The sequence below is a fragment of the Acipenser ruthenus genome, chromosome 7 (genome assembly GCF_902713425.1).
Source record: "Acipenser ruthenus chromosome 7, fAciRut3.2 maternal haplotype, whole genome shotgun sequence".
NCBI lineage: Eukaryota > Metazoa > Chordata > Actinopteri > Acipenseriformes > Acipenseridae > Acipenser > Acipenser ruthenus.
The window spans coordinates 14,124,242-14,179,743 of NC_081195.1; the positions used below are offsets into that span (position 1 = coordinate 14,124,242).

The 55,502-nt window shown below is 36.1% G+C and overlaps 2 protein-coding genes across 4 annotated transcripts; one reads left to right on the forward strand and one right to left on the reverse strand.

Annotated features, from left to right (window-relative positions):
- Window positions 1-445: 445 nt before the first annotated feature.
- LOC117415783 (TBC1 domain family member 12-like) lies at window positions 446-31,559 on the reverse strand. 3 transcript variants are annotated; one of them, XM_034026577.3, is made up of 14 exons: window positions 29,806-31,559; window positions 17,312-17,435; window positions 11,781-11,837; window positions 8,625-8,740; window positions 7,964-8,046; window positions 7,452-7,569; window positions 7,246-7,352; window positions 6,890-6,970; window positions 5,212-5,306; window positions 5,052-5,123; window positions 4,522-4,650; window positions 3,885-3,994; window positions 3,310-3,568; window positions 446-2,147 (listed from the first exon to the last, which is right to left on the reverse strand). In XM_034026577.3, the coding sequence occupies exons 1-14, from the start codon at window positions 31,245-31,247 to the stop codon at window positions 2,079-2,081; spliced, it is 2,862 nt and encodes a 953-aa protein (XP_033882468.2). In that variant the 5' UTR covers window positions 31,248-31,559; the 3' UTR covers window positions 446-2,078. The 3 variants fall into 3 exon arrangements, with proteins under 3 accessions (XP_033882468.2, XP_058882403.1, XP_033882469.2); XM_059026420.1 differs by lacking the exon at window positions 11,781-11,837 and having other exon boundaries at window positions 17,294-17,435; XM_034026578.3 differs by lacking the exon at window positions 11,781-11,837 and having other exon boundaries at window positions 29,806-31,558.
- Window positions 31,560-37,385: 5,826 nt separating this feature from the next.
- Window positions 37,386-39,965, forward strand: LOC117414499 (D(1C) dopamine receptor-like). Its single transcript, XM_034024271.2, has one exon. It carries the CDS (start codon window positions 37,739-37,741, stop codon window positions 39,086-39,088), a length of 1,350 nt encoding a protein of 449 aa, XP_033880162.1. The 5' UTR covers window positions 37,386-37,738; the 3' UTR covers window positions 39,089-39,965.
- The last annotated feature ends 15,537 nt before the right edge of the window (window positions 39,966-55,502 follow it).

The following is a 55,502-nucleotide window of genomic DNA, read 5'->3' on the forward strand; positions in this document are numbered from 1 at the left end:
TGGAAAAAAAAAATCCTCATTTAAATGCATGAAACTCTTGAGGCACTGACACAACAAAATGTGAAAAAAGTTCAAGGGGGTGTAGACTTTCTATAGGCACTGTACATCTAAAAAAACAAATTAATCAAATGATTTTTGCATGTTCTTTATTTTTCTCTGCTTATTACAATTCTCTGCTGTCATTCTTTATGCAGATCACTCCCTAGCTGCTACCTGCCACACAACAGATCAGTACATAGCCTGTGGAAGTTCTATATTGTCACAAGTTAAGTATGAACTAGATTTGTGATAGGGCAGTTTCCATAAAATTATAGCTAGTATACTTAGAATGTAGTCAATACTGCTTTCGGCTCTCAACCTAAATAACATTTAAACCACCAAAAGTACATATCTGAGTATTTTATGCCAAACAAAAGTAAGAAAAAAATCACACACTTCAAGGCAATCTGCTTCCGACATTTATTTACACAGGGGAGTTGTAACTAGTGGTCTGTAACAGGGAGAGAGATCCCATCTATTTACAATCAATTTTATATACAGTACCTCCATGGTAAGTATGAAAAACTGTACAACAGAGAGCAGGAGTAGAAAAAAAGAACAAAATTGCATTGAACTACTGAATATATAAATTAAAATCAAAATACAATCTAAACACAAAAGCAACATAACATCCCAACATAAATCAATTACGTGGGGTCAAATAAAACATACTATTAATAATACAGAATTACAAACTGTTGCAACAACATAAGAAAAAAAAAACACAACTGGTTAAGTAAAATACAGGAAATGTTGCTATAAGTGAGTGTACTCATGTTTTCCTACAAACAAGGACTGCAATGAAAATAGGAGTCGGCCTTTTTATTAACCACGCTATGCATAAAAATAGAAAGAAACACCAATTAGTTACTGCTTTCTAACTATCAAAGCTGTACTGTTATATTTGCAGACATCACTAAAGCTTGCAACCACATAGTTTACATCAGCTTTTTTTGCTATCTAGATGGACCCCCCCCCTCCAAAAAAAAAAAAAAAAACCAAAGAAACCTGCATAGCCCTGTAAAACATTTAAATGCCATGTGCCATTTTGTGTTCTCTATTGCACTTGATAAGAAGGTGCAGTGTTTCTTTAGAATAATTCCATGTGTGCAGTATTGGCCAGAAAAAAAGTCACATTACAAGGCTTCATGGGCTGAGAGAAGATAAAGACCTTTGTTTAGTTGTGTTTTTTTTTTTTTGCTATAGTTTCTGTCAATCCAGACGAACTCTATCCAGGGTAATCTGATTAAGTACACCACTTTAAACAGAATAAACATTTCCTAGTACCTGGCAATCACAATTCAAACACCATCAGAAGCTTTATGTTTCTATTTCTTAAACAGAGTTTATCATAAGGAATGTTTCTATAATTACATGTAATGTGGTTTAGATAATAAGTGCAGCATAAGTTTTGTAAGATTTTCCAGCCTCTGCCTTTTACAATTCCTCTCAAGCTTTTTGATATATATATTTTTTGTTATTATAATAAGTATCTAAACAACAATAATAAAAAAAAAATGTTTGTGAATATTTTAATTGTTTGGTCCACATAATGTTTTTAGAAATCTGCTGGTTTGGTGGGTAACTTAAACCTGGGTGGATGGTTTTATGAGTGATATTTCACATCTACACAAAAGCACTGACAGGGAGAACCCGAATCATCTTCTCACAAGCTGCATTCGGTCAGTTTATTTAAAACACACAGTGAAGGATGTTGGAAATATTCTCTCATTTCTGCCTGTCTGGCCATATAAATGCTTAAAAACACAATATCTTCTTTATGTAGTCATTCGAATAAAGACTCCCCCTCCAAGTACACAGCTATATTCAGTAATACTGGCAATGATGTCACATATTGCTTCATACCCATTTAGCAAAAAAGTGAAAGAGTGTTGTTTTTCTTAGGATCTCAACCAGTCAATGTCCCGTCCCGTTCCACCCCCCTCAAGAATGTAGTGGTCTTCACTGGATATTTTTGAGAAACATCCTTTTGCAGTTAAAGTGTTGCACAAAAAAACACACAATTCTCCAGAATGTAATCAACTTTTTAATGTTGGGCTGTGATTCTTGTCTCCTTCCTTGTTATCCTTCATTAATGTGGTAAATACCTATTAAAGACAAAAAAAGGGAAAAAAAAAAAAAATATTCAGCCAACTTTTTTTTTTATTTTTAACATGCTGTGGCAGTGTGCCCCGCCCCTGTGCGTATCTTTGTGCTGCATGTTGTCTGTTATATGTGGATATAGTGGTGCACGGGATATAAATGGGTCTGTGTCGCACGAGTGATTTAAAAGTTGTATTTAGGCACTGGGATTGCACAATCACTTCACGTGCAGATAAACTATGTAATAGTATGTGAGCACGGGGATTGCACAAATTAGTTCACCTGCTGGGATTCAAGTGAATAATTCATTAGTAATTGAATCCTGGCACAACTGTATATATAGATGCACGAGTCACTCACTCGGGGTTGGGTGTTCGGTGAGTGGAGAACGGTAGAGAGAGGAAATTAAAATCAGATAAAGAATAACAATTGCCCTCCGTGCCGACCTAGATCAGCACGATACTTGTTTGTTTAGTGTTCATCCACTGTCTATTTTGTCTGTCTATTTATTTTGGCTAAAGTGCCGTTTGTTTGTGTATAAGTGTTTCATTTTGTTCAAATCTTTTATTTTATTTGTGTTAATAAAACACCGAGTGACCCAGGGTCTCGGTTTCGCCCGCAGTTGCTGTGTGTTTTGGTTTCATTTCCTGGCCTGACGTCACTCCTACAGCCAGCCTGTTCACACATGCCCATCTAAAACATTTTACATATAAATTTCAGAAACACTCAGACTACAGCAGGAACTGTCAGATTTTCACCCCGTTTCTCAAGCTAAGCTAAAATTTCTGACAAGGGTTATCACATAAACCATCAGCAGTTGTACAGAACTGGACTCTCCAGAAACCACAAACTTGGTGATGACCATCATTGGGATGAGTGCATTTAGAAATGGTCCCTGAATTTACTTGTGGTGTGCTGTTTCTATGAACTCACTGACGCAACACAGTATTTCTCATTTGTTATCTACATCATCACCATCATCATCATCATCATCATCATCATCATCATCATCATCATCATCCAGCTTTTTGTTTTTACAAATGATGTCATCCAAAAAAAACAAAGGTGTTTAATTCACATACTACTTTATGCAAACCACGTGCCAATACCTGGATTTCATTTCACAGCATTGTATGTGTATGTGCCATTTGCCATGTTTTTGCTCACCTGCGTCCATTTTTTATTACTGCTTAGCATCTGAACTGAGGCAATACAGTTGAAGAGCTTTTCAGAAGTGATATCTTCGGGAAGCTTGGTAAGAAACTGAGCAATGTGAATGAAGTCCATCTGAAGGAGGATATCCTCGTACAGTTTAAGAATCCCAAGACCTGTGCGAAACAGAAACTCCTCTCCATCCCGACAGAAGACATCCCAAACTCGACATGCCAAATCAAGAGGCAGGGACTTGCTATATAGTGTAAAAATCCTGGAAATGCATCGAAAACAGTGGCTTTTATTGAAACAGGTGATATGCAATTGAATAATTATTATTATTATTCTTTTTTTTAAATATAAACCCATGATTTCCCCCTTGTCTCCTTAAAGACTTGTAATACTTTATTCATGAAGCTAAAATAAGGTTTCTGGTCCTTGCATTAAATAGTCTGACGCATGTGCAGCTGCTAAGGTTCAGATTACAAACTGAACTGTTAAGAATAAATTAAGGAATCGGAGTAGACAGAAGTAAACGGTAGGGACACAAACAAGTAATATTCGGTTTCATCTCTATGGTCTTCACCTACCAGTCAATCAGGTAGATGTCTGGGGTCAGGTTGTAGGTCTTAAAGTGAACAAACAATCTTGGGAGATTTTCTTCAAAGAACACTTCAAATGCTGCAAAGTATTTTAGCATCTGCATAAAAAAAGGACATTAGCAGGCTTGCTTACAAACAAGTCTACTTCAAGTATTTATTTTTAAATATACCCTATCCTGCATAGCATGCCATTCATGGTTAATAATGTACCTCAACAATGGGCATCTATGGCTAAACCCTCAAAGTTAAAGCCATCCATGTAAGAACATGCCATCTCAATTTACGACAGGAAGTAATCGGCTTCAACTGCAGGCATAAAAGTGAAATTTCAACCCCCTCCCAGCAGTTATAGTATTTAGTTACTTATATCACAACCACATCAACTCAATGTTTAAACATTAGACTGTGAGAAAGTGGAACCGATCAAGTACTTTCACTGATGCACTGACTTATGCTTATTAACTGCTGGTTATCCAGGCAGAAGAAAAATGAAAGTCAAGTCTTATATTGAAAGCCATACCTTAAAAGCAAACTGTGAAACACTACTGTGCAGACAACTGAGCCTTACACCTGCATCGGCAGGAAGAGATGATTACAAATTAAACTTTACTTGAGTGTTTCTTACCAAGTCATGATCCACTCTGAAAAAAGCCATCTGACAAGGCTTGTTGAGAAGGTTGGCAAACAAAATGAAAGCATCAGCTTCTTCTAGATTGAGGATAAGCACAGCAGCAATGAAAGACATCCCTTGAACCTATCCCAAAATAAAACAAACACAAACATATTGTGCACATTCATCTACAAACACAACTACACACAATTTAGGGATTTGTGTAAATGGAGTTTACTGCATAATGGAGAATAATACTCATGTGTGGTCTGTGTGTCACTTTAATAAAAAGCATTTGTAAAAGAAAGATGTTCTGGATATTAAACCCTGTAATGAAATTACCTAGTTAATATGCAGCTAATTTACCAGAAACAAATGGCACAATTTCAAAGATGAGACAACTGCTCTGAAGCGATTGTCAGGGAAGAAGGGTTACAGAATAATCATTAATTCATTGAAATAAAAGCAGAAGATACACCAAAAACCAGACAATAGTGATATACTTGAATTGAGGTCATTTACATGGGATAAACAACATTACTTACATATCCAACATCAGGTCTGTAACAAGTATAGGCTCCCAGCACACTATGCAAAAGGTCATGGTATGGACCGCCCTTTAAGAAAAATGAGTGCACATTAGGAACATGTACTTATTATTACAGTATTACAACAGGAGACAGACATGCCAATACATTGCAATACCTTTTGAAATATGAAGAGAGAGGGGAATGTGCGGGATATGTCCAACTTTATCAAATCTAGACTTGATTCTCTGTCAGCACCGGATGCTCCTGAATCTAGATTCAAAACAAAATAAAGTTAAAGTTATTTTCCTTTATACTTTCCAATAAATTAAAAAAAAAAAAGTAAAAAGAAAAAAACCTTCACAAAAGGTACTGAGCTGATTTAATAGTGTTCAATATAACCTGGAATAACAAATATCCACTTACAAAGTACCTATTTAGGCATCATTTGAAAAAGTGTACCCATTAAAAGGTTAAAAGCAAAACCAAAGCTACAAACAGTTGCTTCCCTAATCGTCATAGAGCAAGGACAAATTAACTGGAAATGCAAACACAGGAAGTGTGGTACAGGGTTAACAAGCCTGCCTCTAAAAACAGTGGACAGTATGTTCTGGCACACTGGAGTGGGTTAAGTCAGTGAGGTTGTCCAGAGCCACACCATGCAGTTCTTATTGATCAGCAGTTCGACCTTGTATCAGTTAGTGTTTTATGGCTCTTGTGGCATTCAACATCCTCTTTTATTATTCTCCCTGTATTGTCAAGTATTACAAATCTCTTTATATGCCTCAGAATGATTTTATCATACACAGATGTAGTACCTTCTACTACCCAAGGATCATCACAGATAACTTATTAGGCCTTACACTAAAGCTAATCCTCCAACCAACAATTTATATAGCTGAGGCGGTCTGATGGTCATAAATCAATAAAGGCAAGGCCTATGTTTATGGTTGCTACTATACTTTGCTACAGTTACATGACTCCATGTCTCAGAAAAGACTTGGAACAGGAAATGTTGCTCTTAGCATTGTGCTTCCCTAAGCCAGAGTCATCAACAAGCTCAAATCTGTTTCCCTATTGAGGCCCACCAAATTGAATAAACCCCCCCTGTACTGAAAACTGCGGAGACAGATGGAATGTGTATAGTTCCTCACTGTTTTAAATTTATATTTAAATATATATATTTTTTGTATTCATTGAAGTAGGTTGTTATGAGTTCTCAGTAAAGAGATTAAAAGATTTGGTGTGTTACTCATAGCCTTATACTGGTTGAAGTAGCAAAAGGCAATCATTATTGCAAGTTGTTCTTTGTAAATCAACATGCATTATGCATTTAGTCTATGTGGTTTATCCAAATTTTAGGGAATTCAATAACATAAGAGTCAGTCTTGATTTTACCTACTGTAATATTTATTTTGAGAAGGTGGTTACTGCTGTAACAGTCATGCAAACTATACAAATAAGAGCCAACCCACATCTAACCAAGAAAGCTCAATTACATAAAGTACTATAATGATATGGCAAGGGATCTTTATTGGCAAAAACAGTATGTCTCGGATGAACTGCAGATGTTTAGGAAAGGAAAGCGTGAGTAATTACTGGCAGCAAAAGCTAGACAGTTAAAAACAAAAAGCACAGCCTGACAGACTGATTCACAAGAGACCCCTACTGGAGAAAGAAGGGGGCCGTTTGGTTCAATGAAACTAAACAAAGGCAGATTTCTCCATTTTGTAGTGCTGTAATTCACTTGAACCAATACCATGAACTCATTTCATGTAAACTGCAAAGTCAGCACAGATTACAGTAAATCACAGATTTGCACAATCTAGCTCCCCCAATGTAGAAGCCTACTGTACCTTCAGCCTCATTCTCAGAACCGGTTTCACTGAAGCTCTTCCACCTTTCCTTAGCTCTGGATAAGAAAATCTCGTAGAGCTCTACAAAGGAAATCCAAACAGATTACAAAGAAGTTCTGAAATTGTATTCCCCAGTTTATCAGAATACACAAATAACAAAAAATATCCTCAGAGTATGGAAGCAATGTTTACAACACATATACATTCCAGAGACACCAGTTAAACAAATGTAATGGGTTTCCATTCTAAAAGTCACTGTCTCCTTATTAAACAAGAGGAAAGAAAATGAAATATATAAAAAACAATTGTATATTAGCGGAGGCATGATTCATCAAGACACACAAAATCAAGCTCACCATGTGTAATATTGAGTTCATTTCCAACAGCCAAACTCCACACTTTTCCACGAACACTGGGCGGAAGGCCTTGCCACCAGAACTCGCGCACTTTTCGCGTATTGCGCCTGCCAAGAAAAACACAAGGATGTTCATGGAATTATTTTTAAAGCAGCAGCCAGCTGAAGTTGCATCAGTAGGTTAATGAACTGAGAATAATTACTCACATGGCTTCCCAATTGGGAAGTATCTCACTGTTCCAGATCACCATGGCATTGGCAATGACTTCTTCCTGTTTATACCGTTCCTTCATTATTTTCTTCTTTTTATGGGCGTCTTTCATTTCTGTGTAAGAGACAGAACCTTTATTATTTCCTGTTTGTTTTTAGATTTAAAATATAACCTTGACCAAAAAATTCTGCAGTCTGTGTTCTTTTCTAAACTGAGGATTTTAATAACAAATATCAAGAAAATAACATCCTAAAAGACATTTCTGCAGGAAGCAAAACATAGATTTATTCTTTCACCATACACTGAATTACTCATTTTGAGGTCTGCTGTTTTACTTGATGGGGGGGATGTGGAGGTATGATCTCAAATGGAATGCAAGAGACAGTTAATGCAGAGATACAAACCCCTGAAGCCTTAATAGATCTGGGACTCTAAGGTACATAAGCAGGCATCGCTTATAGTATGAGAAGATTATGCTCCACATAACTGAAAATAAATATAAAAACACCTCGTTTTTTTGCCTCTGCCACCATCGAATCATACTCATGACGATGACGCAGGGCTTCCTCAGCTGATTTAGCAGGAAGATTTCTGTAAGATAGAAAATAAACTCAGTACTATCGAAACAAAATATTAGTAATAAATGACTGCTCTACAGATTTCATCTTAATTTTCTTAAATATTTGTTAACAATGTAGGCCTATAGAAACTTAAGACACAATTGTAAAAATTGATACAATACTATTATTATTTATTTCTTAGCAGACGCCCTTATCCAGGGCGACTTACAACTGTTACAAGAGATAACATCATTTTTACATACAATTACCCATTTATACAGTTGGGTTTTTACTGGAGCAATCTAGGTAAAGTACCTTGCTCAAGGGTACAACAGCAGTGTCCCCGACCAGGGATTGAACCCACGACCCTCCGGTCAAGAGTCCAGAGCCCTAACCACTACGCCACACTGCTGCCCTATACGTAAACATATAGTCAAGTAAAAAAAAAAAAATGGTAGTTAAAAATCAAACAATTAAGGCAATACAATGTCTTATCTTCCATAAAGCAAGACCATGCACCGAGAAGTTTGAATGTGTACACTGTGACCCTTTCTTCTTGGTACAGATATGGACAGTAAAGTAGAACAGAGCCTGTGATCGTGTACTCACGCAGGTCGGTCTTCTAGAATGAGCGCTGTGGTTGAAAGGGGTTCAAATTCAAGGTTTTTGCGTCGACCTGACTGGGGTGGGAGATTAGCTGTTTTCCCTGTCCGTGCCTCATATTCCTGAATGAAGAAAGCAATGTAAAGGTTTCTCTTGAGAAAATGTATTTAAATGTTGTTTAAATACATTTTTTGTAAACCTCTATTTAGCATTTTTAAGTATAATTCAACATTATGTTAGGATACTTGTGCCTTTACTTATTTTGCCCTGCTTGCAACAGCTGTTTTGCAGAGTTCTGCCTAAAATGTTTAATTACCTTGAAAAGTATGTTTTGGGAATATGGGAGCGGATTCATTATAGCTGGTACATTTCACTTTAAAAATGCCAAATTTCATGTGATGTGGATGTTTGCAGCTGCTGTCATGAGCATGAAAGTCACAAGAGCTTGCACAAACACTGGAATAAAGCTTTAACAATTAATTAGTTACATTTCAGGGTTTAAAACTGAGAATTCAACAAGCACAAGTTTAAGATCTGATATACAAAAAATGCATTTTATAGACAGGTGGTTTCTACACAGAGTTGGATTTAACAAGTAACATTAAGAACTGTCCTGATATCAGCGTTGTTTCAATCAATACCCAGATTGGTTTTCATTCCAACTGAGCTCTCAATTAACTAAACCCTTAACTGAACTAATAATTAGCTTGATTAGACCTTTTTAATTGTTCTCAGCTCCTAAAAAGTTGCAGATTTCAAGTTATTTATAACATTTTATAGTTACGTTAAAATCTCTAACTGTTTAAGAGCAGAAAACAATTAAAAAGGCCTAATTAAGCCAGTTCTTAGTTCAATTAAGGGTTTACAGTAGTTAAGTAATTGAGAGCTCAGTTGGAATGAAAACCAGAAGACACAGAGGCACACGAGGACCAGGGTTGAAAACCACTGCTGTAGAAAGTGTCCACAGGACTGCACTAATGTGAAGACATTGCAGGTTCCATTTTGTTTTATGAAGAAAAAAAAAGTAGAATAAACTATTCAGATGCATTAATATTATTGGCTGTTCATGTTCATTTCCTGAATCATTTCCGGTATTCAGAATGTAGTTACACAGGAGGAAAAGCATACTGAAGCAGCTCTGTTCTACTCTGTATGCAACTTCAGTGTTTCTACTTCCTTCAACTTCCTTCCTAACAGTGAAATTAGCTGTTATATTTGCTCAATATTGTTAAAAAATAAAGCGTAAAAAGAGGCAAAGCCAAAAAAGCTAATGTGATTCCATTGTTATACACATTGCACAGCTCAGATCTGCTGGAGTAAAGGGTTAGTTGTTATTCAAATTCCTGTCATTTCTGTACTGTTATACACTACCAGTTTTACACAAAGAAACATGAAAGCAAGCAACATACTACCAACGAAATTAAACAGGATACTATTCATTGGTTGATTCAAACATGTATTTTTAAAACAGTAGGGAGCTCTGTGACAGCAAAGATGATAGAGCAGTTTAAAAAACATAAGCTTTATCCATTGTTATCAGTTAGCATGCCGAAACAATGAACCACTCTGTTAACAATGGAAATATGGAAGCAGCCATTCACAGGGAACCAAAAAAAACAACCTTCAACAACTCAATAATGTCTTTGTGTCACAGTAATGAATGCAGCCATTAGACATCCAGTAGTATTTAACTATGCAATCTGTGGGCCACTGTTTGGTCAAAACATTTCACTCCTGTGTTATATCAATGCATTAAGAGAGCAGCTGGAATGTCTAACAAATGGGAGAGTAACTTTTCACAAGGCCTCATATTTAGAGCTATATATTCATCGCCAGCAGCTTGATCTGGGAATTAGACAGTACAAATAAAAAGATGGAGAAAAGGGAACGGGCAAAGAACTTTCTAGGTCATTTCACCTCAGCAGTGTCTTCAGGGCCACGGACTGCAAAGAATGTCAGTCCTTTGGGGAAGCAGCTGGTTTGTTTAATGATAGGAATGGAAGCATTTAAGGGGTGGAGAGATTTTTGCTCACCAAGTGAAATGACCAGGAAGTGCAAGTGTTAAAGACAAAAAGCAAGGAAGAGTGGATAATGGTAGTGCACATTAGACATGAATCACGGACTTGTTTAATTGGCTAGAACTTCATTAAACTGCGCGTTGTGTGAAATGCCACTATATTGTACACAGTCAGCTTGTTTTGGACACAGGGCTGGCTTCCAAGACCCTATATGGTTCATAGTAGCTTTTATAAGTGGGAAAAAATGATTTAGCGGTCATGACAAATTCAAGAGGAAGTAAGGATAAAAGGGAAATTATTTTCATTATCATTTTCAGCCTGCAATTTCCCCCAACAACATAATCACAAATACTTACTGTAAACAAAGCATTATAACTAGTTTAAGAAGCACAGTGAAATAAAAACACTTACGGCTTGATTTATCAACATACTGTATCCCCTGTCTGGATAAGCCACAGAGCATTCTACAGCACTAGGGAATGCAATCCATGGCGATTGACCAATACTGTAAATTGCTCTACAAAATCCAGGTTGTGGCTTATACTGTAGGTCGATCAAATCAACCCCTTAGTTCAACAATTACTGAATGCCACTAGCAGTTTTTAGCAATATCATTTTAACAATATTTTTCTTTGTATACAACATCTGCTGCTTTATCACTGTGAACTGTGATGCAGTCAATATTTATAAAGTTAGGTTCCCAAATGGAGAACAAAAACTTGATGATCAACACATTTAGAAATCCATTATTATTATTTTACATTTAATAATATCACATATGTAAACATTACATATTCAAGGCAGATGATTGTACTCACACAATTATATATATTTAAAAAATCAATGTGTTTACCCTATGAATAAAACTAGCATGGTTTAGTGATAATGCACACTTAAATGCAACCTTGTGCATGGAGTGGTGAGTGACTATTTTAGAAAGTGAACATAGCATGGTTTCTTTTATTTATTTATTTAATGTATTAAGAGCCCAGTTTTACTATTTCCATTAATGTCATGGCATTCTCTCATGCTAGTATGAAAATATGAAATGCAGACATTTTAAAGTCGGCTATGGAAATGATTACTTAGCAGTTCCATGCATAGGCTGAAAGATGACTGAAAAAAAATATATTAAATTCCATACCACTGTGCTTAAGAGATTTGGTGTAGAAACTGATGCAAGACTGCCTGGGTTACTGTCCTGATGAAAAAAACAGAAGTTTGCTCTCAGTCAGTGATCAAACAGGCACAAAGCCCAATAAAAACATAGCACTGTATCAGAGATGTATCATTTCCATCTGCAATAGAAATTAAGACAGACATTTACCAGTAACTGGCCCACAATGCTGGAACATGCCCCCATTTTGCATACTGAATTTATTAGTATTTTTTCCTACTTTGCCTCCATTTTTTTATTTCTACAATGAGTGCAATCTTCAAAACAACTTCAGAATGTTGTTTAATATTAGGAGATGTGATAAATATATAAAAGATGATGTTTAAATATGGTGCTCACATTTAGAAAAATGAATGCAAGTAGAAAAGGGGCTGTAAAAAGAGAAATTGTCTATACAGGATTCTGTACACGTGGAAAAAGAAGAATGTTATAGTAAATATTTAATTTTTGGTGGCCTTATAGACCCTTGTCCTTTAAAAACATTGTAAAAGGCAATAGTGTTTTCTAAATGTAGCAACCCTGTTGTCCCCTCTAGCTGTAGTAGTCATAACATTAAATAGAATTTAATTAGCAATATTATCATCCAAAACACCAACCACCAATACAAAGGAAAAAAAGAAAATATACAGTGATTTATACAATGCTGCCATTAATTAAACGTGAGGGAGATGAGAGCAATAACTAAAAGAGTTTTAAAATCAGTGTAAACTTCATTATCCAGAGTGCACTGCAGACGAGATGAAGAAACAGTTGAAGACACAACCGGGCAGACGTTGTATTACTGTAAACTGTACTTTTAAATCTCATGCACAGTACTGCTGAATGTAGAATGTAAAAGGATACATAAGATTACATACTGCTGTATATCAGGGGCCAATAAGTACAATACATTGGTCAATGAAACAAAACACATATTTTTTTTGCACAATTTTTCCTGGGTCTTGTCACTGTACCTAAAATCAGCATCTTGGATGGGTATGAAACTGGCCAAGTGGCCATATAAAATCCTTAACAAAGCCTTTTTCACAATCTGCTGCACATTGAAAATCATTTGGCACCGGCCCAGGTTATAAAACAGCTCTGCCGTTCTTTAGCAACTGTTGTCATGGTTGGTTTACATAAAAAAATGGCTTCATCACAATAAGTTTCAAGCCCGCTGCTAAATGCACACGAGGCTTCCTCTGTGTAAACAAGGAACAGCTGATTAAACATCAAGGTCAAAACTACAGGTCTACTTTCTGTAACAATATACCGATATCAGAAAAGAATTGCAGGCCTAAGTGTCTAGTATTCCTGTAAATGAGGCACAGATTTTCAAATCAATACAATTACAGGTCTTCTTAAAAAAAAAAAAAAAAAAAAAGAAAATAGTGTAGAGTTCCATGCATCATATGTGTTTAATCCACATTAACCACAGCCAAGCTCGTCAATCAATTCCGGTTAGAATCTCTTGCAATAAGAAAAACAAACACATGGAGAGGGTAGACACATTTTAAGTATTTAAGTATTTTCTAGATGAAAAACTGGGCAGACTAAAGCCACAATGCTCATGGTACAACATTTGACATACAGTAGCCAAAAATATACAGAGAACAAACTGCACTTTCTCCCTCAATGAAGAAACACTATTGGCAAGGCTCAAAGTTAACGTATATTTGGTAGCATGTTGCTACCCAAAACTCTTAATTTGCTACTAGTTTTTTCTGATACCTTACGCTGCAGTTTATATAACCGACCCTGAGTGAACACGTACATAATTATTGGTATTAGTATTTTTTTTAAACACGTGCATTATTAGTATCTTTCATAAAGCAGGAAATCATTGCTAAGAGAACTTCCTGATAGATGACTGAGGTTTGTACCGCCTCATGTAGACACGTGAGACCCACAATGCAAATCATACAGCTAGCTACAGCGTTACCATGATCCACGTAACAGCTTTCTCCTTGTTTTATGAGTACGAATAAAAAATACAATCTTGAGGTGCGTTAATTTATCTATCTGTTTGTTTTTTTTTATAATACATTAACACTACCTTGCATCTTGTTAAACTAGTGAAATGTGTGCTTTAAAAAAACATGTTTTATAGAATTGCACCGTCAAACTATAACTTACTAACTTACATACATACCTAACTAATGTCACTGTTTAATAAAATAAACTCAGGGTTTTTTTTTTTTTTTTTTTTAAATCCTGGTTGATATCCCTTTTTCTGTCATTATTTCTTAGTTAATTTCTTCACAAATGTACAGCATTTAAAAATGCAGTGAAAAGGCAGGGTGTGAGCATACATATTTATGAACAAACCAGTTAGTATAACACATTTCATGAATCGTTTAAATGTAGTGGTACCGTGCTGGAATCAGCTTTCATTTTCAAAAAAGCTTGGTTGTGGTTGTAACCTTATAATTCAGAAGGTCATACAATGCAGGATTCAACGATAATGTGGCACATGTTACTTTTTTTTATTTTTTTTTAAATGGCTGTCTTTATAGGTGTGCATGAAATCTCAGTCATCAACTGAAGATGTACGAGGATAACTTCGTACCATTTAATTTGCACCGATTAAACATAACCTGGTTAACCGTACTGATGGCATATCAGATGCTTAGACGGTTGCATTCTTGTAGAACTTAAGGATAAAACAAAATACTTTGATAAGAAATTGCATTAGTTCCACTACTTAGTTGAGCAAAAGGTGGTTTCAATAAATACTTTCTGATTTAAATATAGGCCTGCTGTGTGATTTAGTCTATTTAAAACAGTAGGTAGGTGTTTATATATTTTTTTAATTATTAGTCGAATAAACCGCTACCGAATAAGACCATTTTGCTATCTACTTTACAGGCAGATAACAAATCTTCACTACTGCCTTAAAAAGTTAACTTCTAGCCCTGCTACTGGTCAGTCAAGCATACTGCAGCTGCAATTACATCCTGCCAAGGTGGAAGAAATGTGAAGAGCCTCAACAGCCAACGCTGCAGCTGGGAGATTAGCTTGCCAAAATAGTCTACTTTCTGACCCTTTTTTTCCCTCATAGGGCAGCCAGAAATGTGTGGGTGTCTGTGCGATTGTTCCAGCTGCTAGCGGCAATGGCGATGAAAATGTGCTTTAAGCAACATTACACATTTGACACTACCAGTAAATTAATGCAAGACATTAACCTCAAGCCACATTCTACTACAGTATACTACAGGACTGTAGAAAAGGTCTTGCAGCAGTTGTAACCCAACAGAACTCCATGCCTATCTGAAGATCTCTGCAATACCATTAACGGATACCATTGCAAAGAATTAATTCTTCATGGAAGCTGCTCATTAAACAATAATAAGTAGGGGTGTGACGATTCATCGTGTATCGATGCATCATGATACTTTACAACACGATATGCCTTTGTGTATCGTGATACAAGCTTGAAATGAGTAGCTTACAACGGACAAAAACGTGAAATAAATGACTTAACAATAATAAAAAGTTAAACGAAATTTAGAGAAAAAAACAAAACTTCGATAAAAACATTAATAATAATAATAATAATAATAATAATAATAATAATAATAATAGGCACAAATACCAAGAATGTTTTTTTCTGTATTCCATTGCTAGCAAGCAGGGAATACTGACACTGTACTTAAGGCTTCAGAACAGGCTGCAGAAACGCTGCCTGGCCAATGGGAGCTGAGTCAGCGGTGATTCTAGCCAATAGGAGTGTAGAGGAGGCAGCGGAGACATTCTGCCTCTGTTGTGGACAGAGAGGAATCAGGAAGCGAGCAGTGTCTGTAGAAACTCGCTGCTATGACTGTAATTTAAAGTTACTAGTTTTTGTATTCAAATGCTATATATTTATTTGGCTCCTTTTGTGAGAGAGCATTTTATTTCATATAAATATATAGCTATATGTTTTTCTTTTTCGTTTTGCCAGTTATTATGTAATGCGTCCTAATCGTAATTCAGTGTAAATGATCATTTCATATATATATATATATATATATATATATATATTATATATATATATATATATATATATATATATATATACACACATATACACACACACACATATATACATACATACACAAGGAAAGTCTGTCATTTGCGATGCAGGATAGGCTATAAGAAATGACTTTTGCAGAAAGAACATTTCCTGTTTCCTATAAAGCTATTATAGATGAAAAAACATATTGCATTTCTTATGAGTTTTATTTCATATTTGCTCACCTTTCAGTGCACCCTAATAATGTTTACCCTAAAACTTTGATTTGGTTGAATATGTGTACTTTCTTAAAAGAAATGTGTTAATCCTGATGAAAATGACTTAATACTAATTTTATCATTCATTGTAATCTAATACATTACAATTAATTCTAACCACATTTAAAAACAGCAGTGTAGAATAGTATACAAAATAAAATATGCTCAACCTTAACTTCAAAAAAACAAATAGTGATAAAATGTATGGTATAATAATAATAATAATAATAATAATAATAATAATAATAATAATAATAATCTATTGAGTTAAAGTTAAGTATAATGCAAGCAAAAAAGCCAATGTACTTTAGATTTTTCTAAAGAAACACATGAACAAAGTTTGTACTTTAATAGTTAACAAACACATTGCTTAGTATTTTGTTCCTCTCTCAAAAATGTGGTAAGGAGATTTGGTCAATTCAGCTAAAATGGAACTCTAGTTGACATACTGCTTTGTCTTTAAATTCAAACTAGTGGTTTACTACTTTGTGGGAAATAAATATAATTTATTTTGAACTGAATCTGTGTCTGTAGAATTGAAACTAATTATTTTCAAGTCTGTCAAGTAGAGATGACTTTTTCATTAGTATCGCGATACGCATCGTATCGTGGCTTGTCTATCGCGATACGTATTGTATCGTGACCTTGGTGTACCATCTCACCCCTACTAACAAGTAAACCTGTCAACTACCCAGACATTCAAGATATACTAAAACAAATCTACATTGAAGGTAATTACTGTAACTACAATTTAAAATATTTCTCTTCGTTATTTGGTATTTTCTTGTTTTACAGTGAAAGTTAATTACTGTCGCTCTCAGCAGATATTTCTTAACATTTTATCTGTGCAACATCTCAGCTCAGCTATTTTGCTGATGTTTACAACAACTGTAATAAGATCAAACCTTTAAAATAAACCATTTATTTCCTTTGCTACATATGACACACTGGTTTGTCAGATTAGGTATGTCATCACTCTACAATTATTACAGTAAATAAAGCGTGCAATCATTTTAGGCCTCTTTCTTGTACTATAAAAGCAGATACATTGATCACCTGCTCTTGTTGCTGCACAATGATCAGGCAAGCAAGTTCAAACTTGTTCTGCTACAGTAACTCTGCTTTTCAACTGAATGGCCTTCAGAAAAAATTACACCAAAAATAAAGCTGAAGCAAAAAGGCACAAAATGAGGGCATGGAGCACATTTATAGAGCTGTAAAGTGAAAACCTTTAGTGAAACGCCAACCTGCTGAATAGTCATTGAATCCTTCTGAGGGTTCTCTCTCAAAGGAACTTTTCCAAACAACTTCCAGCCAGGAGCACTCTGGGAAGGAGGCTTGGGGTCCTTGGTCTTCCTGGAAAACAAGCTCCTGTGGAGCAAAAACAATGGATTTAAGAGTGGGAGGGGAAGAGATATTTAGCTACAGAACACAACCATATTGCAAGCTTATCCAATTAAATAAAATGTGACTTCTTAGCAGGTTTTTTATTCACCTGTTTTGGGAGATTACAATGGTTTGGGGGTTGGGGCATCCCCACTGCTTTCGTACTATATATGTTGGTACTGCAACCCTGAATACTGTAGACACAGTAATAGTGCTGGGACAAGCATTGCTTTATTTCACAAGGAGTAGGTTATAATTTGTCCCAGCACAGATAGTCAGTAAATATTCTTAATAAGCAAAACCATTATCTAAAATACACGTTACTATTTTAGTAATTTGCTAAGCATTGCTGTTTCTTTTTTACACATGTCCATCTTATTTGATATTACTGTATCTTTCTGTAAAAAAAAAAAGTGGGTCCTGAGGATGAATACAGTGGGAGGAAGAAATACTTCCACAAAACCGAGCTGAATCCATGACTAATCTGTTATACTACAGGACACAATGACTTCCTTTGTTACAACAATATTCATTACAGAAACTCTGGTATGGCAACAAGAAATAAATATTACATTCATGCAAGTCGCTTACTGTAAATAACTGGTTCTTTGGAAGATAAAACTATGATAAGAAAGGGATACAGTGCTGCTGTAGGTCATAAACTCAAACAATGTAATCTTTTTTGGCTATATCCAGGATAAAAGTTCAAAATGTTCAGAAAACTGATTAACAGCTAAATGGTAGTGTAAACATCAATACATAAAATAAATAAAGTCAACGGAGTAAATAAAACCCTACAAAACCTGCTTAATGTAAATAGCACTCTACAAAAATATATGCTGACGGGGTTTAGCCTATAGTGGAAGAACCACATGTTTCCAATCTGGAGAACCACTTAAATCCAACTGTCATGAAACTTGGTATTCATATTATCTTACATAAGTTATTGAGAGTATCAGATTTATGGAGGTGTCTATGTCACACGTGCATTTTTGCATGTATCTGGAAAATCACATTGTTATTAAGCATTTCATTGGCAATTGCTTTTCTATGCTGTTCTGTTGGTCATAGGCAATTCATTTTACAGCCATGTGTTTTTAAAAGGACTATTCCCTCTAACCTTTAGCTCCTAATGATGTTCCAGTGCGAAGAGCAAAACAAGGCGGCAATCTTTACCACAGCATTACTACATTCTGTTTAATATCTACAAGGACCTCTCCAGCAACATAACCATGAAGCATTGCTGACCAGGCAATTACAGATTCTGTATCACTGGGGCAATGTATTATCAGTCTCTTTATCACCCTGGCACAAAGGGTTCAAATAGAAGTTGCAGAAAGCACCATTACTGCAACCAGATAGTGGGGACCATACATTATATCATTTGTATTAATGGGCTGAGAGCAGCATACAAACTGTTTCACAGCAAATAACCAAATACACAAGACTATTACTGTATGTTGGTGCACTGTGCAATAGTAACACAATTCTGCAATTAGAATTAAAGCTAAATTTAACTACTCTCATTTAAACGTCCTTAAAATAATTTGCATCCAAACTGGATACAAATCAAAACAAGTTACTGTGCCTGTGGAGCTGTAGAGTATGTAGTACCAAAACAATTCTATAGAGCGGATGAACAGAATAAACTCTTAATAAACAACATATTTGTTTTTGACTGCACAAAAAAAGATGTTGGTTGATTTTTCATCAGAAGTACTGTAGAGGTGATTAAATACATCACAGCGTGATTATGTTGATTGACAGCACTATTCAGGCTTGTTACAGTCGACATGCTGAAAACTAAGAACCAACCTAGGTACAGCAGTCAAAGTGCAAGTGCACTGAAACTGTCCATGTGCTGCATTCATTCCTCCCTGTTAAATGTAACACATCCCCTCAGTATGACAGGTCTTAGCACTTCATAACCACAGGCACATGTCATTCCATCCCACCCAAGTCATAAAGCACACATTTTATAATGAATACATGGCCAGCAGCTACATACATGTACATCACCCTGTTACACACAAACAGCAACACCGCCAGGCTTGTCAGGACTTTTTTATACACAGTGTACAAATCATTATTTGTGATGGATAAGTGTACAAAAAAAAAATAGGCCTATCTGTCAATTAACATTACAGATGGAGCATGCAATGCCTTGTACAAGTGAACTGCTTTACATGGAACTCTCCCCACAAACAGGGACTAGATGGGTCACATGGTAACTGAAAATGAGCCTATACACAGTTTAAACAGGCAAACAAACAAACTTAAGAAGCAAAAAATCCTTTGTGCAGCACAAGACCTCAACCATATGACACCAAAAGTGGCAACCTTAAAAAAAAATCATTTTCACAGAAAACCAAAACAAACAAAAAAGAGCAAACACGATATTTTAGCTTCTGGCTTTGAAGGAGAAGATGCTTTAAGCAAAATAATTAAAGATCACAGGACATTTGAAATTATCAGTTGGTATGGCTGGGCAGTAGGCTACAATAGGAAAAAACAAATGCTACTGTATGAACAACAGCCAAGTAGAGTACAACAGACTTCCAGTTTCATGGTGCAGTATCATACAATGTCAGTAGTCAAACTAAAGATTCAAAAAGCTTATTTTCCTGCTTCAAAACAAAGCTGTTCACAGCTGGTGTACAGAGGAATACCACAATATTGATTTTCTACATATTGTTTCACTGCAAAGGTGACCTTTCTTTACTTCTTCAGTGGCAGCTGGGTTACACCAAGGTAGTTAAAGAACAAAAATATATATACTGTATCAACTGTACATACATAACACAAAGAAAACATGGTGTTTTGAAAAGCCCTGTAGAAGCATCTTAATACAGAACAGAAGACAAGGAAAGGTTACTGCTTGATTCTCCACGGTTTAGTTGAAGTCAAGAGAAGATGCTACGGGGTCTGGTAACTCATGTGAGTAGTGCTGGGGATATTTAATTGAGTTACTCAAGTGCTCGCGATTATTTTAATATATCGATGATCTTTTTGGTACTCGAGTACTCTACGCATTATGCATTCCAATATGGCGGTGCACGTGGCACCATATCTACAGCGCTTGGAGAAGATTCATGTTCAGTGCAGCGTCTGTAAAGGCAAAACTTACTAAACTTACTTACTAATTTCTTTGTTTATTTATTATTGGGATTTTGTAAACCCCCTCTTCGTTTCTCCAGACGCAAGAAAAAAAGAAAAAAAAACTAAGTGTTACCGCAGTATGCAGTTTAGGGTTAATTCAGGACTGTGTTAGTGTCTTTTCACAGGGTGTACGGACTGTTAATTTTATTTGTATTAAACACTTTCAAAAGCTCAAAAAATATTAACAATAAAAAATAAATCTGCTATTTTTAAATGTCTTTCAATATTAATTAAATAGCTTCAAGTGATATTAACATCATATTTACTGTACCTTTTATTTATGTTTTTAATGTTTTCCAGTCATTCTGTTGCTACACAGCTGAGTTTTGGTAATTGTTCAATACAATTCTCTGCAGCTATCTGTGAACCTCTCTTATCTCACACGTGACCAGTGCTGTATTCCGTTTCTTTTACTTCCTGATTCAAAGCAATTTCACAAGGTTTGGACACGAGTAAGTTCAAAGACAAAGTATCATATGTCATTTTCTGATCAGAAAATGTGTTATGGGCAACAAAGCTCAGAACTAAATGACTGGAAGTATCATACAAGTTAAGATGTTACAACGTAATTTGAAGCCATTTACACTAATTAAAAATAATAAATCATTAGAATTACATTTAAAATTTGAATTACTGAGAATAACAACTAGTACCCGACTATCAGTGGCACTCTGCTGTCCCTTATGAAAATGAAATCCAGTTGTACACTTGTCAAGTATATGGTTTTTGGTGTTATTCAAGTCCTGATTAAGGTTTTATTATGTAGTTTTTTGTTTTGTTTTTTATCTAAAAAAAGATTCCATAAACTGCAGTAGTACTATACTTTTTGACAAGTATAGCTGTGGTTTTAAAAAAGAAAAGAAACAGTTAGCAGACTTGATAGGGCTGGGGAGATGGTTCGCTCAGTTCACACACATGCTAGGGTTGTGGAGATAGTTAGCTTCTATTGCAGCGCTGGCATAACGTGTGCTTGTTTTGTTTAAGTAATTTGTGTTACAATTATGTTTGCTTATGTTGAAATGTGTTCATGTGACAACAGTGATGTCTGTATTTAAACTGCCTCTATGAATAGTGAGCACCGTTCTGTCAAGAAACAAGTGCTGTCAGAAAACTTAGGACTATTTTTCTCACTTAGGAAATGACTGAGTATTTTTGTAATGCGAAAATAGACCTAAAGTACAGACTTGTGTTCATTTGAAGTGAATAGTATTTGTTTGAGTTATTTTTGCATATTACAAGTTAATGACTTATTAAAAGGTTAAGTATTTTTGTACTTCTCAAAATAGACCGACAGTATAGACTTTTTATGTTCATTTTAAGTGAATAGTATTTTACTGTAGTTATGTCTGCATATTACAAGCTAACCACCTTAGAGTTATGCGAGAAAGTATTTTCTGATTAGTAAATTGTTGTTGACAGAGTTGCCACTTGCTACTTAGATAGAGACCACCAACAGAGTAAGACAACCAAACCAGTACTGGAGAGATAAGATTGCAGAATATCATCTAGTATATAGTGGGGGTGCCTTTTGTTTTATATATGTCTTTTGCTGCATTACTTGATTAATCCAAATCAATAATTGTACTCGTGTTTGATTATTTAAATATTCGCTCAGCACACCTCTACATGTGAGTCCAAGGCATTCCTACAACTAGGAAAGGGATTTAAACCCACTCAGAGACCACGCCTCAGTTTACATAGCAAAATGGCATGCACTTTTCAGTTCTATTTCTCTTATTTCAATGAAAATATCTGCAGAAGCTTGATATATTTTTGACCTTTACTCTACAGTATTTTAAAAACTGCATGATGAGATCACATGAATTATTACAGACCAGCAACTGAAGAATGGAATCTGTTACCCAGGAAATAACTTTCTTTTTATTTCATTTTGCATTGTTAAGTGTTACTATTGTCTGTCATGGTGTTACAGTATACTTAGGGCTTCTGATTTCTTGGTCTTAACCGATAAAACACCCCTTTTCTGACTTGCATCTATCATTGATTCGTTCTGAATACTTTAAACCCGCCCCAACTACTGAGTGACAGCACATTCCCACATTTCTATTGGAGACTCTGCTTGCGAGATTTAAAACAAGATTACAATCAGGAATGGAGGCTTGTTAGCGGGATTTAAAGTTGTATTACAGTTAAGATACGGAGGATTTAAAACAGAATTTTGGCGAAATGTACAAAAATGCCTACACACAAAACCCCCAGAAGAATGTGCCCGTGACCATAGGGATTTTGTTGTGGAAGACAGCAAAGGAAAGAAGGTACAACTTAAGTGTGCAAGTACTGTCGAGCTACTACTATACATATTTTGACAGAAAAAAAAAAAAAAACGCTCAAGCATTTTGGAAAGTAACCGAAAACACAAATTTCATAAAATTCGAAAAGAGCTAAAAATAAGCACCGAAAAAATACAATTAATAAAACCCGAAAAACAGAAGCCCTAAGTATACTGTACCTTTGTATGCTTACTACACGACTGCTGAACAGTACACAATTCATTTAAAATCATGCTTATTAAGTCCTGCATATAAAGAGCTCTTTTGAGAGGTGCACATAAATAAATTAAAATGCTGAAACAATAGGAGACTGTGTTGCCTCAGAGAAGGGATAATTTTCTCATGTGGACATTTTTTTATTCTCCGTATTTTTTACATTTTTTATTAGCTTTAGATTTGTTTTGGACCATAAAGTCAACTTTCCTTCATTGAAAAAAAAGGGTTTAAAGCAAAAGACAGCATGGAAAATGTGAGGAAGTGTAAAAAAGGCCTTGGTAATGAACGATCTGTGTAATGGTATACAGTATGGCCAGTTTAAGAACTAAAGCACGCAGCATGCCAAGACCTTTGTAGCACTGATCTTCCATGTGGGGAACAAACAATAAGGCCTTAACAATGACATAAGCAGGTTCCAGATGAACAAATATAGAACATGTAATTGTATACTTCCTGCTAGTGACACATAAAACTATAGGGCCTGTTGTTACTTCAATGTTTTTTAAACAAAGCGCGTTCACCTGGTTTTAAAAATATTTAGTACAGGCAACAAAGTTTGGTTCGAGGCATTGCCCCGATGTACTGTAAAATGTATGATTTAACTTTTAAAATAATGAAACAAAAGAAAATAAGAAACACTGGGTGGAAAACCAATTCATTTTAAATTTACAAAATAACGTGAAACACTTTACATTTTTTTTTATAAAACCATGAACCAAAACAGACTTTTATAATGGAAAGCTTTTTCTAGATCATACAGATTAATTTTTTTTTTTTTTAAATGCAACCAAGCCTACAAAACAGACAGGCAACCTCAGATTCAAAACTACATTCCCCACTTAGAAAAACTTCCTACAGTAACTTAAAAAAAAACACAATTCTCTAAGTTTCTGGGTGTGCAGAACAGAAACTGTCAACAAAGTAAATTTAAAAAGCAGGTCAGCTAGAATTCAAAACCAGCAGCAAACTGAACAAGCACTGCCAGGACTAGCCTATAACCTGATATTGTAGGACTCTTTTCTGTAACAGTTGTTCAGATTGCTTCCTTAAATTCCAACCACACCCAAAAAATCCACGTGTACAGACCATGATATACCACGAAACAAAAACAAACAATAAAATGCTGTAACTTATTTATTCACTTTCAAAGAGCTTCTCATTCTCAAAAGCAAACGTTTATCTATCCCTACAATAAACCGGAATGGTGTGAAATATTTTTACAACAGAAGAATGTGTGGTAGGATTTAAATGTAAACAAACAGATAAGGATTAAACAGCCAGTGAAATTAACATGTGGTTTATTATGTGTTTTTAAAACAGTGTATGCTTATTTGTGAAGTTTTTAATCCATCAGGCTGTTACTGTGTTTTATTATTATTATTATTATTTTTTCTGGTTGTCTGAATTTCACATGCTTTCCAGGCATTAAGGTACTGTATGCCTATCAGTTATCCTGGATTTTTTCCAAGATGGTGGTGTTTGGAACGTACTTTACAACAGTATGGTATTACTACAGCATTCCAATGTCTATAAAGCAAGCAGAGAGAGAGAGAGAGAGAGAGAGAGAGAGAGAGAGAGAGAGAGAGAGAGAGAGAGAGATTGAATCAGTAGGTTGCCTGATCCTATTCTGAAGCAACTGTAAAGGTACATTCTCAAACAGGAATAGAATCTTTTTTTATTATAACAATTCTGTAACTTAAAATGCTGTGGTGTAATCAAGGAAATGGTTTTACTCTTTGTTTATTGCCTTAAACACGGAACCAAAACCGATCTTTGATTTGTCCTCAATATTTGAAATCAGGCCAACATGACAAGGAACTAATACCATATTCACACCTGCACTATGAAACTTGTAAAACTCAATCTCATCTTGTCTGATTGCAGCTTGGAGATTTTTGGAACATTACAAAAAGTCAGAGACCAACATGCATCATGTTTTTGCATTTCCTAGTTAGAAATGAATTCACCAATCTTCAGTATAGTACAATATAACTGGATTTAAATACGTACAAAATATGGATTTATACTACTGTAGCAGCATGAGATTACAGTAAACTTGACTTGCCTGTACAGTAGAAGGCCTAGTATATGTCAAAACCTGTGCTATTAAATAGAAATGAAGAATATTGACCCACGGTACATTTCTCAAGAAAGGACAAGCACATGATTCTTCCATTCCTACTGTAATGTACCCAACGCACGGACCGAAATCCATTTAAGTATACTGGAAAGGGGTGTGTCTGTGCATGGAGCAGTAGAGGGACTGGTCAAGAGCTGCTGAAAAATGCTGGTGTGTAAAATTATATTAGAAAGGCAAACACATGCCCATGAGGTAACAATGGTGACTACACCCTTTTAAAACCACATATCATTATTGCTTCAGAAAAAAAAAAAAAGTGTTCTACGCTGCTTCTCATATCATTAACCACATCTCTCTACATCCTTAACAAAACATCTTGTTCTCTTAAATGTCTGTCTGCAGATACTGTATTTAGAAGGAATGAAGACAAAGAATATAAAGCTGGGCTAATTTGTCCGCAGTAATTACCACTCACAGGAACCTTATTTTCTGTAAAATGTTCAGCATTTGGAATTAGCGAAACAAGACTACAGTAGGCCTATACATTAATAAACTAGGCCTACACAGGAAAACCATATTTTAGTATAAATTTGGACATTCCTGTAGGACACTAAGAGCAGTTTTAATTCCATGTTAAATATACAGTGTGTGCCATAAAACAGGCATCATAGGCACACAGTAGTTATTAATATTGGTTGTGAAATGGATTCAGATCATTGAGGTGTGGTTCAGATAGTCATTGTGGTATGGTCGTCCAATTTAACACATTTTAAATCGGCATACAGTAACATGATACTGTCTAAGATTATTATTTGTTTATTTAGCAGACGCCTTTATCCAAGGCGACTTACAGAGACTAGGGTGTGTGAACTATGCATCAGCAGCTGCAGAGTCACTTACAATTACGTCTCACCCGAAAGACGGAGCACAAGGAGGTTAAGTGACTTGCTCAGGGTCACACAATGAGTCAGTGGCTGAGGTGGGATTTGAACCGGGGACCTCCTGGTTACAAGCCCTTTTCTTTAACCACTGGACCACACAGCCTCCTGACTTATTAAATATAAGTCATGAACATGTAATAATGATAATGCCATGCAAAGTGAAGTGGGTTTTTATTCCCTTTAGAAACAAAAGTGCGTATAGGCCCACCTGTGTGGAGCTCTTTAAATGATGTATGGTAGTAATCCACGCGCTGCCAGGTCCTTTTCATTCTTCTGTAAACAGATCTGGATTTGGGCTGCTGCCTGGCTGCTGTCTGTTCCAAGCCCCGTGAAAACATTCCAGTGTGGTTTTCATAAGAACTAATATGGTTGAATGGAAGTCTGAATAACAAACCAGGATTACAAAAGTCCTTTCTTTGAACTCAGCAGAATTCATAACAAGACATTACCGAACACAAATTGAAACACCATTTGAATGTCAGACTGTAGGGTCACTATTGCTGCACGATCAGCTCTTTCCATTAAATTCAATAAAACAATGTTTTGTTCCATCAAATCACCTCACATGTTTCCAAATAATAATATTCCGTGTTAAACTGAGATTCAGATCCCAAACTGAAGGTTTTATTTTTGTCTTTTTGGCCAGGAGTCTATGGTCATGAACGACATGAAGTGAGCAAAGTATTTTGCACTTGCATTTTCATGAACAAAGTCAAACTGAATGATTCCACATTTTGTAGGCTACAGTATATCATTGCTGAATCTCCAGAATATAAAAACAACTATTATTTAATAGAATTGTGCAAAAAATGTCAGCCCCACAACGAGCCCCTTCAATACAATGTACCGATGAGATTTGTAAAGATGAATTTCATGGCCTTTTCATTATGGGAATTGTAAATTCATTATCAACTCACAGGAGACAGACTGTAACCATTGCATGTCCTACATTTAAATTAATTTAAACTGCAGACTGCAGCAAAGATAAAAGGGAGGTGTCGACTGTTATTTTATCACACCACCAGTTCCATTCTAATTAGGGTCTACAGTACGTCCTTGAGATAAGGATGGGATCCAGCTACACATACTGTATGCAACACCTACAGTACAGCACCAGAATGCTCGGCAAAGCAGACAAAAGATTATTAAATCACCAAACACCACATATTTATTCAGAAATAAAAAAATAATAATATTGGCTTAGGCTTTGTAATCTTTACTTTTAAGAAGAAATCTACATATAGTCACAATCCACTGTACAGTAGCAACAACACTCAAATGAACAGCTGCACATGTCTAAAAGAAAATGTCAGACATGCCCAGCATGCGATCCACAACTAATCTGTATCCAGGGCTAAAAAGCCACTAGTGCAGGCCAGCTTTACTAGATCAGACAGCAGCTGTCACTGTATACTGTAAGGAACCGAAATCACTTACTAATGAAAATGGTGTAACGATAATCAAGAGCCAAGAAATAAATAATAAATAATAATTTGGAAAAAGTACAAGTAACAAAATCTACAGTACTACCTGAGCACATGCATCACATTTCAACAAGAGTGGATAAAAATGTCAAAACTCATTCTGAATACAATTAATCCATCTCGTTATGGATCTCTCCATCAATCTTCTACCTCAGAGATTTACCAAAGCCATGGTCTGTGAAAAAAGTCCCAGGAGGTCCTAAACCTAAAATAATACTCTATCGAACCATTAATCTGCTACTCCACAAATGCCTGCTGCATCAACAAGTATATTTGTGCCTCCCAGTACTTTACACTAGTTGCTTTATTGATCAGTGTTATTTAACCACATACTGTACAGTACATACTGTACAATTATCATGGCACTGAACTTGAAAAATTAACATATGCCTCAAAACACCATTTATTTCTGTATGGCTTGTTACTGTCATCAATACTTTTTAAAGCAAGACTGTATAAAAATGAATGCAAACAGTTAGCTTTGTTTGCAGCTCAATACTGTAGCTCCATAGAAATTATATTTATGTTGCAGATCAAATGATAAATAGGTATTATTATTTTTTTAAAGTAAAAAAAAGTCCCTTTCCATGATGGCACTAATTTGTGAAGAAGGTTTAATTCCTTTTAAAATACCCTGAATACTATACAGCAAACAAAGTAGGCACAGGTCAAATTGTAAGGGAAAAGGCACCTCTGACAGAATAATGAACATGAAGTAAGACAGATGAGTAGTGGTGGTAAGCAAAGTGGAGAAATCAATTGGAAATGCCTCATTAATGGTGTCTGAAAAACAGTTGATGGTTAAAACAGTTGTGACCACGAAACGCTCGATTTTACTTGAGAAAGAGGATCACAGAATACAGGGACCCGAATTTGAAAATGTGGGGTGTTTGGAAATGGAAAAGCTATATTTAAATGGAATGCAGTATTTAAAAAAATCTCATCTACATCAAAAAGGGTTTGAGATCTGGCCATGAAGGTTGCAACTAATAGAACTACAAAATATAAGAACAAGGTAGAACAATAACCTCTATGCCAGATGGCCAGAACACCGTGATAGTCCATTTAACAACAACCCAGCATGTGTTGCAGACAATGTCTCCCTCCAGCAGATCAGGCATAAAATCAAGGCCAACTGTTTTAATGCCACTGTAAAGCCAGTGGTATTTTTCAAAGATGAGTAATACTCTTCTGGCACTAGGGATGGTCTACAGTAGTTGGGAGTTTCCAACATGCCATATTAATATCTTAATTGTTATAACAACATCTGTAAATCTCACAACTATACTGGACTATATGGCACCCAATTGTACCAGTACTTGCATCATCTTGTACTTGCACTTAACTGCTCCACACGTTGCTGTATTCTACTACTGCTCTCAATCATAATTATATTTTCTGTATCTTGTTCTTGACTTTAATCTTAAAGGTAACTGTATTGTAGTTTTTTTGTAATTGCTCTTATTTGAAATCGTTCTTATGCTTTTATTGTACTTGCTCCTTTTCGTGGAATTTACTGTGATAACCAAACATTTTTAAGTTTAACTGCTCTTAATCATAATCGCTCTCAAACCTATTTATTTACTGTATTTTGTATTCTCTCATTTGAATTTACACTTACTACTGATTGTATTGCATTTTATAACTGCTGTTACTTGTAATGTGATATTTTGTAATGCGATACTTTGTAACAAGGCCTTAGGCTAAGAAAGTAAAATAAATAAATAAATTAATAAATAAATTCTTAATTTTGAACTCCATCTACCTGAAGCAGCATCAGTAACAAATCCACAGCACCTCACACCACTGACCACAGAGAACACAAGTAGAATAAGGCTTTCTTTGAACTTAGATACGCCTGCATGATACATGTTGTTTTTCCAGTTAAACTCATAATGACCGGATATTCACTTAAACAGTGTTGACAGTCAACGTGCAACACTGGAAAACAACATATGTACTGCTGTCTGTTGTACCTTATGTTCCGTATTTAATGACCCTCCAACCTCTCTAATTAAATACACCCTGAAATGTGGAGGACACCACCAGATGCACAAAGCAATTAAAACCATTGATTAAAAAATTAATTAAATGTCATGGTGTGCTGATCAAGGTCATGGAAAGACAGTCACGTAGGATCTAAGTATATTAGCTGCAAATGTAAATTTAAAATATTTATTTTACCTGCTAAAAAAATCTGTGATCCCAAGTTTTTTGGGTTTCAGTTCCTGATGAGAGGAGTGGTCTGCAGCAAGAGTCAAGCCATCAGGCACGTGATCAGGAGCGCTCTGGCGACGGCTAACTTCAAAGGTGTTCCTTGAACTTAAATTGACATCCATGAACCTGACGTCATTAGTGTCATCCACCGCCTCGGTACCAAAGCTTACTTCGGAATCCCCTGGGCTATCTGGAGTGGCTTCGCAACTGACAGACAGTCTACTGCTTTGGTTAGTCCTTAGTTCTAATTGACTCGGATTACTCTGCTCACTTTCCTCGTCCTCCTTGACGTTGGACTCATTTGGCTGAAATGTTTCGTCTTTAGGCCCCATATTTTCAATGTCTAATGTTCCAGATACTGTGGTTGTGATGTTGGGAATGAGGTCACAACACTCACTAACAGCTGTAGTCTCTGCGGGGGCAACCCCAGTAGTACCAAAGTCATCATCTTCTGGACAGAAGCCCTTATTAAAACCGTCCTCTAATGCAGGTTCGAATATTAACTTTTTTATTTGCATATCTGAAATAGCAGCAGTCTCGCCAATACACTTTGCCGTGCTGTTACGTAATTCTAGCTTGTCATTTAGCAACGCGCATTTGTTTACAATCAACAACCCACCGTTCACCAGTTTCACTTCCTTCTCAAAAGGCGCACCTGAAGGTTTGTAAACTGAAGAGTCGCAGCCAAAAGAAGAGACATCTTCGTTGCAGCTCGGGTAGATGTCACCCTTTACACAATCAACATCTCCGTTGGTTAGCTTCATGTTTGCGGGACCGACCGAACCAGTGCAGTTCAGCTGGTGTTTGCCATCACATGACCCAGAAAGCGGAAGCACAGACTTTGCCCCAATCTTGGGATTTAAAAGACCATTGTCCTGTTTCTCAGAAACGCCATCATCCTTCCTTCCGCATTCAACGCTATCGGGAGCAGCGTTGATCAACATCCCGTTTCTCTTCTTTACTTGCTTGTCAGCAGTGCAATTTGAAAAGCAGGATGGGGTCCCCTTACAACCCACTCCCGCTGCCTCTGATCCAACCATTAGCTGTTCTGATGACTCAGTAAACCCGTTTACAGTGCCATCACTGCATCGCTCTGTAATGACACAGCTGTCTTTAACGACGCTGTGAAGACACTCTGAGTCTGAAACACAATCTAGCTTTTTCTTACCAGCCAGCGCAGCCTTGTCTTCGTTTACATTCGTCCCACTGGCAATATAAACATACCCTTTCCCTGACAGCCCCGAATTCGTATCTTCTTTGAAGGCTGGCTTTTTGTTTTCATTTAGTAATAAAGCCGGCTTGCCGCTTTTGCACCCAGTAAGTCTGCTGTAAGATGTGCTCTTCTGTTCGTTTTTGTTGACATCGACAGACAAAGCCAACAGGGCAGCTCCATTTTCCGCTCTTTCCATTTCATTCACAATCCTCGCACAGCCCCATTACAAAAAACGCTGCAGTTGGGCAACCTTGGATAGGTTGGTTCCTCTTTCCCCTCGGCTCTGAAATGCGTGGTCATGTTAAAATACTTAGAATAAACGGTATCAAAATCGAATGTTAATGTCGATACCCTTGGCACGGAACTTGAGAGCCAGTAGCTGTTTTCTTTCGTTATTTTCTGTTTTGTTATTGTAGGTATCTGTCGACCGGCAGCCCCTCCTTCAGCCTATGAAGGAAGCCATTTTGAAATGCCTCTTTCCATTTTCCCAAGAGGCAAAGTGATGGAATAAAGTAGTGAGTCACAGCGTCACCTGTTGAGCCAAAGTGGCAAAACATCTGCTGTTCAAGCTGTCACAGTTAGAAACACCGTACGCTCTTACCATTGAAGGTCAGACCTTGACAAACGTAGAGACAAAGACTAGATTAAATTTAAACAATGTGTTTTACCTGCTGAAAAAAATAAATCTGTGATTCCAAGACCCTGGAGATTGAATCTGATTAGTACAAGCCACATGTTTTATTTTCCCTAAAAATCCTTGACAAAAGTCAACTGCAGTTATAAAGCAGGATTCTATTTACCCTTATTTTTCATCAGAAATTAAAATTCATGACATATTCCAGTTTTCACTTCAAACATCTGTTCCCTGTACACTTTTCAACTAATTGAAAGCAACTGAACAAAATGTAGTCATCTGTTCTGTAATGCTGCCTATATTTCTTTTGTTCTCCAACTCATCTCGCTTGAGTCATGTGTGCTCTGTTTGATGGTTTATTAAATTATTGTTGATGTTGAAAGTGTAGTGATACTTAATAAAAAACATGCACAAAGGATTTGCTCAGTAGCCCAGCATGAGGCGGGTCTCTCCAAAATGGGAAAATGAGAACAGCAAAACACAGCACGAAAGGTCAAATGTATCACTGAAAAACAATGCATGTACAACACTAAGAAGGTTAAACTATGATGCTCGATATTTAAGGATTCGGCCATACATTCCCAGCAGTATCTAAAAGTGGCGCCCAAAGAGTGTGAACCTGCCCCCTTGTGGTCATTAGTTGTAGTTCTATTTAATATGGTAATTCAGGATTCTTCTCTTCTGTGTGACATTTCTCAATGAATGGCGATCGGAGATGATAAGCGTGTGGTCGTTTTGCTTAAGCGGGGACTATTAGTAAACTTTCAAGTACATTACAAATTTATCATCACCTTTTCACCACTGAATTGGTCTGCTACTACTAGTAAACAATGCATTGGGAAAGCCAGCAATGCTATTACTTGGTAAGTCCCACTTCCATTAAAGCTGCTTCACATGATGTTTCAGTTGAACTGTTTCTCTCAAGGCACACACGGTTCAAAGGACTAAGAGGCTCAATATAGCAGTTGGACCAGGTTGTGCTGCACACAGTGAGGTCAGAGGAAACAGGCTCCCGGTTCTGCACAAGACATAATCCAGATGTGATGGTGGACAAAGTGGTACAAAACCAATCATATTACCGGACTATAAACACTGTGGGTCCTGTTTTGGAAAAATAGCATAGAAACTACAAATAATCCAACTCTTAAAAGAACTCCAAACAAATTATTATTATTATTTATTTCTTAGCAGACGTCCTTATCCAGGGCGACTTACAATTGTTACATCACATTATTTTTATATACAATTACATTATTTTTTACACATTATGTTTACATATTATTATTATTATTATTTATTTCTTAGCAGACGCCCTTATCCAGGGCGACTTACAATCGTAAGCAAAAACATTTCAAGCGTTACAATACAAGTAATACAATAAGAGCAAGAAATACAATAGGAGGCTGTGTGGTCCAGTGGTTAAAGAAAAGGGGCTTGTACCCAGGAGATCCCCTGTTCAAATCCCACCTCGGCCACTGACTCATTGTGTGACCCTGAGCAAGTCACTTAACCTTCTTGTGCTCCGTCTTTTGGGTGAGGCGTAGTTGTAAGTGACTCTGCAGCTGATGCATAGTTCACACACCCTAGTCTCTGTAAGTCGCCTTGGATAAAGGTGTCTGCTAAATAAACAAATAATAATAATACATACAATTACCCATTTATACAGTTGGGTTTTTACTGGAGCAATCTAGGTAAAGTACCTTGCTCAAAGGTACAGCAGCAGTGTCCCCCACCTCGGACTGAACCCACAACCCACCGGTCAAGAGTCCAGAGCCCTAACCACTACTCCACACTGCTGCCAAATAAGGATGGTTGTAAACAGCATAGAAAAGATAAGAAAACTATGAAAAAAATAATTAAAATGACAACTGAAGCTTCTCACCCTAGAGCAAAATTGCTTTTGTTGGTTGAAATAAAAAAATACTATTGTGGTTTCTTTCCTCCACTAGAGGGCGTATGCAGACTGAAAGAATCACATCAAATAAATCCCCCTGCATATCCAAGTAAAATGAACTGGAGGTATGTACTGTGTGTACTGAATTGTATTTCTGTACAGAATATACTTCGTTATATACTTCTCCTTTGCATGCCTGGATAACCGTTTGTTCTATCATTACATGTCACATTCTCACATAATATACAGGCATACAAATGAACAGACTTTGGAACATTATAAATCAGTAAATGAATAATAGAAAATACATCAAACAAAATCATCATTGTCATAACAGGAATCTATTGATGTACAGAATGGGCTTTTTCAAATTCTTTCGGTCTTTGATATTCCTTGCAAGTCCCATCTGGAAACCTTGTTATGGAAGCTTTAGATATACTGAAGTACTTTCATTTAAACAAGATGACACAAGCATCACACGCTTCCTGTGGATCTTCTGTATGAGGTAATAGGGATCTATCACACAGCTCAGAAAATCAGTTTCAAGACACTTCTTTAACAACAGTCTAGAACAGTTTCATAAATATCAAACTATATTTTATTCAGTTTTCAAAAAGCACTATTTACAGCTTTGTGGGACTGATTGGGGTCAACAATAAACACATGCAAATATTGGTGAAAAACATTGTCAGGGTAGCTAAATGTTAGTAATAGGAGACCAGTGGTTCTCACTTTTTTTTTTTTTTTTTTTAATTTGTTTTGTTTGGTACATTTTGATAAAATTGTATGTTGATGTTGTTTCATGTTACATTTTGGAAAAAGTGGTTAAATGTCAAGTGAGAAATATTATAATGCCCTGATCCTTATGAAGATTACCGGAAACTTAGAGAACCACTGCTGTAGACTTAATGTCAAATACATGCCCTCACAAGGATATAGACTAAACAACATATCACAGGGCAGCCGGGTGTCAGTAGTTGTACCATGTAAAAATGTAGGTTCATAGTGTCATCAAAACCAGTTGCTAAGATATATTAAATAGCCCAACTAACCAGTATGAAAAACAAGAATAAAAGTAAACTTGCCTTTAATTTTATTTGAATATAACCACAACCCCCCTTCATGTAAATCCTACAAGTGCATGGAAATGATCAACCAGCATGATGCACAATAGACTCCCTGGTTTAGTGTTCTATGTCCAGTTATGCTGCCACTTGGTACAGACATTCCTTAGCACTTGACAGTATCAAAATGTAGGTCATGGTGACCAACTTTAAAGTTCTGGCTTGTTATCTTCAGAACAACTCAACCAAACTTTTAATGGATGACACCTTGTGACAGAGATCGAATGATTCTTGGTGTTAGATCTCCTTCCCGACCTCACAGGGGAACGGTGCAAAGGGAACAGAGTACCCTGGACTAAATGGCACGACAGTTTATTCCCAGGGTTAGGTGGAAGTCAGTCATCTAGAAAGGGGGGGGGGGGGGTAATACGGTATACAAACTCAATGACCTGGATGAGAAATGGCGTGGCATCCGTGGATTGGAGGAGCGGATGCGCTCGTTGACCAAGGGGTCATGGGTGATGTTATAAAACGTAGTGAAGTGATCTGTTTCTTTGTGAATGGTTATATTAAATGACCAGAAGGAGAACCTGTGTTGTGAAACGTGAGTGTTTTGTTTGTTTTTGTTTGTCGTTAATAATACTGTTTGTAATTAGTTGGACGGCTAACACGATCCGGAGCTGTCGCCAAAGGCCAGCACTAAATCCGGATCAACAACACTGCACTTTTGTTTAACACTAAAGAACTGTATTCACCACGAGCCCTAGAGCACGCACTGTGTACTGCTGTTTGTGTTTGTGTATGTGTTATTATTTCGGGGCAAACCCGCGGATTACAAATAAGCAATACGTGCCGCTGTATTGCATCATTACCATTGTTATATTTACTGTTGTTTTACCATTAGGCGATTGGATATAAAAAAACATTAAACAACATTGCACCTGGATTATAATTGTCTGTCTTTTTATTAATCACTGCTGCATTACTTCCACCTGCACACAGTTAACCACTTTGCCACACACCTGTAAATGTAAACAAGAGAACACAACATGCTTCCCATAGCTGTGCTTACAGTTAACAAATACAGACAATCAAGAGCTGGAAAAAAAAGCAACACCAATGTCCTTGGGGCTTAAGGAGTGGGCTGAGGTAAACAACAGGTAAGTTTTACTGTATTAGGGGAATGTTTTACTGTGATTAAGCTGCACAAACATCTATTACCTTCAGGAACTGCAGCAGCCTTAAGATTTTTGCAAACAAAATAAAATATAATAGAACACTCATATGCCTTGCTTCTATAAAAAATCTCCTCTGTATTTTTCTGGAACCTTTTTTTTTCTAATAAGAATGTACTGGTATCTATTTACTGTGCTTGTTTTTCCAGATCAAAAACATGCACAGGATTGATATTCTCTGCCTGCTCCCTATAACCGTAAGCAGTTCTCTATAGCATTTACAGAATTTTAAAAACAATGTTAATGTGATGTAACTGGAGGGCCCAACATACTGGCAGTCCATCATGTCAGATGACCCTCCAAAGCTACTCAATCTGGGGCAGGAATTATTTGCTAAGCAGGTCGGCAAGGCAGACTGAAGGCAAAGTGACTGGCAATAGGTATATTGTTTCATATGCATGTTTGATTAAGGAATACACACATATGAGCTCTGATTAGGAACAACACTGTTTTTGTTACATTTCAGTATAAAACGGTAATTTGTTTATTTCTGTTTTGATTCCTGAGCTATAGCAGAACAGTGGTAGCTAGCAAGTTCTGTAGGCTAACAATGGAACATTGTAATGAACACACACCAATGAATTATATTTGAGTGCACAATAGAGTAAAATGCATTGCTTCACCGTGTACCCAGAATATTTAATTCTGCTTGATTTTTACATTTTGGCTTGGTAGTTTTTTGCTTGTCATTGAGTCAATGATGAGGTTTAAATCTATCACTAGAAAAGTAAATGCAATTATGTAAATTCTAATATAAATACTATATTTATCTTTTTTTGGAATAAAATGTTTTATTGCAGTTTTCAAAAATATAATTTTCATACAGAAAGTAAATTCATCAGCTCAACAGATTGTACAAAAAAAGTCATTATTATAGTACATGTTTAGCTTTTGTATTTTGAGTGTGTATAACATGGCTGTCCTGTTAAGGCTTTATCTCATTGGCATATAGGTTAAAAACAATCTAGTGTTTGTAATTTGAAATATATTTTGGTGTAGCTATCCTTAATATGTTAATAATAATCCTTAATTGTAAATATTCCAGTATATTGGCTTTGTCACTGTGACCATATCCTTTTTCTTCAAATCTTATCGCGTTTAACAGATGATTCAGCCATTTAGCAACAGATGCATGTCTTAATAATAATAATAATAATAATAATAATAATAATAATAATAATAATAATAATGTGCATTTGTTTCTATAAAGTATGAAATTAGTTGCGTAGACTAAAATGATATTGCATATTAAAGTCCTGTTTCTATTTTTAACCCGGTTTCTTGTGTGACGAATATACTGTGGTGTTAACTATTGACGTTCTGTGGGCTAAACCTATTTTCACAGAAGTGTCTCGCTGTCTCAAAACTAAGCATTACGTGACGCTATTCGCTACTGCCAATCACAAGCCAATCACAAGCCTCTCCCATTATAAGAGGGAGGAATGGCACTCTTCATAGATACCTATATACATAGTCCCAAACGCTGGACGAAGCAAATCATTGCAACATGGATGAAAGCAAGACATGTATTTCTGTATTTGCAATACCCATCACATTCTGCATTTTTTTTCCAAAGTAAGAACTGTTCATTGATTCTATAAAGGAAATGGTATTTCTTAAATCTCAATAAGTCTACTGGAATATGAGCAAAAAATATGATAGAATCTAACACAAAAAGCCACATGCTCATTTGAAATAAGTTTGCTGCAATAGACCAATATCAAGTTTCAGGGATGCTGAAAAGCACCACAACTGTGACAGGAACCAGTGTTCATCAACAGTACAGGAATCTAACGGCATATTTCCAAATGTAAAAGGTGACTTCTGTTTCTGGAGCGCTAGAACCGAAAAAAACTGTCCATGGAAAACTTTACAAACGAAACGCAGCTCTCGGAAGGTACGGGTACAGACGGCACTGACCTCAGCGTCCGCGCTGTAACGGGGTGCCTTTTATTTCTTCTGATTCTTTCAACTCTGTTGGGAAACACGCTGGTCTGTGCTGCTGTCATCAAATTCAGGCACCTGAGGTCCAAAGTCACCAACTTTTTTGTCATTTCCTTAGCTGTGTCAGACCTTTTTGTGGCAGTTCTTGTCATGCCATGGAAAGCAGTCACCGAGGTCGCAGGATACTGGCTCTTTGGGGACTTTTGCGACACCTGGATTGCCTTTGACATAATGTGCTCCACGGCTTCTATTTTAAATCTGTGCATTATAAGCCTCGATAGATACTGGGCGATTGCCAGCCCTTTCAGATACGAACGTAAAATGACTCAGAGGGCTGCTTTTATCATGATCGGAGTAGCATGGACACTCTCCATCCTCATTTCATTCATACCTGTACAGCTAAACTGGCACAAAGCCCAAGAGGAAGATTTACCTGCAAATTTCAGCAATCAGACTGAAAACTGCGATGCCAGTTTAAACAAGACGTATGCGATTTCTTCTTCCTTAATAAGCTTTTACATCCCCGTTGCCATAATGATAGGCACCTACACAAGGATTTACCGTATCGCACAGACACAGATCAGGAGGATATCCTCTTTGGAAAGGGCTGTAGAACACGCTCAGAACTGCCACCACCACCCCAACGACTGTCCGCACGAGAACTCCCTTAAAACGTCTTTTAAAAAAGAAACAAAGGTTTTAAAGACGCTGTCTATTATCATGGGTGTCTTTGTGTTTTGCTGGCTGCCCTTTTTCGTGTTGAACTGCATGGTACCCTTTTGTGACGTGAACATATATGAACTTGGCGAGCCTCCGTGCGTCAGCGAAACAACTTTTAACATTTTTGTATGGTTTGGTTGGGCCAATTCCTCTTTGAACCCGGTTATATATGCCTTCAATGCGGATTTCAGAAAAGCCTTTTCAACCATACTGGGATGCAACAAGTTTTGTTCCAGCACCACAGTGGAGGCAGTCAATTTCAGCAACGAGCTGGTTTCCTATCACCACGACACCACCTTTCAGAAAGAGGCTCCAATAGCTTTTACTAGTAGTAAAGGACAGCTCCCTCAGTCGGTCGAAGAACTACTAGATCCATTTGATAAGCTTTCAGTCATCTCGCAGACACCTAGAAGCCGCAAGAACCTGCTGCTGCCCGCAGTAGTTCAGTTCGAATGTGAAGCTGAAATTTCATTGGACACCATAACACCATTTACATCTACGGAACCTAACGAATGTGATTTAATTCCTGGTCAAATACGAGATTAAAATACCAATCTCTTTCAATCCTCATCTTTGATCAGTGAAAACTCATGAGTGACATGAACACATTTGTGACACCAGGGCCTTAAGAAGCCCATTGCTCATTTCAAGACCTCCAATAGCTTTAAAACTGTACTCTGTATATTGAGAAGTGCAAATCGTTGTTATTTAATATTTATCTCGTGTATCAATTAAATCAATTAAATCATTGTAAAAAAATAACAGGATTACAGCTATTGCCAAAAGTTTAACTAATTTTCCTTCATAAAGTCAAACGAAATCTGCTGAATAATATTACACTAAAATATTGAATTACATACCGCTTTGTAATGAAAAACTGACACAAATTTTGAAATGTGACATTTCAAAATCTAACATGAAACACAGTATACTATTACAACTCCAGGTAGACTTTTGTGATATCATTTTGTAGTTATAATGTTAAATAAAATATCTAAATTATTATTATTATTATTATTATTATTATTATTATTATTATTATTATTATTATTATTATTCATTATGTCTCAACCCTAAAATTCTGGATGATGCAAAACTTTTGGCCATAGCTGCATATTGCAAGACATTAGGTTTCATCTAAATTTATGTCTAAATGTCTTGTCAAAATCTTTTAAAACATGCGTTTTAACAAGGAAAATGAGGTTAACAATTTAAGTGTTCTAGCCTGTTTGTACTTTAGTCAGCATATCTTGCCACTCTGTATTTATTGATATAGTCCTTTTTTCTAACTACCATTCTGTAGATCTGATTCTTTGATGTTTTTGTAGATTTCAGTATTATACATTTTACATGTAAAATGCATTTGTCAGATTGCTCTAATCGTGCCCTTCAGCCTTGTTGAGAATGCAAAACATAATAAACAACTCTGGACCAGGCTTTGTTTGAAATTGTGGAGCAAAATTAATATGAAGTTGGATTGTTATTATAAAGTCCTTTTGCTGTTGTAAAAAAAGTCACACAGTGCACTGCTACTGGCAGAAGCCACAAAATTATGGGCAACAGTATTCTTTCGCTACCACCACATGTCTTAGTGTGCGCTGGTGATGACATTAATTAGATGACATTTTCTGCATTACCTGTTTAATAAGGCCATCATTTGTCTTGAGGAGTAGTACTCGCATTGTTTGCTGCACATAGTTATCTGTGTGGGATCAAGAAGGGTCATATAAATGTTAGACAGGAAGTGAAGCTGTAGAATTGTGGCAGGAAGAATTGCCTTTACCTGGCAGTGAAAATAAAGTCTGTAAAACAAAAAGGTACTTTTATGTTAATGAGAGGGCCTTTTTAAAGTCTTGATTTAGCACACCTTTAAACACTGCCTTTATGAAAGCTTGCCATTGTAAAAGTATAGCAGGTTGTAGTAAAGCAAACAGTCAGGCAGTATGTGGTTAACCATAGACCCCATGGGGAAAGCATGCAAACCTATTGTATTCATGTATTGTGGTAAACTTTCTTTAACAGGCAAGAAGACAGTTCTAACAGTTTGCCTAAACTTAGTTTCTGTCAGTGGTATTACCTGAATAATTCATGATTCTATCTTTCAAAGTTATAGACCATACAGTATGTAAGTAGTTCTCTCAAATCTCTCTCTCTCTCTCTCTCTCTCTCTCTCTCTCTCTCTCTCTCTCTCTCTCTCTCTCTCTCTCTCTCTCTCTCTCTCTCTCTCTATATATATATATATATATATAATTGTTCCAGTTTATTAGGAAGTTTTAAACGTGCCTCAATGGGATGAACAGCAGGGTTTCTCTGCATCGCTGAGTCTCTCTAGGGCAGGTGCCTCCTCAGGCCATGGATGTCTTTAGTTTCTCATCTATCACTAGCCTGGAGCAGGAAGGATTTTAATGAGGGCAGTTTACAAACCCTCTCCTAAGATGAAGAGGCATAAGTTTTTACTAATGAAAGCCTGAATGGATTGTGTTGGGACCCAGTGGAATATCCAGTCACCCGCCTAACTGATGACAGCTGTTGCTTGAGGCATATGAAGAACATTCAGACACAATCCTATCAATATATCATATTAATAATAATACCTGTATTAACTGAACACCTGTGGTAGAAGCCCTTCAAAGCTAATGTAGGTTTAATCTTTTTTTTGTTGTCTCAAAATATTCCAAAAGATAATTTATAATTAATGATTTCTGTAGACATTGTATACATCCTAACCAAAGTCCTGCAGTGCAATTCAAGGCTTTTCCTAATATACAGCAATTATGGAGCAGATGAACATCTTCATCACTTCTCAACTCTGATACAATATTTAAGTGATGAAAACCCAGCCTGGGCAGACTTCACCTGTACCTGTCAGGCACTTGACCAGTAGGGATTGCTGAACCTACAGGACTGCAGGAAGGCAACGTATCGCTTGGCATTAACAGGATTCAAACCATGAATGTCTCATCCCTGTACATCCCTTTATATCAGGATGTTTACATTTTTTAGGAAAGATCGCCAAATATCGCCTAAGCAGATATTAAAACACAGAAAGTACTGCTGTTTGGAATGAGTTACCAGGGAATGACATGTAAACAATGAACGTGAAACTGATATGAATACTTTGCTTTATAGAACTCATGCGCTCCGATGACAAGTCAGTTCAATGGAAAATATAGAACAAAGCTTCTTCTGCAGAGTAGGATGATCACAATATCTCCCACAGGCCAAAGCAGTGTCATGTAATTTCAAATACATTTGACTAATACATCAAAAACTAAAAATGCTTTTAAATTAACATTGTACGGGGGCTCCAAAGTGGCGTATCCGGTAAAGGCACTCCACGTGGAGTGCAGGATTCGCTCTATAGTCTGGACGTCGCCGGTTCAAATCCAGACTATTCCACAGCCGACCGTGGATGGGAGCTCCCAGGGGGCGACGCCCAATTGGCCAAGCGTCGCCGGGGGGGAGGTGTTAGATCGGCCAGGGTGTCCTCGGCTCACCGCGCACCAGCGACCCCCGTAGTCTGGCTGGGTGCCTGCGGGCTTGCCTGTAAGCTGCTCGAGAGCTGCGTTGTCCTCCGACGCTGTAGCTTTGGGGTGGCTGCATGGTGAGTCCGCAGTGTGAAAAATTGTGGTCAGCTGACGGCACACGCTTCGGAGGACAGCGTGTGTTTGCCCTTGAAGTGATTTTGATAAAATGGACAAATGTATTCCCCATCCTATATGGAGGCGGTTTGCGGTAGTCTGCTATCACACAGAGCATTACAGTTAGAGCAGCAGTGTGGAGTAGTGGTTAGGGCTCTGGACTCTTGACCGGAGGGTTGTGGGTTCAATCCCCGGCTGGGGACATTGCTGCTGTATCCTTGAGCAAGGTACATCACCTAACTTGCTCCAGTAAAAACCCAACTGTATAAATGGGTAATTGTATGTAAAAATAATATGATATCTTGTAACAATTGTAAGTCGCCCTGGATAAGGGCGTCTGCTAAGAAATAAATAATAATAATAATGTGCTGCTTCTCATTTCCAGTTGTGACTACTCACACGTGTTTTTCTCCCAATTTGTGAACTGTGGTATTGCTTGGCATAATTTAAAGGACTTGTATGTATTTTGAGCGCCACACAAAATGATTGCCATTTCTCAAATACATCATATTGGACTGATAAAATGTTTGCAAATTATACTTAAATGTTTTTAGCTTATGACAAAAGAGAGGTACTTTTTTAATTAGATAAACATACAATTTATTACACATTTAAAAAAATAAAAGGATGTTGTGTTATTGCATGAGACTGGATGTACAATTTAATTACATATTTGCCTTGTGATGATAATAGCAGAGTTATGTTATGCATATGGCAATTGCAGTAAAAAGAAAACATTCTTTCAATTAGAAGGATGTAAACATATTTAAATGAACTGTTTGCAAGGAAAGGTGATACAGCTTCTAGCCAACATTATTCAAGTGGGTGACAGTGTGGTATGTTAAGTCGTGTCTGCAATACCCTTTCTGTCTTGGCTAACTATGATTGTATTGCTTTTTCTCTAAATATAAATTAAGTTTCACAGCCTCAAAGACATGTGTTGGAGTTCAGCTGTCTGAATTTGTCCAAAAACCTGGAGGAGTGAAGGCAGGAATAAGAAACCCGTGTATACTGGGAATACTAATATTAACAGAGTTTGGTGATGTTTGAATTCCTGCTTGACTTGTTTTTAGTTTTTTTCAAAGATGCTTGCATTTCAACTCTAGATTATAATAGAAATATCCCAGTTATTGCAATACTGTACTGTTACTCATTTGAAGTGGCTTTGTTTGTTTTTTTGAGCTTTCAACTTACTGGTAGAATTCCTCTTAACTCTAGCTTCCTCAGTAATGCAACAAATTAAACAGTTCCCATATACTATATATATATTTCCACTGACCAAACTCTGTTCTGAAAACTATTCAAGCTGTTCCAATGTTAACCTCCACTCCCACAGCAATGAAGTTAATTCACTGTGGAGAATTGCTATTAAAGCATTTACAGTGTAGAAAGAGCTCGAAAGAGGACAAGAAGGTTTATTATGTTGGGGCTAAAAGATCTTATCAATGCCACACATAGAAACCATTACTCTTTTGCTATGTTTCTTCCTATAAAAATAAAATAAAGAATGCTTCTGAGCAGAGCGTTATTATATTATAGTGAATACACAACTGTTCAAAGTGGGTCATGCTTACGCAAAAATGATCAATGAGTGAAGGAAGTAAATACACTTTGAAATACCCACAAACTTAGTTCAGTCAGGAAAACTCATGCGATAGAGAACAATATTTATTAGAGCTTAGACAACAAATACTATGTTATACACATTTTCATTACATCTTTGGCTTTGCCCTTCGAGGTACACCTGCCCATAAATTAGTTTTCTGATAGTTTAGAGGCTGACTGTATGGAAGCCATGGGTAGGGAGGCAGGACTGTCCTCCCCCTTAGACAAGGCTGAAAAACAAGTGGAGGCTGGGGATAACTCTGACGTACAACAGGGCCGAATGGATTGGTAATATATACAAAAAAAAAATGTGCATAAAGGCTGGCTGTATTTTAATTTCACGTGCACGATCCCCACGGTCACTGTTACCTGTCTTGAGGCTATTCAAATTATAAGGCTATTCAAATCTTCCCTATCAAGCTCTCATAAACCCTATTCTGTGTAACTAAAGAAAAATGAGTTACAATTGGATTGAACCCCAACCCAACCCCCCTCCACAGATAATAAATAAATCAAAATCATATGGCACAGATAAAGGCTTCATATGCATTTTGTTCAATAGAGAAAAAAACAAAATGATAAAAAACTGAAAAGAACAGATACATTGTATTAAAAGGAAAACATATATTTGGAGTGCTTAAACACTGTAGGCTTCTGTTGGTCTGTGTTAAAGATACTAAGGGCATATCATGGGGAACGCATATTTATTTACAGTAATTATGTCATGATGTATTTGGTCCACAGATGGGTTTCTCACACAGAGTGACACAAAATTGGATTTTGATCCAAAAAGATGCAATGTGTTTGTTGGAAGGCATCCGTTGGAATAACTATTAAATGCAGTTTGCATGTACTTTTTGACTTGCATGGATTTTACCCCTCTGGTGGGACGGATCCACTGTGAAATGCAATCAGAAAAGGTGATATCTTGAAGCTGCCTTTCCCTTGACCTTCCTCAAGGCCTGATAGTGCCTTGGGGGATTTATATGCATTAAACCCATCCTCAATCCTCCATTTAGCAAATAAATCACTCTAAACAGCAACAGTTCAACAAAACAGCCTTTTGCCTCCTGTGCCAATTTCTGCAGTTAATTCTTGTTTACAAAAGATTAAAAGATCTTGTCTAATACCACACTTAAGTCTTTTTGATGAGTACAGGAGTCCACATGAAAACTGGATTGTTAACTAGCATATTCCCAAGGGATATGTTGAAAAATCTGCGTAAATTATGAAGGACCTCAAGGTCATGCTGGAAATTGATGTCTAGCTTTGGTACGTTAAATACATTGTCAGTTTTGCATATTGAAGGGGCTTTGAGCTTAGGTATTCTTAAGTGTGTTATTTCTAGCTCAGTTGTTGTTATGTAGTACTGTTTAACCCTTAAATTAATCAGGTTGAGGCATTTATTTTTACATATTGAACCCTTTATGAATTTCAGTTGAGACTGGTGCAAGTTCTTGAGGATTCCCATTTTTTTTTAAATTAAGAAAAATGTACTTGAAGTTTAGTTTTTGGTTGTAATGGTTCTTACTCATGAACCAACGAACCATCAACCATGCAAGCCCTAAGCGAGTGTGTTAACCACTGCACAAAAAGAGGCAGGTTTTGTCCTCATCTCATCAGCAGGGGTCATAATCACACAACTCAGTCTATTAAACTCTGACTATGTGCCATAATAAAAATATTAGTTGCAGCTTCCCAGCTTTAGGCTCTCTGATGGGACAAGATTCCTGTGAAAGAGAATAAAAGTAAAAGTTATATTTTGTTATCTAATACTGAAGCCATTTAGTAGACAACAGACACTTGCACCACTGGTTCACATTTTTATTTCCAATTAGTATTGTGTTATACATTTAATTTACTGTAAATTAAACTAAGCAAACAAACAAGAAACACATATTTTACCCAATAGCCATATAACACCCTTTCTCTGCCTTTTGTGGGCATTGAAAATAAAAGCTTTGAATTACCAGGTCAGGAATTTTAACTTCATCAAACATCAGAAAACTATGTCTCTTTGATTCTGATTTTTTTCTGAAAGTTCTACCCTGTTTACAGTTATTTTAAAAAGATCTATTTATTAGCTGCCACACAGGCCATGGACAGACTTGTTTACTGTTCTTGCTGATAGTGGCTCTTATTTATTACAAGCTTAAAATGATTGAGCTGTGAATCCCTCTTACTTTAGTTTTGTTCTCCATTTGCAATTTGAAGGTAAGGAACACTTGGGTCCACAGAGATTAATTACACAGCACAACACTGAATTCCCCCTATCAGCTCAAGAAGCAGGTTCCCAGTATATTAATTTAATTAATAAATCAATTGACAACAAAATAATTTAAATAATGTCTTCTGTCATCAAGTCCTCCTCAAGTGCTTAGCAAATAATATATATATATATATATATATATATATATATATATATATATATATATATATATATATATATATATATATACACACACATTTTATGATCAGCTATTAACATCAACACATACTAAATTTAATCAGGAACAATGACCCCTTTAAACAGATATTCCTAAATTAAGGCAAAACCCTGTTTCTAGGGATCAAATAGCAGCAGAATTACGGAAGAAAGGCAAGCCATTCAAGAGCATGCTAGGTTAAAAGAAATCTATTCTGAAACTAGTACAGCAAGACTAGTACTAGGATGACATAAATATTCTATCAAGATTGTACAACTGATAGACTGAAGCAAAAGTAAAACGTTCATCTTCCCAGCAAACAAAACATTATTTCTAATCTAAAATCGTAATTTTCTGTAATTGTTTTTTATCCTTTGGGTTTCAGGTATACTTTATATCCTGTACAGTTTTTCTAGCAACGTCTTGCATCTGGATCCACTATATACACTGGTGGTTAAAATTGCAGTGTCACCAACCTTGAATAGCACAGCCTCACATTGTCCTACCTGGTGTGTAAATGGACTATATTGAAAATGGCAGTGTACTAAAAATGCAAGAAAGGGACACACAGCATTCACTGTGAGTGTACTCAAATATTTTAATGTCAGCTTTATCATTGTCTCATTTTCAGTTGATGTATTCATAAATCTATAAATATGTGACATATTTATTTTCATTAAGTTCAATATTTCTTCCCTGGCATATTACATATCTGAATTATGCCTTAAGTAATGGATAATATTTGGGGTTAATGAATCAGCTACAAGCTTGGCTTATATAAATAGCCTATTTCACAATAAAAATAAGAGAAATGTCAAAGCTGATAGACACATCCATTTCATGCAACAAGTCTCACATGATAGTGTAATAAAACAGTGTGCCTAAAAATAAAAGCATAAGTTCCCTCAAAAACATGCATCTGCAAAACCGTTGAGGTATTTAGAAAATTCAATGCATGTCTTATTATCCATAAATCATACTTAGAGTTTCACTGGTACGAAGTAAAGATCGATAATGTTTTCATGACACACGCAGTGTCATTACTCTAAAACCTGTCATCTCTGCTCCCAGCTCTTTATTAATTTCATGTGACAACTAAAATAAATGTCTTGGATCAATGTAAAAAATTGCTTCAATATAAATACCATTGCCTCAACATCACTGAGTCCATAAAACATACAATATTTAATATTTTATATATATATATATATATATATATTAGTGGGGGAGGAAGGGTGGTATGGTGTTGGTTCACAATGTGAAGAAGAAGCCAATAAGAATGGCTGCCAAAAGATGGTATTACATTTAACAAACAGTGAAAACAATATAAAGAATATAGATTACCCTAGTGCAAGTGTAACTAAGTACAGCCCCTGCTGTTTAACTCTATATAATATATGTGATCCGGATGGCAGCCTCACTTCTATTAGTAAAACAATAAGCCAGGCACAAATTTTAAAACTATTTTTAGTTGAAAAAAGAAAGACTAGTATTCTACACCAGCCCTCTTTAATTATATAGCAATACTCACGTTTAAATACTTTATGATATGGACCATGTTAATGTTTTTCGCAGTGATAAGTGTGTGTCTGAAATATGAATTCAATCACATTCATTAAAATAATTCCCTGTGTCTGGACAGTGCTAACCTTTAAAGTTTGAAGCCGAGTCACAAAAACTCAAAGGAGCTTTGAAAAAAAAAAGCCATTAACCCACTTGAAAGGGCTTTGGACCCTTTCAGAAAGCTTCTATCTGAGAGATCTCTGTTTCTGTTTTCTATACAAGAGCCAAAGGATGTTGAGTTGTTGTGAATTACACTCCTTGGTTCTGTAGTACAGGTGTACAGCCGGAGGGCAGGAACACTGTGACAAATACTCCTCTGTTACAAGGCTTGTGATTATGAACTGTATGTTAGTACTGTCTATTCTACAAAAAACTCCTTCCTCTGTTTTTCAGCAATGAACGAAATTCATACATTTTAACAGCTGTATGTTTGTTTGTCCATTACAGGTGAAATGTACAGTATGTTTCTAATTTAGATTTTCTTAAAAAAAAAAAAATTTTAAAAGTTTTATAAATATGGGCCATTGCTACTTATGTAAAGTTCATATATATATTCTAGAATGGACTACTGTATAAAAGTTTACATAAACCTAAATGTTTTTTGGAGCCCCATTGCATTATACCGAATAGGGTTATCCAACAAATGGCTCCACAAAATGGCTCTTTTGAAGTATCCCATTTAAAGTTTTAGTTTGGAAAAGGCTAAAAGGGCAATCTGTACTTTTAGATGCATATACAGTCAAAATGGAGCAAAACTAATGTTGTGTGTATACACTACTATTTCTTCAGCTTTTTAAATGTGTATGGCTTTATAAAAACTCACTGGTAATTGGTATGACCACAAATGTAGGACATCTTTGGTATATAGCATTTATACTTTAACCTTTTTGTTAGATTTGAGATCATGTAGGCCTAATTATAGCACTGTCAAGTTGAGCATCATCTGTATCTAAACTGACAAGGATTTTAATACAGGCTCACTTTTACATAAATCTTAATCTAATATCCTTGAGCAAGTTCACTATCAGGAACTAATCAGCATCCCACACAATTTATTTTGAATGCCAGAATCTAAAATATGGTGAAAATAAGCAGAAGTAACTTATTTACATAAGAAGAATTTGCATTCTGAGCACTGATTGTAGTGACTGTGGTTGATGTCTGCACTGTATTGCAAGAAAATTCTACTAAGGAATTACAGCCGCACATTACCATTAATGTGGAAAGTTTGGGCAATTGTTTTCTTATTAACTGAAGATAATTTCTATCCTTTTTATTATAAGTGATCCGACCTGTAGTGCTGAATTAGGAATAGGACTTTGGTTGACAGTATTTTTTTTCTATCTGTCATAATGCCACATTAAAAATATATCTGCATAATCAAGAATGTTAGATTTTTGTCATATTTAGACTAAGGACCTAGATTAAATCAAATTATTCCTGTTCATATTTCTCTGAGTCTATGAGTCTCTGTCTTCCCTATATCTATTAAGGCACATACGATAATGATATTCACAAGAGTGATAAGAGGTTGATTATATCAAGGCAGTGGTGATTGTTTAATCCTAGCTATGGAATTATATTTAAATTGCAAGTCCGAATGTTTACATCATTGGTGAGGTTTATATGATGTGAATTCCTATTTTTCTCATACTTTTTTTTTTTATATATATACAGTATATGAAACAGTTTTCAAGATATCACTCTAGAATGATAAGCAGGGATCCTAATTTTTCACAATAAAAGGCAAAAAATGTAGTCCTTTAAACAGCTTGTTCAGTAGTAACGCTGAAATGCTGTGGACACTGAAATAAACTGCAGCTATGTTTCAATACAAATGTGACACTGACCGTGTGCCTCGTTCAACCTTGACCTCTGTTCACCAGAAGCAGTTTTATTGAACAAGTATGTTTACTAAATTTAAAGCAAAATTGCCTGTGTTGAAGATTATATATGAGAAGTGTACTGATTTGGTTAACACACAACCAAAAAAAGCCCCACAAAACTGCAAACTGAAAGCTGGGGTTAGCTGCATTTCTAAACTTGATTTTTCCCTTTTTTTGTGGGTAGCAATGTCAATAAGTGGGTCAATAAATCATCCCAGTGGAATTAAAGAAGAGTTATATTAAGATCCGCCACTGTTTAGATCATTCATAAATACCCCTGATTTGTTTATTAAAAATAATGGTTGGTCTTGTTTTACTGTATTGCTGGCACCTAGGAATACTTGTCTAATTATGTATGTCCAGTTTTTTTTTTAACAGAGCCACAAATGACATTAGATATTCATACAAATTTAAGCAGTCATTCGTTTTAATCATTTTATTTTTTTAGTTTACACAGCTTATCAAATCACAACGAGAAAACTCTCCAGTGGACTGGTTTCTGCACAGCTGCTAGGCTCTGAATCAATCAGTACATGTACAAAATAATCTAATTAAATGATCTTGTGGGAATGGGGAGTCACTACCGGGCAAAATGAAAGGTTATTTCAGATTGGAAAAAGGATGAGTAATCTCATACTTCAGTGGGTGAATAAAGAAAGAAATGTTTAAGTAAAAGAATATCCTCACAAATTATTTATTTTTTGTTTGCTCACACAGCAATTATGTTGCTTACATAAAAAAAAATAAAAAAATCAATACATCGTTTTTTCAAACGGACACTTTTCTGCTTAAAAAGCAGTTACTACAAGATAGACTCTTGAAATGTATTTTTGTTTACGACTGTAAGTCGTCCTGGATAAGGGTGTCTGCTAAGAAATAAATAATAATAATAATAATAGACACTGAAATGGCGCAATGACTTGTTGAAACCAATGACTTGTTGGCTATACAGATAACTGATTTTATGTGTACAGATCAGTGATTCAACAAATGCAGCTATAATTTATAAAACAGTAAGAAATCCAATCATGGTTAAGGTAGGGTTAACAACAGTAGCAATCATTTGAAAAGTGTCCAGGCTTTTACCAGTAATACTCAATTAAGTACAGCCAAGTTATGTTGTTCAATTTCCATTAACCTCACCCTAAATCCAACTCAACCTTATGGAAAACAGCATCAGAACAAGAACATTTACATAATAGTAAATAATGTTTAAGTACAGAAATACTGGAGGAAAAGGATTTATATAAATTTTAAAATCAAGCCTAGTTTAAAACCATTTCCTCACCCTTCCACTAAAATGGAGAATTGAGATATAATGTATTTAGGAGTTGATAGAAAACAATCATATTATAAATAAGAAATACAAACAAAATGATTCTAGTTGCTGTGTTTGGCATTTACAGCTTTTAGAAAGTATGAGGAGAAAAAATGAAATAAAACCAGTTGAATAGGACTTTTATTGAGTGGCTGCAGTACGAAAGAGTCTGCATCACTTCTGTTATCCATGTCACAATAACTGAATTTGGCAGGATTAATCATATTGCATTTATATGGTACTGTTTGGCTTCCTGCAGGAAATCAACTAACTTACTATATGACTATCTTCTTAATTATATACAGTACTGATACTTTTTTTTTAAACTTCTGAATTTGTTTGAATATTATTATTGTTTTATTGAGGATAAACAAGGGCTCTATTCAGGTCCAACACTGAGCCAAAAGAATTAATGCTAACAGCATATATGCATATTTACAGAGACATGAGTAAAAAAAAATATATAGTAAGTTGCATAAGATATATATTTTTCTCTCATGTTCCCTCTGTATATATTAGCATTAGTTAGTTGCCTTGTTTTGCAAAGCAAAGCAGAAGCGATTTAAGAAGAGGCTGACCTTGAGAAAAAGTTAGCTTTGTATTTAGATGATAAAGATGGAAACATACGGAATAATATGAGACCACACGTATAGGCCTAAAACATGTTAGCAACGTACATTCATACTTATTAACTACAACTATCCAAAAAAACAAAATAAAAACACCATTATCTACATCTACAATATGTACATATAAGTCTCCCAGTAATTTATGATAAAGAATTGGAAAGGAAATCATTTATGTGTAAAAATGTAGCTTGACATATGGCTAGGTGACTGTTAGATTTGTGTTACTTTTGCTTCCTATTACATAGTTCAAGAATTTCCATTCAGAGAAAATGCTTCCCATTGTAAATCTTGACGTTCTAAATTAGTTCTCTGCTTTACTTTCTTTTTTATGTCTCTCAACTGAACGTGTACTCATTATAGGTGACTTTAATGTACCTTCCTTACCAACGTCTTCCATGGTGGCTGAATTTAACTCTTTATTATCATCTTTTGATTTCACACAGTTTGTTTCTGTACCCACTCATATTAAGGGAAATCTCTAGATTAGTTTTTTGCCCGTGGTCTGACTATTTCAGATTTTTCTGTCTCTGACTTGGGTCTTTCTGATCATTTTTTTGTTACTTTTTAAGATTTCAGTTTCTACTGTTGAGTCAGCTGCCTGACCTTTCTCCTACCACTCTTGGAGCTGATTGGATCTGGCAGTTGTTTCAACAGCTTTTCAAAATGTAATGCAGTCTCAAAACTTTAAATTATCTGCTAGTTCTGATTAAGACTGGTGTGTAAATGCTTATAATCACTCTCTTTCTGAAATAATTGATGACCTGGCTCTGATTAAGACCTGTAAAGCTCTAGTTCCAAAAAAATCCCTTTGGTTCACAGATGAGCTAAGGGCTATGAAATCTCAAACTCATAAACTGTAAAAAGCTTGGAAGAAATCCCACTTAGTGCGAGCATCTAAAGGAATACAGAAAGGCCTTAAGGGCTGAGAAAATTTGATATTTTTTCAATATTATCAAGGAAAATCAAGGCAACACCTGAGTCCTTTTTTCTACCATAAGTAAATTGTTGTCACCTTCTGTAAATTCTACTCTGCTTTCCTTTTCCAATGCCCGTTGCCAGCTTATGGATTTCTTTGTGTCAAAAATATTAACTATCCATGATGCTGCTGTTTCTGCCCCTGTGGTCCTCTCTGTCCCCAGTTACCTTCTCTGAGAACAATAACAACAAATTTCTCAAACTTTTTACCTGTAACATCTGTTATGCTTGCCAATGTGTTTGCGTCTGTGAAGGCTAACAAAATTGCTTTTATTACATATTATTAATTTATCCTTATCTTATGTAAAAGTTCCAGAAACTTAGCTATTATTACACCATTAAGATAGTAATGTTTTTTTTCAGATTTCTGCCCGATATCACATCTTCCGTTTCTGTCTAAGGTCCAGGGTGGTTGCTTCGCAGCTGCAGGCACATTTGGCTACAAATGCCCTTTATGAGAAGTTTCAATCAGGGTTTAGATCTTCTCGTTGTCTGTGTTTTAAATGATCTTTTGTTAAACTGTGACTCAGGTGCGTGTTCTATATTGTTTCTATTGAATTTGTCTGAAGCATTTGATACTGTAGATCACCATATCTTGTTACAATGATTGGAATACGAAGTTTGTATTTCTGGTACTGCCTTAAATTGGTTTCGGTCCTATCTTACTGGTCGTGGCCAATAAGTCTGAGCTGAGGGTTGTTCCTGTCAGATTGTTAGTTTGACTTCTGGAGTACCCCAAGGTTCTATTCTGGGTCCCATTCTGTTTTTGATTTATATGTTACCTCTTGGAAGACTCTTAAAAAAAGGGGCCTTAGCTTCCATATGTATGCGGATGATATCCAACTTTATGTTTCCACAGAACCACATTTATCGAGGGCGGTTTCAGTGCTGTCTTACCGAGATTCAAAACTGGATGTGTGTTGGAGCTCATAAAAATTTGCTCTCTCTCTCCATTAAATGTGACCTTGGAAAATTGCTGCTTTACAGTTTTGTTCGATTCTGAATTACGCTTTGATGCACATATCAAATTTATTTGTAAATCTTCTTTTTTACATCTTAGAAATATTGCACGCATTCGCTCTAATTTGGAACCGTCTGCAGTGCAGACCTTGATCCATTCCTTCATTACCTCTATTATTGCAACGCCCTTCTGGCTGGAATTCCAAAATGTGCTATTTCCAGGCTTCAACTAGTCCAAAAATTCTGCAGCTAGTTTTGACTCATATTACTTACATTTAAACCATTACATGGCCTGGCACCCTCCTATCTTTCTATCCGTTATGTTCCTAGTCGGGTGGTGATGTCTGCGGAGGCTGACCTACTTAGTGTACCGTCTGTTCGAACTGCCACGTATGGATCACGTTCTTTTAGCGATCTAGCAAACACACTATGGAATTCTCTACCTAGGGACATTAGATGCATCCACTCTCTTCCCCTTTTTAAAACACATATCAAAACATTTTTGTTTGATCAGGTTTTTAGTTAAAATCCTTATTGTAGTATATTGTTTTCTCTCTGTTTTTGTTATTTTATTTTTTGCGGATTTTGTAAAGTGTTTGTTTTTTTGCTTTTTCCTTTGCTGATTATGTAAAGCACCTTGAGACGCACCCCGCACATATAGGGCGCTAGATTAAATGTAAATTTGATTGAGTGATTGACAAATAGTCCAATAGTGGTTCTGTGCTACAGCTGAATGGAAGTACAAAGGAAGCTACATCAGAAGGTACCAGAGTAGTACAGTTTTTCATATTTTAACATACAGTGATATGACAATAATATTATTCAATACAGTGGTAATCCATTGCAGTACCATGGTACCATATCAGTACCACTATAGTTTATAGCATACAGAATTATCGAAGCGCCTTTTTTACTGCTCTTTAAAATCAGATTCCCGTAAACAAAAATGATTCACCATCATTCTGATAGACATCTCTGGATTGTGGCATTAAAATGCAAAATCTCTCATTAACATAATAATCTGATGCTTCGTAGCCAAACAGTTTAAAGAATCCTGGAGTAGCACTAGTGCTCCCTTTGTGATAGCAGCAAATGTTCTGATAAAATTAAGAGCTTTGAAAGAAAATAGACTCCTTTTAGAGACCTAATCAGTTAACACAAAGCCCTGTGGGATTGTACCCCCTTGTCTCTAGTCACATTAGCCCGATATACTTCTTTTCAATTTTCGCAATTCAGATGCTGCTGGAAGTGTTTACAGCACAAGGTCAAGACCGTTTATATGAATATAATATACCTGAATTTAAATAAAATGAGAGTAAAACCTTTACATCCACTAAATTGATTTGTTCAAATATTCAAATCATCACTGTCAAGAAGACGGTAGCTCTTTCTCCATGACCAGGGGGACAAAGAACAAATCAACATGTTACCATAGGGATGTTTGGATAACCTGTGTTCATGAAATCGGTTCAGTTAATCAAGTTAATACCATGTACCTCAATATCATAAGATTTGACATTCTATTCAGGAAATGAAAAAGAGCAGGGGACACTGATAACACTGACTTGCTGAAGACAATCATGAAACATAGCCACATCTCCATTGCTATGATATAAATCCAAACCATTCACTTCTTCCAACTCTGGGTTCCAATTTCTCAAAATGCAAGAACAACAAAAAAACAACCCAGGCTCAATGGATGGAAAATATACAGGATGTGCGGAGGCATATTGCACCCATACAATAGGTTTAGTGGGTTATGCATGAGACAAAAGTAAACTATCACCATCTCACATGGGGGGGCGGGGGTCAAGGACATATGCATACGTTCTCTCTGATGATTTAGTTAATTTAAATCCATTCGTAATTGATATTTTCCTGCTAAGTAAAGCATAAATACAAATTGTTCAGTGCTTTCTGAGGGGAGCTCCAGCTTTCATTTCTTCATGACTACACT

Excerpts from the sequence above, each read along its gene's own strand:
- LOC117415783 (XM_034026577.3), bottom strand. The coding sequence starts at position 31,247 with ATGGAAAGAGCGGAAAATGGAGCTGCCCTGTTGGCTTTGTCTGTCGAT. Across the intron at positions 17,436-29,805 it reads ATCACAGATTTTTTTAGCAG|GAGCTTGTTTTCCAGGAAGA; the intron begins GTAAAATAAATA and ends TTTGCTCCACAG. Across the intron at positions 5,307-6,889 it reads TTCTGAGAATGAGGCTGAAG|ATTCAGGAGCATCCGGTGCT; the intron begins GTACAGTAGGCT and ends TTTTGAATCTAG.
- LOC117414499 (XM_034024271.2), top strand. The coding sequence starts at position 37,739 with ATGGAAAACTTTACAAACGAAACGCAGCTCTCGGAAGGTACGGGTACA.